General features: G+C 32.8%; 11 protein-coding genes and 2 pseudogenes across 13 annotated transcripts in view; 6 read left to right on the top strand and 7 right to left on the bottom strand.

Moving 5' to 3' along the window:
* LOC124824632 (acid phosphatase 1-like) overlaps window positions 1-2,633 on the top strand; it is a 4,035-nt gene extending 1,402 nt beyond the window's left edge. The window contains exon 3 of the mRNA XM_047297087.2: window positions 2,209-2,633. Within this exon, the coding sequence (XP_047153043.1) occupies window positions 2,209-2,386 (178 nt within the window). The 3' untranslated portion in view covers window positions 2,387-2,633. The remainder of the gene's footprint in view (window positions 1-2,208) is intronic.
* A 6,358-nt stretch (window positions 2,634-8,991) lies between these two features.
* On the top strand, window positions 8,992-9,643 carry LOC148195529 (intracellular ribonuclease LX-like; annotated as a pseudogene).
* A 3,643-nt stretch (window positions 9,644-13,286) lies between these two features.
* Window positions 13,287-14,176, bottom strand: LOC148195528 (ribonuclease 1-like). Its single transcript, XM_088093776.1, has 2 exons — window positions 13,925-14,176; window positions 13,287-13,752 (listed from the first exon to the last, which is right to left on the bottom strand). Exons 1-2 carry the CDS (start codon window positions 14,174-14,176, stop codon window positions 13,333-13,335), a joined length of 672 nt encoding a protein of 223 aa, XP_087949902.1. The 3' UTR covers window positions 13,287-13,332.
* Window positions 14,177-21,487: 7,311 nt separating this feature from the next.
* LOC124824634 (putative zinc transporter At3g08650) lies at window positions 21,488-25,685 on the top strand. The gene is made up of 5 exons (XM_047297089.2): window positions 21,488-22,258; window positions 22,623-22,907; window positions 23,347-23,475; window positions 24,090-24,187; window positions 24,544-25,685. The coding sequence occupies exons 1-5, from the start codon at window positions 21,815-21,817 to the stop codon at window positions 25,355-25,357; spliced, it is 1,770 nt and encodes a 589-aa protein (XP_047153045.2). The 5' UTR covers window positions 21,488-21,814; the 3' UTR covers window positions 25,358-25,685.
* Window positions 25,686-26,474: 789 nt separating this feature from the next.
* On the bottom strand, window positions 26,475-27,668 carry LOC124824635 (protein RETICULATA-RELATED 3, chloroplastic-like). Its single transcript, XM_047297090.2, has one exon. The coding sequence runs from the start codon at window positions 27,548-27,550 to the stop codon at window positions 26,630-26,632; it is 921 nt and encodes a 306-aa protein (XP_047153046.1). The 5' UTR covers window positions 27,551-27,668; the 3' UTR covers window positions 26,475-26,629.
* A 2,598-nt stretch (window positions 27,669-30,266) lies between these two features.
* LOC124824636 (KH domain-containing protein At2g38610-like) lies at window positions 30,267-35,685 on the bottom strand. The gene is made up of 7 exons (XM_047297092.2): window positions 35,301-35,685; window positions 35,110-35,198; window positions 33,803-33,954; window positions 32,103-32,219; window positions 31,893-32,009; window positions 31,617-31,760; window positions 30,267-31,001 (listed from the first exon to the last, which is right to left on the bottom strand). The coding sequence occupies exons 1-7, from the start codon at window positions 35,378-35,380 to the stop codon at window positions 30,855-30,857; spliced, it is 846 nt and encodes a 281-aa protein (XP_047153048.1). The 5' UTR covers window positions 35,381-35,685; the 3' UTR covers window positions 30,267-30,854.
* A 5,588-nt stretch (window positions 35,686-41,273) lies between these two features.
* On the bottom strand, window positions 41,274-43,233 carry LOC124824637 (uncharacterized). The gene has a single exon (XM_047297093.2). It carries the CDS (start codon window positions 42,565-42,567, stop codon window positions 41,599-41,601), a length of 969 nt encoding a protein of 322 aa, XP_047153049.1. The 5' UTR covers window positions 42,568-43,233; the 3' UTR covers window positions 41,274-41,598.
* A 5,678-nt stretch (window positions 43,234-48,911) lies between these two features.
* LOC124824608 (uncharacterized) lies at window positions 48,912-50,502 on the bottom strand. Its single transcript, XM_088095234.1, has 5 exons — window positions 50,273-50,502; window positions 49,999-50,175; window positions 49,743-49,916; window positions 49,377-49,553; window positions 48,912-49,289 (listed from the first exon to the last, which is right to left on the bottom strand). Exons 1-5 carry the CDS (start codon window positions 50,471-50,473, stop codon window positions 48,912-48,914), a joined length of 1,107 nt encoding a protein of 368 aa, XP_087951360.1. The 5' UTR covers window positions 50,474-50,502.
* Window positions 50,503-52,147: 1,645 nt separating this feature from the next.
* On the bottom strand, window positions 52,148-54,206 carry LOC124824609 (uncharacterized). Its single transcript, XM_088095233.1, has 10 exons — window positions 54,193-54,206; window positions 53,944-54,109; window positions 53,815-53,863; window positions 53,661-53,739; window positions 53,528-53,573; window positions 53,347-53,445; window positions 53,173-53,241; window positions 52,828-53,073; window positions 52,597-52,743; window positions 52,148-52,504 (listed from the first exon to the last, which is right to left on the bottom strand). The coding sequence occupies exons 1-10, from the start codon at window positions 54,204-54,206 to the stop codon at window positions 52,148-52,150; spliced, it is 1,272 nt and encodes a 423-aa protein (XP_087951359.1).
* A 971-nt stretch (window positions 54,207-55,177) lies between these two features.
* Window positions 55,178-60,243, top strand: LOC124824638 (putative DEAD-box ATP-dependent RNA helicase 29). 2 transcript variants are annotated; one of them, XM_047297095.2, is made up of 11 exons: window positions 55,178-55,585; window positions 55,662-56,823; window positions 56,891-56,948; window positions 57,463-57,570; window positions 57,738-57,786; window positions 58,285-58,358; window positions 58,467-58,519; window positions 58,772-58,853; window positions 58,957-59,013; window positions 59,130-59,265; window positions 59,869-60,243. In XM_047297095.2, exons 1-11 carry the CDS (start codon window positions 55,237-55,239, stop codon window positions 60,081-60,083), a joined length of 2,343 nt encoding a protein of 780 aa, XP_047153051.1. In that variant the 5' UTR covers window positions 55,178-55,236; the 3' UTR covers window positions 60,084-60,243. The 2 variants fall into 2 exon arrangements, with proteins under 2 accessions (XP_047153051.1, XP_047153050.1); XM_047297094.2 differs by having other exon boundaries at window positions 58,282-58,358.
* Window positions 60,244-61,460: 1,217 nt separating this feature from the next.
* On the top strand, window positions 61,461-62,726 carry LOC124824639 (unknown protein 1-like). 2 transcript variants are annotated; one of them, XM_047297096.2, is made up of 2 exons: window positions 61,461-61,553; window positions 61,825-62,726. In XM_047297096.2, the coding sequence occupies exon 2, from the start codon at window positions 61,828-61,830 to the stop codon at window positions 62,470-62,472; it is 645 nt and encodes a 214-aa protein (XP_047153052.1). In that variant the 5' UTR covers window positions 61,461-61,553; window positions 61,825-61,827; the 3' UTR covers window positions 62,473-62,726. The 2 variants fall into 2 exon arrangements, with proteins under 2 accessions (XP_047153052.1, XP_087950958.1); XM_088094832.1 differs by lacking the exon at window positions 61,461-61,553 and adding an exon at window positions 61,574-61,721.
* Window positions 62,727-64,732: 2,006 nt separating this feature from the next.
* On the top strand, window positions 64,733-68,702 carry LOC124824610 (nuclear intron maturase 3, mitochondrial pseudogene; annotated as a pseudogene).
* A 471-nt stretch (window positions 68,703-69,173) lies between these two features.
* Window positions 69,174-69,689, bottom strand: part of LOC124824640 (protein LURP-one-related 8-like) — a 1,116-nt gene continuing 600 nt past the window's right edge. Inside the window, exon 2 of the mRNA XM_047297098.2 lies at window positions 69,174-69,689. This exon is cut by the window's right edge and continues 24 nt beyond it. Coding sequence (XP_047153054.1) covers window positions 69,336-69,689 — 354 coding nt within the window. The 3' untranslated portion in view covers window positions 69,174-69,335.

Here is a 69,689-nt window from a genome sequence, read left to right as displayed (position 1 = left end):
TTATTCCATGCATTTGTTTATATGGATAGGCATGATGACATGATGCATGTGTGAGACAAATTGTGTAATCTAATAACTGATAAATGTCTCAGTCCTGTGAATATTTTTTATCGAAAACTCGTGACAGAAAACACAGTTTTCCAATTATTTAATGGGAGAAGACAGAGAGAGGATAAAAGACATGGCGTAATTGATGGTGTGACGAGGATTCCAATTATTTGTTGACCTTTGCGTAACTTCCTAGAAACACTCCTCTCTTCCTTTCCCATAAACATCATCTTCGGTCAAACTTTCTTCCTCCAATAATACTCCACCACATGCATGCTGTTCCCAATTCCATTGATTAGTATCATTTTAACTGCTTTTGTTTAGTCTTTTGTAATCCAACATTAACTCTTTCATTAAGAAAAATGTCTATTCATAGACATACTGAACAACTAGGTCGGCGAAGTCTGCGGCTAAAATTAATAACACAACAATATTTTGGTTACTTTTTCGTTTGGTCTGACCAATGAATGACACATGTTGCATGGCATGGCATGGTGCATGCACATCAGGTCGGCAACTTATAAAACGGGTGGAGTTAGGTGCCTACTGTTGGTTCTACATGTGAGTTTAGATTTTCATGAGCCTATAATAATTCATAAATTTATTGTTTTAACATTTCAAACTCATAAACTTTTTCCTCTCCGTAGACCGATACCTACTAATCAATCTGTTTACCAGTTGTAACATCAAACACTAAGATAAAGTGAGTTTGTTTTAAAATAAGAAAAAAAACATGTAATTTTATTCATAGTTAATTTAAGGATAGCATGAGACATGTCTGGCGTGCTGGTTGACAAAGTCCATTATTGTCCTAAGCATTGGAATTTGCCTGTTTTCTGTTATTTACAGCTAGTGATACATGACACTACATTCAATAACGCACTATTGTGTGGGAAAGAAAAAAGGACATGGAAAATGTGCAGAAATGGTGCATTTCTGAGTCCATTTTTTCCACTGCCATAGGATTCTTTTCATATTCCAACTCAGCTATTGACTCCTTCCACATATATATCACAATCATATCAAATCATGAAACCAGCACTTAACCACAGACACGAAGCAAATGAAATGAAAAATATTAATTCCACAGGTGGTTTTTATTTAGTGAACAATGAATGTGTGCGATGACACCAAAAATATTATATCAAAGTGCATGTAATGTCATGCCATTAGGAAAGAAAATAGCACATTAAAATTAATATCTGTGTTTTGAGTGCTTCTGTAATGTCCCCCCACTGATTAATTTAAAAGGTTATTTACTATAATCGTTATGATTTAAGGTACACTGAATTGTTTACTGAAAAACTATGTTGTGTTCTTTTAAAAAAAAAAAAAAGACAGAAATATGTTATATATCTTTTCACAATCGAAACCTCTGTTATGTGGGTGTAGCTGTCAAATATATACCTGGTGCTTCAAGGTGTTTGATAATTTTGAAAAAGAGAGTGAAAAGTTAATTGCACGTTGTTGATTTAAAGGTAACAAAACTGTGTTTGGTATATGAGTTGAAGATCTAATCACTGATTGATAGTAAAATAAAAGTAAAGAAGGAAAAATGATGAATGGGTATGTTAGTAGAATATATATATATATTAATGGTGGTAGCTGTGGTTGAAGTCAATGGATTTGATGGTGTGATATGGACGAAGAAAAAAAGGGTAAAAGACTTGGTCAGATAACACTTTTTCTCCGTATATTGTCCTGGTCAACGTCCGTGCAGGCAAAATCCATAAAGAAGGCTTCCTCTTGATTTATTTTTCGTCTTGGTGTGCTGCTGAGACATCCAAGAACAAACAAACGACAGAGATATCCACCACCACTTTTTGCTGGACTTGTCTTCGTCAATGCAAAACTCTTGCAACACCTCCTCTTAATATTTAATCATTAGTCAATGAAGACTTTTAACAAAATGACTTGCTGCAAAGGGTGATTAGTAACAGTGAAATATTAACCATATAACTTTTTTATGAGATTTTTGAGAATAGGTTAATTGGAGAGATACGAAGAGAATCACGTAAAACATTGACACTATTTCTAACTTTAAATATTAAGATAATAAGTTTATATGTTTTCATTTTTATATGATGTTAGATTCACTCTTGTATTCTCGAATGTTTTTGAATTGACAAAGATTAATGAATGTTGTTTTGGTTTGTGTAGGAGTGCTGAATACAAAGGGCAAAGTGCAGTGAAATACAAGTCAGCCATTAGGAAGGAGATTGAAAGAGAAGGGTACAGAATATGGGGAAATGTTGGAGACCAGTGGAGTGATCTTCAAGGAGAATGCTTGGGAAAACGCACTTTCAAACTCCCCAATCCCATGTATTTCATATCTTGAAACATCCATCTGTTAAGGTTGTCTTTGCTTTGTTATTGTCACAGCTCATCAAAGAAGCTTGTGTTCTTCAATATTGAGTTTTCAAAACGAACGCTCGTATTTTAGTTAGTATTTTTACCTTGTAGTTTCCACCTCCTGCATTCTACCACCTTCACAATCTCAACACCATGCACCTTAGTCAATGGCTGTTTTCGACTTGTACTCAAGAAACCAGTGCTTGCCCAGTTAATGGTGTTATCTTGTCTTATTTCAGTGTTCATGCCTATTATCAAAGCAACTGAAGTTAATTGGTAAAAGTAAAATAAAGGATGAGGAAACGTGAAAAAGAGAAGGAACAGGGTTTCTTATTACAGCAATCCTAGTAGAACAAGTGCATAAATATTAAATTATTATTGACTAATATATATAATATCATGAAAATGTTCAATAGTTAAAGATAATGCAATGATTTCATGTTAAATGGAAAGTGAAATGACAGTTAATTTCAATACATTTCATATGCTACTTAAAGACTTAATTTATGAACAATTTGAACTGGACTAACAATGTAATGTATATAAGAGTTATTTCTTGAAGAAACCAACGTAACCAAACTATAGTGGTTAGAGACATGACACAATAATCAACTTCTCACTTTTTCAAGTGATAATAAAGTCTATTAAAAAAAAAAACTTGTAGTGAACTTACTATAAATATTAACATCAACACCAAAATAAACACTCAAATTCAAGGATGATGATGAGTAGAGAAAGTGATATCATGTCCAGAAAAAAATACGATCATTTTTTAATTTAAATTCTCAAGAGACACAACAAAAATAAAATAGAGAAGAATGTAGAATAAAATAAGGATGGAGATGGCATATCATTCAAGTGCTTTGATGGGAGAATCTTGAATTTTTAGGATTTCTCTCTCCTTATCCATGACTTCTTCTGTTGTTGTCTCTTTTAACCTCTCTTTGGTCATCGGTGTGTTTGACATGTCCGTATATACTTTAACAATAACATCTTTATCAATTGGAGTTCCTTAACAGCTATTTTGTATGAAGAAATTTATTTAAAGAGATTTTTCTTTAATAATTTGGTAACACTTGAGCGTAGAAGTAGATAATTTCATTAAGATTTTATTGATTATATTTTTAACAAGCTTCATACATATGATTTGTATGCACCAAATTGAGGAAGAGTGTTAGATATACTAGATTATTATCTTTAGTTAGTTTATTATTGTTCCTTATTTGTATTTTAGGCTTAGTCCATATTTCTTCCATTATAAATAAAATACTCTACATGTATATTTAACACAAAAGAAATTAATCTCATACATAATTTTCACTATATTAAACACTAACAATTAAACAAAATATAAGAACAACTAAAAAAGTAAGAGAAACAAAGTGTATGATATTAGTAAAAGAAATAAAATCTATACCATCATGACTTCTAGTATGGCTTGCCATTATATGCTATGTCGTTGTTAGAGAAATGATGTGAAAATACATCATTAACCATTTCACACATATTTTCACTAATTGGAACTCTTTTACCATCTTCTTTGGCCATTACTTGAGGAGCTTCATCATTTACTCTTTTATCCCTATGTAAAAGCCACACAGTATACCCTTTTGGAAAAGATTTAACAATTAAGTGCTCATATACTTCTTTACGACTTTGTCATTTTTTAAAATTTCATTTTTGACATGGACATATTATCTTTCCTGTAACACTACTATTAGTGAATGCGAAGTCCAATAAGGTATTCAATCCTCCCATATATTAACTTGTATTTCGAGACATGTCTATCCATGATTTATCCATTAAAACGACCTATGTTCATGCCAAGAGGATTGGAAGGTTAGAATAAGTGACCATATTCAGCGAAGTACACTACATAAGGAGAATACTAAACCAATTATAAAACTAAGTCTTATACCAAGTTAGTTATAAATTTGAAGAGTGAAATAGTCCCACATACTCATGGAATTGAAGAATTCAAAACTAAGTATCCCCTACTTAGCTATCAAATTATTGTCAGGAATAGTTTAATATTAAGTAGTATACCTACTTAATGTTAAAAGTAAACAGTGAATGAATAAAATACTAAGTACCTCACTTAATTATCAAATTCAACTGCTTTTAACAGTGAATGAATAAAACACTAAGTATGAAATCACAATTAGACTTTCCTTTTAGACAACATATTATAACATAACTAAAAAACTCATAAGCTCCAATGTACACCAACACAACCAACCTATAGACCATTCATATCATTAAACCATTAAGCAAACAAAATAGCGACACATGTATCAAATAGTCTAGTTCTAGGCATCCAAACTACATTTCATTAACTTGAACCCTGTTTTCATTCCAATAGACATGCATATAATTTTATTTGGCAAATAACAGTACAATTTAATATCTAACCACCATGACATTGCAACTCAAATAAATCCCTCCCATTTCACTTCATTCTTAATCACACACTAAACAGTTAACAACCCAAGTCAAGAACATGGCAGTCCAATCAAAATGTCAAATTCTTCATCAAATTATACTATAGCACCCTAGCATATTATAACATTAACTAGCCAGCATAAAAAATCAGAGCAACATCAGAACCAATCATTTTATCATATTCGTTCAAGCAAAAGAATCAAGGACACACACAGGTTAGCTCCCCAATGCCTGGTTTTAGTTCTTCTCACGGTCAAAACCCTTGTCATAGAAAGCCTTCAAGATCCTAACGTTGTTCACTCGACCTTCATGATCTATTTACCACTTTGGATCCTCAATCATCAAGGAGAAAATAATGGTTATGTGGATGGAACCACTTTATGAGATTATAGGGCATATTAGAGATGAATCAAGGATGGTAGGAGCAGGGATGAAAAACGGATTTGAGGTTTAAACCATGATGGAATTACGAATTGCGGGAGAAGACATCATAATGAACTAAAAATTGAATCCAATTTAAGGATTACGACAGTGCCTAACAATGGCAAAGATAATGAAAAGAGAAGAGAAGATTCATTATCGACGACATAATGACGGGGCCAAGGACCAATACTCTGTAATGGAGGAGAAAGAAAACGTAAAGTTAAGGATTGTGAATGACAAACACAATGAACAGAGAACAAGCGAGAGACTCGGACGAAATTATCATTCTAAAAGTCATGTTTGTGTACCATTAACTTTCACTATATCAAAAAAATCCAAAATCTTACAATGAATTATTGTTATCACATTTATTTTGCAAACAATTTAACAAACTTCAAATACTTTAAATTTCAAATTTTTTGTAGGGATATTACTATTTTTCAAGCTTGTACTTTTCTAGTTAGGCATAGAGTTGTATTTGCATAATGTTCAAGTTAACAAAATGCACAAAAGATAATTAATGTTATAATAAACAAACATAATTAATTTACCTCGTATTTTGTGATATTTATACCGTAAACTTTTATTTGAATAGTTTAGTCATCTACTTAATCATATTTTAATTATAAGCAGGTTTTTTATATGCTGAATCTACCTTATCAATAATCAGTCAAATTGTGAGCTGGTTATATCACTATGATTCATGTTTAGATCTTGAAAATTGATTACTCCTAATATATCCGATCATGTCGTTTCCTTGTATATAGTTCAGACATGAGATTTGAGAACATCTAATTATATGTCGATATCTCTCCTTGGACTAAGTACACTAATAAATTATAGCATACAAAGATATGTAATATGCTTTTATATATATTTATATTTTATCGCAACCATGTTGAATAAAAATTGGCGAACTGGGTCGTGTAGGTTACGCAAGATACCCGTATTTTTTTTTTCTTTTTAACTCATTAATGGTGAATTAATTAGTCGTTTTTGTGGAAGTTGACGATAACTTTGTGAGGTCAAAATTAAGGATAAAAAAATTATATGGCACGTGGATGACCAAGTAAAATCGATGAAAGATCAAATATTTGAAAAACGTGTGGTTGGTTTATGACCTATATATGACATGTAAAACAGGTAAACCTAACTAGCTACTTGTCTTCATTTTCATTTTCTTTCTTTTCATGGAAAGTGCACACATATATAGAAAGATTACAAATTTAAACAATAATCATTTAACTTTATAATCTATTATTTGTTTAAAATATATATTTACTTGTAAACATTGTGTACTTGAATTTCAATCATATAATTTAACAATTAATTATATTATTTATATTAAAAAATATTTTATTTATACATTAGTTTTAAATTAATAAAAGTATTGTACAAATATTATATAAGGGGCTGAAAAGCGGGATGAGATCTATTACCACTCAGGTTATCACCTTTACTTTGTCAAAATGTTCATTACCTTCAATTCTAGGTTCATATAACTTGTATTTGATAACATATCATAAATTTATTAATGAATTATATTTGTAGATTTTTTTTTTTGAAAAAGGACAAAAGAGAATTATCTCATATTAAAATAATGAAAGGATATATTTAATTTTTAAAAAATGTTTAGATTAACCATGTTCTGTTTATTTTAATTGTTACATTTATTAATGATATTTCATTTACTAGTCAAAAATAAAATATTTAACTCATTAATGACATTGTCCTACCTTAAAATAATTAAATAAGATGTATTAATTATATTAAATATATAATTGGAAGAATGAAAATCATAAATCTTTGTTAAGATAATATCTTCAAAAAAAGAAAATATTGTTTTGAAGTTTAATAAAAGCTTCTAACAAAATAACATTTATCAAATAAATTGTCTAAGATAAATGCAACGATATCCTAAATGTTGAAAGTTATTCAAATACATTATGTCTAAACACTAATTCACATACAATGCCTAAATGTTAACGTCTAACGCTTTTAATCCATGTACGTATTAGTACTCTATTATCTATTGTTTTGTGCTCTCTTTTTCTATACAAATCAATCTAGTACAAAGTTTTATTCAAAAGTCCGCATTGCATAAGAAGAACGTTAAAAGATAAGAATATATTATGCGAATGTTTCTTTGTGCCTTCTATTTGTCTCTTCCATTCAAGGAGCACAATTGCCTCTACAAGACACAATATAGCGTATGACTTCGTTCTAAAAGGCTAAATCCCTACACAAAAGTCAATGCTCTGAGTAATGAATCTTTTTCGAAGAAGTCTATATAAAGAGGAATGCATGAAGATAAGACAAAAATAAGAATTATAATTGCTTATGCTATTTTCTTCTCTCAACCTTACTTTGTCTAAATTTTGTCTTTGAAAAAAAAAGTTTTTTTATAAGTTTTTAGATCTTCATTGTATTGATTTTATATCCTTTCGAAGAGGTAAAGCATATGTGCTTGTATTTTCAAAAACACTTTCTTGTTTTGTAGATTCATAAGTGAATCAAAACACTTTTTAGTTTAAGTTATTGAGTTAAACGTTCTAGTCAATTGGACTAGTGTTATACTATGAGTGGTAAAACTCATCTAACCACTTAGGTTAGATTATAAAACCAAGAAGAGACAAACTCGTTGTAATCTTTGAAAGATTAGTAGAATATCTTAAATATACTTAAGGACTGCACTTAACATAATTTAGAGTGAATCAATGTAAAATTAAATTTTCCTTCTTTCTTTCTTTTTAAGAGTTTTCCAAAAACTTCTTAAAAATATTTAACTGTTTACCATTATTTGAAGACGGTCTAACCCATGCAAAAAGCATCATACACTTGTTTGCAAAAAAAAGTTTTAAAACTGTATTCAAACTTTTCCTTTATAGAGTTTTACCGTTTCAATTTATACGTACATTTCCACTAACAAAACGAATGGTCTTTTACTTAGGTTATTTTGAATTTTTTTTTTATATTTATTGTAGGTAGGACATTAAAATAAAACACATAAATTTACGTGTAAAAAACCGTATATTTATATAAGACTATACGTAAAAGCATAAATTTAGATAATTTTTTTTTATATTTTAATTGTTACATTTACTAATGATACTTTATTTGGTTGAAAATACAGTATTTAATTTTCATTAAGGACATTGTCGTACGCTAGAATAGTTTATTAAGATGCATTAATTATATGATAAACACTGTTTATTACAAATTTAATCTGTAGAAAAACTAAATGGATTCTCTACTAAGTTTTGGCATTGTTCCTATATGTGGTTTCAAAATTCAGATAAACACTGATTTTTATGATTTAAAATATATTAATAAATTTTAATATATTAATGTCAATGTATTTTTAATATTTAACAAAAGACAACACCTTGAAAGTCAGTACAGAATTTGAATCAGAATGAAATCCATAAAATTACATTCTAGTTACTCTTTTGATAATAGTTTAATTTATTATTTTACCAAAATGAATAAAATCATTTTATTTTTCTATTTTAAAATAATTTTAAATGAATTATATAGTATATATCTTTAAGTTTTCCTATATCAATATATACATCTACTCATCATTATTTATAGAGTAATAATACTTTAACACAAACAATGAATGTGATTAATTAACTTAAACTTTGAAATTAACTCTTTTGTCTTGTTATAATCTGAGTTCCTATAAATATCCTTTAACTCTCGACTTGCAAACGAAACAAGTATATGAGATTTTGTAACATCATGTCTTTGCTTTATGTTCTCTCTATCTTTCTTCTCTTAGAAGTACCCAAATCATGTATTGCTTTCGAATATTTTATGTTTCCTCAATCATGGCCAAAAGGCTATTGTAATAAGCAAATAGAGGAACATGCAAACCGAACATGTCGCAGCAATATACCAAAGAAATTCATTATTCATGGACTATGGCCAGAACCTACTGTAAAACCAGAACATCCCAGTACACTTACCAGGGATGTAAGTATATATATCTCCTTGTGTTATGATTATACATGAATTTCGATTCTTTTGGGAAACCCAGTGGAGCGAGCATGGAGTAATTTCAGAGCAGCAGTTCCCAAAACTGGAATACTTCAAACTGGCGTTGCAAATCTATGAGAAAAACGACATGTTCGATATCCTTAAAAAGGGAAACGTTGTCCCAAAACCGAAAGAGCGTTATGCTACAACTTCCGTTCTTGAAGCAGTAAAGAAACACACTGAGCATGATGCTCAGCTTGAATGTTATACAGATTCAAAAAAGAATGTCAGTGCTCTTTATGAAATAAGGATTTGTTTAACCTCCGATGGAAGCTCATACAGAGATTGTCCGAATCCTCATGGTAATTGTGGTGATGATTTATTGTACCCAAAATGATGTATCAATTTATGCACCCATCCTATTTAATAAAGAATATATGTATGCATGTTCGTTTTCAATTTTTCTTCATCAATTTTAAATACATATATACAAATAAAGTATATTTATGATATAATAATAATTTCTAATGATAATAAAATTAAACTAATTTTCTCCATTCATTCATTCTTTGTAGAGACAATGAAACCATGATTGGACTGAAGCATAAATATTTGAGGAATTATATGTTTTAAAACTTGAAAAACAATTCTAAATGACAACAAATTAAAATCATTTTTAATTTTAGTAGAACAGACTAAATTTACTGTTTTTTCAAAATAGATTCTATCATTTGTTATCCATAAATTAATTGATTATTATTTTTATATTTTAAATTAATTAAAGTAAATTTTTGATTATGTTATCATTCTTATTATTAAACAAAGTAAATTAAAAATTAAAAATAATAATTTTTTAGATTATTTATAATAAATTCAATCAAAGTGTATTGTCAATTAAATTTTATTATCTTTAGTTATGTTTATTCCTTAACCTCTTTACCAAGTAAAAAATTAACTAATCAAAATACATTATTGATTAATTTTTCTTTAAGTTTTTACCATTAATCAAAGAACATTTTCAATTGGTAGCAAACATTCATTTAATCACATGAAAGTTCCAAACTTTAATCAAAATATATTCTTAAGTAAAATTAAAAAGCCTATTATCAACTTACCCAAAGATTTAAATATCTTGCTAATTAGTTATGATATAAAAGTCATTACATTTTATGTGATTCAAAGATAAAAGACATAGATAAATGAAAACTAAAACAATAATAAAAAGAACAAAGACATTATTTTAATCTAACCTTAGAATCAATAATAACATGTCTTTCCTAGCCATAACTTTTTTCAGTTAATACTTTAACAATTTTCTCAAACGAAATCACATTTTTTAAATAAAATAAAAATTAAAAAAACAAAAAAATAAAAATCCTAAGTATGATTTGTTCCCTCACATTTATTTCAATAATTGTTCTCCATGAACTTATTTTTGGGAGAAGACAAAAAGATTTGTGACTTGTAACTCAATCTGATCACATGAAAGATGGTGGAAAAGACGAAATTAGGTCTTTTAAAGGATTCCTAAGTTCTTCTGAAGTGTTTCTATAAGTCTCTTTATATATTGGGTTGAATCTTTTCTATTGTAATATTCTTTTTGATGATGTAATCTCTTTTAATTAAAAATATATTTAACAAGATCTTTATGGATTTCAAAACATTTAACACTTATTATCTTTTGATATTTACTGATATGATTAAATAAGATAATTTTTTTTAAAATATCTTTTATATAATAGATATTTTTCAATTATCAAAGTCGTTTTGTAGAAAAAAATATAGCAAAAATAACATGTGGCTCAATTTTTGTGGCATGTTTCCTCTTCCCAGCTAGGCCAAAATCAGTTTGGCTCAACCAAACTTCTTATCTTATTCATGTTCTTCTTGCCTTCTCGTGCAATGTTTTACGTGACTTTTTGTGATTTTGATAATTTTCTATTATTGCCTTTATCTTTAAGGTATATTGAAACTTTAACTAATTTATGTTTACATCTCCATGAACTTAATTTAATTGCGGCTACACTAAAACACTTCAAAAATATATATAAGTCATTTATGCAACTAAAAAGTTATTTTTAACACGTTTTTGTATCTCATCCTCAATAAACCTAATTATAACAAATCCTAATTAAAACAATCTTTTAAAGCACAAAACTCAATTAAGAATACAAGATCAAAGGCAAATAAGGGCACAAAAATACACTTATAATACTTGGGTTGAATAATGTGTTCATGAATAATATTTAACAAATGTAATATTTTTCAAATACAATGTATTAAATTGTAGTATTATTAAGTAATTTAAATATTTTTGTTATTCTTTAAAAATGTTAATAGAACAATTTATTATGCCAAAAAAGTCTTTTCATATCGGTTAAAAAATGCTTTTAATACTAGTTTTCGAACCAATATAAACATATTGATATAGAAAGTATTTGACTTTTTATACCGGTTCTAGAATCGATATAAAAGTTTCGATTTTTATACTAGTTCTAAAATCAGTAGATAAATTTTGCTAAGAGAAGGATAAAATTGAATATGGCACACTTTTTCTATTGATTAGAACCACAACCGATATAAAAAGTATAACTATTAAATTGGTTATGACTCTAACAGATATTAAAAGTCTGAACCGATACAATAACAACATTTACAAAAAGTATTCCATTTTTTATACAGGTTCCAAAACCATCATAAAAGTTTCAATTTTTATACCGATTCTAAAACCAGTGTAAAAATTTCGCTAAGGGAGGGATAAAAATGTGTGTAAAACTAACTTTCTATATCGGTTAGAGTCCCAATCGGTATAAAATTGAGATATTTTATACCGATTATGACTCTAATAGGTATAAAAAAATTGAATTTTATACTAGTTAAGGCTATAACCAGTATAAAAAGTCATACTTTTTATACCTGTTAGAGCTATAACCAATATAAAAGTCGAAATTTTATACTTATATTGTAATGACTAGTATAAAAAGTGGTGTTTTTTTTCAATATCATATTTGTATGTGCTACCATCCAAATATAGACTTACATAAAACTCAATCCCAGAATACAGTCATATATATATATATATATATATATGTGTGTGTGTGTGTGTGTGTGTGTGTGTGTGTAACGAGAAAAATAATGAATATTGTTTCTATTATTTATACATCAAAAAGTTCTTAAACTCAATATATAACAAATACATTTAATATTTACCTAACATCATCTATACTTAAAAGAAATGTAGGTCACTTCCCCCGAACATCTTTTGTAATATGTTGCTTTATTGGAGACGTGTTACCGAATATCTACACAAGGAACACTTTGAATTAAATTATAATAATAATAGCTTAAGATGTTCACGTTACCAAATTTCATGAGTCAAGGACATTTACGGATATGATTTTTTGCATGTGTCTCAAGACATAATATCTACGCTTAAAGCTTCCTGGTTGACTCAAGCACTACAAGTTAAATTCAAAAAGTATCAAAATATTTATAATTATATTTCAATAGTCTAAAAGATTAACTACTTATTGTTGGTGCAATGAATTGCAACTTTTTTCTAGAGGTGATGTGTTCCATGCAATCTCGAAAAAGTTTCAACCACTCTCTAAAGTTAAATGTACATTGAAATAAGTGTCTAGTATGAAGCTTAGTAAAATCAAATATCTATACACAACAAATAAGTAATTAAAAAATTTACGATATTAGTGTACTTTTAATTCTTAAAGTGTGAGGTTTCTTGTGTAATGAATACAAAAGAACCATAAAAAACTCTTGGGATTAAGTTTTGTGAATAAAATCAAATCTTTCCTAGTTTTTATCGTGTTCAATCTTGAACTTGTTCTAATTGTGTCTTTAAATTATACTATGTGAATTGAATATGTGAAGGGTAAGCTCTGTTAGAATACTCTTGAGTAGTTAATTTTATAGTTTTATTATGATTAAAAAGTACTATCATCATCAATGCATGATGTACTTTTATTTGTATATAAGTACTCAAAATTGATGCAACAACATTACACGAAGAAAAATTGAAACGAAAATGAGTTTTATTTATTAAATATTATGGAAGCATAAATTGATACATCATTTTGGGAACAATAAATTGCCATCACCACAAGAACCATGAGGATTCGGACAATTTCTGTACGAGGTTGTATTGGACGTTAAGCAAATCCTTATTTCATAAAGAGCACTAACATTTTTTTTGGAATCCGTATAACATACAACCTGAGGATCATGCTCAGTGTGTTTCTTTACTGCTTCAAGAACCGAAGTTACACTATAAACTTCTTTCGGTTTTGGGACAATTTTTTCCTTTGTAAGGATTTCCAATAGGTCGTTTTGCTTATAAATATGCAACGCCGTTTTGAAGTATTCTAGTTTTGGGAACTGCGCCTCAGAAATCACTCCATGCGCCTGCCACTCGGATCTCCAAAATATAAAATTTTTCCCAATTAAATTTGGCCAATCCAACTCGAGTTCTTTTTCCACGGGCTTTAAATCCTAAATAAATACAATTTTTTTTATCAAAAACAGGGCATACATTAGTATATAATACATTAGTATATATTCATAATTTTTTCTTTCTTATCATCAATTAATAAAAAAATAGTAAAATTCAATTAAAAAACATAAAAAATGTTTAGTATGAGGTATCAAAAGAAGATATACTCACTTCCTCGACAAGTAGACTGCCATTTGGTGCTTGTTGACTTGGTTGTGGCCATAGTCCATGAATGATGAATTTCTTTGGTATTTTGCCGAGACAGTGAAAGGTTTTATGTTCATCTATTTGCTTATTGCAATAGCCTTTTGGCCATGTTTGAGGAAAGCTAAAATAGTCGTAAGCAATACATGATTTGGGTACTTCTAAGAGAAGAAAGAGAGAGAGGACAAAAACCAAAGACATGATATTACCAAATCTCATACTACTTTGATTTACAAGTCGAGAAGTTAAACTATATTTATAGGAACTCAGATTATAACAAGACAAAAGAGTTAGTCTCAACGTTTAAGTTCATTAATCACATTCATTTTAAAACTATTTTCATCCAACCCTAGTTAATTCTACTTTTAAAAATAATCAAAATAATAATTATAAGAGTATTTTCTAAATACTTTATCTGCCTATTAATTCTCCATTTTCTCTTAAAAAATATTTCTTATTTTCTTAATTTCTAGGATAGCATACTTCTTTTAATTATATTTTTTATTTATAATGGTAGGTAGATGTACATATTGAAATAGGAAAACTAAATGATATAAGTCACTTAAAATTATTTTAAGATAGAAAAGTAAAGGCTTAATATTAATTTTGGTCTCAAAAAGTGGTCTTCCTAAGAAGTTCATAGTGGTTCCATATTTTGTAAAAACAATTCAAGTTGGTCCTTTTTGTTTACGGCATTAAAAACGCTAACGGTCTAATGTCCACCCTAGCCAAAAGTAAATGAGTTGTTCAGTTATTGATTGTGTGACAAGCTGAGTCCAATTGACTTGTATATGTTAAAAGTTAAAGTTATTCACTTGAAAAAGTTAAATTTAAGGTTAAAGAAAATTACAATTAGGTTAGAAGCAATCCACCATCAAAATTTCAGAAACAGAACCCAAAGAACCCTAAAACACAATATGATAGATTCCAAAAACTCCAAAAGTGCAAGATCATAATACAATTGCAAATAATCCCAAAACGTGAAATCAGAAAACAAAATCCCAATTCAAAATCGCATTAACAATCTGCAGAGGAGAAACAAAACCAAGAAATTTCCAAATCAGAACTCTCAACCCCAAACGAAAACCATAAAATCTCCCAAATCACAAGATCATGAAGAACTTAAACCACTGTGCCACCAATCTACAGAGAAAACAAAATAGAAACTCAATCCAAGGAAGGAAACCCAACGTCGCGAGATCAGAATCCCAAAAATAAAACTTTAGAGCCCTAATACGAACAAAACTAGAACAAGAAGAAGTAAAGAAGAAAGGTTCCCTGCCATGCCAACCCAGAAACAAATGATAGGAATGAGAAGGGTGTCTCCTTGTGCGACGAGGAACCCACGCTGTTGGGTTTGTTCGAAAAAAGGAAGTCCCGAAAATGAAAGAAAGAGTTTCTAAAACTCTGATTAAGGTAAATGGTAAATTGACCTGAGTTTGTCACGCAATCAATAACTGGAGATTACATAGAGAAAAACATTGTTAGCATTTTTAACGCATAAGGAAAAAGGACCAACTTGAACCATTTTTACAAAATATGGGACCACTATGAACTTTTGAAAAATAGAAGGACCACTTTGAACACACCTAACGAAACTAGGGACCAAAATTAGTATTAAGCCAAAAGTAAAACAATTTTATTCATTTTTGTAAAATAATAAGTTAAACGCACTAGTTCAATGAAGGCATACGACAACGACTATTTTCAAGTTATGGCAACGGTTTGAGAACTGAGACATATTAAGACCAAGTTAAAAAGGAGGGGCAGTTTGGCTTCGATTACGAATTGAAGCAAAAAAAAAAACAATTTTTCCTCGATTAAAGAAAACTAAAGCACTAAACTAAAAAAATGAGTTTTTGGTAACGGTTCTACATACCATCATTGTTTTTGGAGGAAACATTGTCATAGATGTTAAAATTAAATAATTATTTAAACTATGATATGGTTTATGGCCTCAGTTGTTTTTTAAACAGCTACCAAAAGCCTTTTATGTTTTGGTTATTCTGACAATCACTATCATAAGTCCAACTGGACAATTGAAGATTCAATACTTATAAATTATTAGTATCGTCTACTCTTATATTCATTTTTTAAAAGTATACATTTCTTCAAAAAACTTGGAGACAGTAAATAATTTTGTATTGAATCTCAAATGGGAAACTAAGGCTAATTCAATACAATAATATATTTAAGCATACAATTAATCACATATCTAACATATGAACAACCTACTACAAAATTATATAAAATTACATGCTCATATTAAAAAGTAAACTTTAAACATAATAATAGGAACTTGGGAGCATTGAAAGGCGGACAACAGTGGAGAACGGTGCAACAACTTGTGTTTTGGAATGGTACAAAATCCCACCGCAAAAAGACAATACATGAACACAAATGCAAATAACATAGTAATCTTAGAAACCAAAGCAAACTCAAAAATGGAAAAAAAAGGTCATGAACGAGGAACCGAAGCTCACTATACCTACTATACCTACTACAAAGAATCGCGATCATGAACGAAGGAACCAAAGGTCACCACGAATCGTGATGACAATGTTCATACCAGTAACAACGACACTCGAGGCAATGACCACAACGTTCAAAGCAGTGACAAAGCACAAGTATAGCGACGTTGGTTCGCACAGAAGCAACAAAGAAGAAAACTGTAAATGGGTTTATGAGTTTTTGTGAATTTTTAATCCCAAGAAGAGATATTGCCTCGATTATTTTAATAGATGAAGCAATAATAGGTCTATGGCTTCGGTTTTACTAAAAACTGATTCCTAAAACCTGCCAAAAATATTAAAAAATGAAACTTCCACTGACAATTTTGAAATTTGGTTCAAACTTTTAATATCGGTTCTTCATGAATTTGAACCATAAAGTCTTTATGGCACTAATTCTCATAAAACCTGAGGTCGTATGTGCCTTTCAGACAATAAATTAAATAATAATAAATGAAATACTTATGACAGTAGTTCTGGAAAGAACCAAAGTGAAATACTAGTTCAGAAAGGTGTCAATATGAGATATCAATTTTCAATGGAGAATGTTAGGATCATATGGCAATGGTTCTACAAAGAACCGGAACTAGAGCTGTCAAAACAGGCCACCCGGCCCGACCCGACCCAGCCCACCACGGGTTGATCACTTAGTGAGCCAACCCAACCCGACTCATTTATTAGCGAGCCAGAAAAATTCGAACCCGGTCCGACCCACCACGGGTTGGTGGGTAAACGGGTTGGTTCACTGGCTTATTTAATTACAATTTTTTTAAATAAAAAAAAATTACAAACTTTCTATAATTCAAATCTAAACAAATTTCACTCCCAACATGGGTGTTTAATTAATTTTGAAAATAAGGAACCGCAAAAACAAAATAATAAATATTTTTTTATAAAATTAAAATTAAATTTTAATAAAATAAAATTAGGTAGGTGGGTTGGTGGGCCAACTCGGCCCACCACGAGTTCAACCCGCATGAGCCGGGTTTAAATGAACCGGGTTGAAATCTGACCCGCATAAAAAAAATACAATTTTTTCAAATCCAACCCGGCTCAAACCCCGTGATAGACCGGGTTAGCCTGCAGGTTGTGACCCATTTTAACAGCTCTAACCGGAACCATAGGCCTTATTCAGAGTGATATTAATTTAAAATATCAGTTGTCTGTTTCACAAGATCCTATGGCAGCGGTTCTTTAAACAACCGAACTACCGAAAGGTTTTGTCAAAACCAAAATATCATAAACGCCTTAAAAGCCTAATTTTGTATCAATGACTATTATAAAAAAGGAACGAGAATGTAAAAATTTATAAATTTCATTCTAATTCAAATTCTTTACTGATTTTTAAAGTGTCATAGTATGTTAAACATTAAAATTACATTGTATTAATATATTAAAAGTTTATTAATATATTTTAAAACATAAAAATTAGTGTTTATCTGAAATTTGTAAGCACAGGAACAATACGAATACTTAGTAAAGAATTCAATTTAGTTTTTCTACCCATATGAAATTTGTATTAAATTTGTCATACAATTTAATATAATTAGCCCATCTTATTCAACTATTCTAGTATATGATAATGTCATTAATGTCAAATCTAAAATAAATATAAAAAAAATTCAAAATAACATAAGTAGAAGAACATCCGCTTTGTTTGTGGAAAAAAATGTAAAGATTTGTGATTTTTATTCTTCAGAGCACGTATTAAATTTGTAATAAATAGTGGTTGTTTTACTTAATAATGGTAAATTAATCTATTTAATATAATTAATGCACCTTATTTAATTATTCTAATGTAGGACAATGTCATTAATGAGTTAAATATTTTATTCTCGATTAGTTAATAGGTTATATACAGGAAAAAGGAAAGGTAGAAATGTGAGTGTGTTGTGAGAGAAAAATAATATTTGTGTTGAAAGTTTATGAGAGTTTGAGATACATTAGAAGGGTAATTTTTATCAAGGAAAGGAAGCAGTGAAAACCAAAGTAAGGAGAGTTATTTTTTTTTATATGATGTTAGTATGTTCTTTTCGTTGGTGATGATAATTTTTAAAGTAAGGAGAGTTATTTTTTTTTATATGATGTTAGTATGTTCTTTTCGTTGGTGATGATAATTTTTGGAAGTAAAGATATGTTCTTTCAATGATGGGAAACTCTATATTGATGGTTTGTGGTATGATTACACAAAGCAATTTTTGAGGTATGTGATTTTGCTTTCACTTGATAATTTTTTTAATTTTTGTGTTGTCAAGTGGCCATAAGCAAACGTTGTGATGTTTATGGTCCATAATGTTTTGTTGCATTTTGTGTAGGCATAAATACACTTAACGTTTTCTGTACAGAATGATGTTAGCAACTTTATAGTTTGATAGTATATAAATGTTTAATATATGATGAATTTTTATACGAAATTCGTGCATAAGTGTTGATTAATTGCAAAATAGAAGGTTATCGTGTTGTTTGAGTTTATTATGGATTGTTTCCAGTTGGTCCAAGTTGTATAGGCATTAATCTAGGTTGCTTATGATTATAGTCGAGTTATTGATCTCTGTTTTAATCTAGATGTATTGTTTAATTGTTAAGTATGTTATTTGCTTCAAATTTGTGCTACTTGCTTTGAGACTGTGTTGTTTATGTTGCGATTCATGTCATTCTAGGCTTTTAATCTTTGTTGTTTAGTTTAAGTCTGTGCGATAAGTGGTTTGCATGTTGCTTTAAGCTTAGAACATGTTGTTCAAGTCTGATCTGGGTTGCTCTAGTCTATTGTCGTGTTTTGTTTGTGAGTTATTATGTTGTGTTTTGGTATGTTGTCGTGCTATTTTTGGTTTGTTGTCATGTTATGTTAGTTTGGTCGGGTTGGGTTACTTTGGCTAAACTAGGTTACTTTTGGTCGGACTAGGTTTGTTTTGTCGAGATAGGTTACTTTGTGCCGAGTTGTATTGGTTTTGTTGGGTTGGGTTTGTTTTTATCCCAAGTTGAGTCATCCTTTGGCCAAGTTAAGTTAGTTTGTCGTGTTGTGTTGCTTTGTGTCAGGTTGAGGTTGTCTTGACCAAGTTGTGTTAGTGTTTTTTATTAAGTTGTGTTGTTTTATGACCGAACTATGTTGTTTGGACCAATTTCTTTTTTGCCTCGCTTTAGAAGTTTTGGAACTCGTTTTATATGTTTGAGAGGTCAGCCATGAGGTTTTTCACCTTGGCCAAGCTGTTTATAATGGTTGTCAAGTTGTGTGTGTTATTGATCGTGTTGTTTTGTTTCGTTGTCAAGTTGTGTACCTTGGTTGCTAAGTTATGCTTAAACATGGTTGAGTTGTTTGTTGTTGGTTTAGTTATTTGATGTGATGTGCCTCGTCGATTTAGTTATCACCAGGAGACGCAATTGATTGTTATCTCTTCTTTATATAACCGTAAAACTAAGTTTTATTCCTTTTCGCTTTAGTCTTTGGTAAGCCGGGGAAAAGGGTCATTTTTGCTTAAGGCTTTTGTAAGCCAAAGAAAGGGGAGGTTCCAATTGTTCCTTTTCACCTGAGGCTTTGGTAAGCTGGGAAATATGGAGATTTTGCCCGTAAAGCTTTGAATCTTTGGTAAACAAGCAGAGATTTTACTCGTAAAGCTTTTGGGAAGCAGAGGAAATGAATCTTGTCGTGATGCTTTGGTAAGCAGGCAGGATGATTCGGACCGTACTACTTTGGTAAACAGGTGGGGTGACAGTAGGTTACGGGAGAATGAGTTATTGATTCGATATTACTCGATGGTAGTATGTTTTCATGTTTCATGAATGTAGTCTTGACTTCATGGATTGGAATGAACGATTTGAGCAATGTGGGTGAGTATGGTTGTTGTATATTCATTTTGTGTTTTTTTCTGGTTTGTCCACCCTTGTTTGTTTGTGTTTGTGCAATAATCATATAACTTGTGTTGTTATACGAAAATGAATGTTGTTATACGAGAGCAAATGTTATTACAAATGATGTTAGATATGCTTAGAGTGAAGAGGCGAGTTGAGAAATCTTTTAGGATTTTTCTATATGTATTTGTAACAATAATTTATTTTAAATTGTAATTTTCAAATAGCATTTTAAGTTTCAGTATTGGGGTAAAGTTTTATTTCCGAATGGTTTTAACATAATTTATGATAAGTAAATAATTTTTTAAAAAAAATTCACTTTATAGTAATGGTATCAAAGATTGTCTTCTTCAAGAAATGGATGTTTTATAAATTACAAATGACATCCTAAAAAGAATATTACATTTATGATGAGGTATCATTCTCTGGTACGTATTAGTACAACGATAAACATAGCTCAACGATTCATGTTGATCCTAAAAAATACAACTAGTATTTTTTAAGAATTACTTATTCAATAATCACTCATACTTACTCTTATATTCAAAAATGATTTAATTCCGATCATTAAGAACTTTTAAGTCATCGTAAGATGTTAGTTACCACTTGTCCACAAATTCATGTTTAAGATCCCACTAAATTTATATATATAAAAGGATTAAAAATTTAAGAAAATTTCTATGTACTTAATTTTGTGAAGTGTAAGTAAGTTTTATTTTAATGTATTATTCACAGGTAATTATCTGGTTAATGATTTTAGAATTTTTATTTTATTTTAAGTTTCTTTATTATGTTTCAGAAATAGAAGTGAAATTGTGTAATATTTGACGAAGATAAAGTTGACCGAGTGAAGGGAGTAGCGAGTCAATGAAAATCGAAAAGAAAACATTCCTCGCCATTCAATTCTTACCAAATTCATTGCCAAAAATTACAAATATTTATTATCAGAAACAAAGTTAATAATTCGTATTAAAAATAGCAGGAAAATATATTTCAATAAAAAGATATTCACTTTTAGATATTTAAAATTTTCCTCAAGACACGTGTCGGAATATGTAATCAAAAGTAGTTAACTATATTCTAATAATTATAATAATATATAATTATTATTATTATTAGTATAGTGAGAAAAGATATATTTGTAGGCACTAGGGTTTTGAATTGAGTCTTGTCGTTTTCTTTTGGTTTTGTTGTCATTCTCCGTTCTTCACCCAGCAATAACCAATTACACATTATTTATATATTTCAATTTTGATTTCGCATATCATTTTTTTGTTTTTGAAGATGATTTGATATGATCATAGGATGTCAAGTTTGGGGAAGTTCATGTCAACGATTTGCCCATTCCCATGGTTTTTAATTTTTATCCAATAAATGTGAATATCTGCATCATTCTTTCTGCATTTTTTTATTTCACCTCAATTATTTGGTATGGACAAATAATTTGTGCAAAATTCGATTTGGGGCCTCTGGGTAGTTGGCAAGCATTTTCCAACACAACATGGCTCCTAATCCGAGGCCCAAGTTGGTTGTTCCATTCTTCATGTTACTGTTAATGCTTCTTTCCTTTGGTTGTTCCAATGCTGAATTGGAACAGGAGCTCGGAGCTGCTCCTCATAAGAAGGTAATTGTTGGGACTGGTGGGGAGAATTCCCTCAAGTTAGAGGAAATCAATGGCAGAAAAGGTGGAGGCAGTAGTAGAGTTTCCGTTTCCACGGTTGCATTGTTCACCTTAGCAATGGCAGCTGCCACTGGTTTAGGGGCTCTGCCCTTCTTCTTTGTGGAGCTTGATCCACAATGGGCAGGGTTGTGTAATGGAATGGCAGCTGGTGTTATGTTGGCTGCAAGCTTTGATCTCATACAGGAAGGTCAATATTATGGTACTGGAAATTGGGTTGTCATTGGGATTCTAGCTGGTGGCACCTTTATTTGGTTGTGTAAGAAGGTAGTTACCGCACCACTATCTTTCTTAACTGCTGCTTCTATAAACATTTATTTCTCTTAATCCTTGTTATGATGAATTTGTATAGCATTTTGATTATCTATTTTACTCACATGTTTATGCTTGATAGATAAGAAATTCCTTAAGGGTGCATGACGTGTTAGTAGTAAATGTGGCACTGTTTTCTTGGGGTAGGAATAACCCAGACTTGAAATTTTCTTGTTTCTTGGAATTTCTATTCTGAAAAACGGTTTGCATCCAATTTTAAGTGATCCTTGCACTTTAAAGGATTTCATAAGATGGATATTTTGTTGTTATATAGTTTTCATGGTCTCGTTTGTGTCTCACATAACCTATTGTATTTCAGTTTCTTGAGCTATATGGGGAAGTAAGCATGTTGGATATAAAGGGTGCCGATGCAACTAAAGTTGTTCTTGTAATTGGAATAATGACTCTCCATTCTTTTGGGGAAGGATCTGGGGTTGGGGTCTCCTTTGCTGGCTCAAAGGGTTTCTCTCAAGGTTTATTGGTAACTTTGGCTATTGCTGTGCATAACATTCCAGAGGGATTGGCTGTAAGCATGGTGCTGGCATCAAGGGGTGTCTCTCCACAGAAAGCTATGTTGTGGAGCGTTATTACATCTTTACCTCAGGTACATATTAATCTGAAAGTTAAGTCATTATTACATTATGAAGGGGAAAATAAAATGGCTGTAATGGGTACATATTAATCTGAAAGTTAAGCCATTACATTGTATAAAATGGCTGTGTTGTGATAACATTTAATAACAGTTTGCCTAGTACAGCTTACTTCTTTTGTAGCTAAAATAGTATCATTAGGATAGTCTCAGATTAATTAGGTTTATCCACAGTTCCATGTCGGTAACATAGCATGAGTGGATATTATACTGCTAAAACTTGCCTAGAATATACTGTATAGAACTTTGGCGGTATGTTTTATTTGTTAAATTCAGCTGAAGAAACTTTATTCTGTTGGAAATAATTCTTTCCAATTCTGCTATGGATTTTGAAAACTTGTATCTGACGTCTTTCGGCTTTGCCTTATACCATCTCATGCATGTGTTAATGCAGCCAATTGTAGCCGTTCCTTCATTTATTTGTGCTGATGCATTTAGTAAGTTCCTGCCATTTTGTACTGGGTTCGCTGCTGGATGCATGATCTGGATGGTTGTTGCAGAAGTGCTTCCTGATGCATTCAAGGTATGTATGTCTATTAAGGGTTTGTTTCGATTGAGAAAATGTTTTTTATTTGGTTGAAGAAAACATTTTTTCAAAGTAAACATGCTATTAATTTTTCTCAAAATTGGACCATCTATTCCTATCACCTTGCATGATACTTTAATCAATTCAAGTTGATTTTCCATAACTACAATTTTTTTTCTTTGTATTTTACAAATGGTAAAGTGCTCAATAACATCTTTAATTTGAACCTTCAAATTTAAAATTAGTAATATATAGCAGTACTATTGGGTTGCGATACCAAGCCTCTATTTGGAAATGATTTGCCTATTTGTGTGATCATAAGGCACAATCATTGTTTATACTTTATGAAAACTTCTTCTGTGTATGCTTTTTACAAGTCAAATGTGCTCTAATGTATTTTTCCGTACTAAAGGATTTGCTCTCTTCCATTCAGTAAGTTTGACTTGGAATTTGGAAACAATATAGTATGTTGGAAGAGGGATGATAATGTCTGCATTATTTATCGTCTGATTACTTCCATGGATTTGTGGGACTTCAGCTCTTTTGGCAACACCTATTTGCAGTATGTTGTATTCAGATATATAATATCGTTCTCATACTTTGGTATACAGGAAGCCTCTGCTTCACAAGTTGCATCGGCTGCAACAATTTCGGTAGCATTTATGGAAGCTCTAAGCACCCTTTTTCAGAATTTCAACCGTGACAACAAGTGAGTGTATGTTATTTTTAATCAGCTACGCAGTATTCGGTTACGAAAATGCTAGTTGCTGCTTGCTGGATGGCCAAAATTCTGATTAGTATTGTCTAATCCAAATAACTAGCCTATAATCTAGTTGAATTTTGTAAAATTTGGCGGTTTTTTCAAGTGTGTAGGCATTACTCACTCGGTTTTATACTTGAATGATACTATTAAATCTCATTGCTAAAGTTGGTTGATTTTGTTGCGCAATTTGGAAGATCAGAAATGTTGCTTCAGCTTTTTGAGTATTGGCTTGAAAACTTTTAGTATTCCCATCAACCCTACAATGCAACTCACTTTTGTTATCTTAATTTTTCTTGTTACAGCTCTGAGGATGCTTCTGGCTTCTTTGTTTCATTACTTTTTGGCCTTGGCCCATTACTTGGTGGGATTATTCTGGTTGTACTTGCTCTTGCTCTTCGTCTTCGGCATACTATCCTGATGGGTATAGCATGTGGTATTGCTTTTGTTCTTGGTGCCTGGCGACCAGTGCAGCTAATTTTGTCTTCAAAATTAGGATTTGTTCCTGTTGTGTTACTCCTCGCAACGGGCGCTGCTTTTGTTCATTTCTCGAGCTCTAGTGTATTGAAGGTGGCAGCTCGCAAGAAAACCTCAGTCAGTGACTTGCCTTCATTAACAGGCTTCCCTATGAGTGTTCAAACCCTTCAATCATTTGTATCATGTGGTGCAGTTGCTCTACATGCTTTGGCTGAAGGACTTGCGCTTGGAGTAGCTGCACCAAAAGCTTATGGATTTGGTCGTCACATGGTCGTTCCAGTCTCTCTACATGGTCTCCCCCGAGGTGCAGCTGTCGCTAGCTGCATCTATGGTGCTACTGATAGTTGGCATGGTTCTCTTGCATCAGCTGCCATAATTGGATTTATGGGTCCAATATCAGCAATTGGATCTATTCTTGCTGGGATTGACTACAGTGGCCTTGATCACATAATGGTCCTGGCTTGTGGTGGAATAATTCTAAGTTTTGGAAATGTAGTTAAGAGAGCACTTAGCTTGGACAAGAAAAAAAGCACATGTGGCCTCGTTATGGGAATTGGGTTTGCTACCTTATGCCTAACCTTCACTAAATTAGTTTGCTTGCACACACCTTACTGCAATTCTGCACCAGAGGCTGTCAGATAAGAAGATTGTGCTGCTTTTCATGCATCCTCAATTGTTATAGGCTTACATCAGGTAGTACATATGTTTCTATAGTTTGTTCTCCCAACAAATGTTGCATAATATTGAAGAGTTCGGAGAAATTGTAAATAAAGCGAGACTAGATATTTTTTGGAGTGTAGGAAGAAATGTCCAAAAGAGAACTTGAGACAGATATACAGTGACACTTTCATACAAAACCTGTAATATAGAACGTATCATGCACCGTATAAATTGCATGGCCATGTAGAACTAATCAGATTCTTTTTCCTCATTTGGGCTGTTATAAATAGAGCCCACGTTTTAATCTCTATCGTAAACTAGCATGTTGCAACTTGCTTAGAGTTTCATTTGCATGTTTCTCGTGTTAAGGAAGTTCTATAAAACTTTCTTACTGTCAAATATTCCCCTATTAAAGTAACTAAAACAATTATTGAAATTAGTTAATCAGTTAATAAATGAATTACATTTTGTTGACTTGTACTTATCAAATCTCGCTCTATAATCTGATTGGGTCGCCACGGATCCTATCCGATGATAGAAAAGGTTTAGTTGCTGATTGGTTGCTGTAGTCCCCTTGGCTTGCTTTAAATGTAACGCACGTCCACATCAGTACAAGTCCCACCAGCACGTGATGTGAGATTAAAAATATACAGCGATCTCATGCAAAAGAAAATGATTCCATTATAATAATGATCATGTAAAGTAACAGTATCTTACCACACTTCTTAAATTTTCGATTTTTTTCTTAAAATCATCCCTCCTATTTCACACTTTTCTACCTCTCTCGTGATCGTAAACTACAATTGCAAGACCAAATATCAATGGATGCACCTCGTAAAAAATCTTAAGGCCAAATTTTGTGCTGGCTGCAACAATGTTAAGATCAGTAGAGAAAGCAGATAATATCTTTTTGACATTGTATCACATTAGTTAAAATATGTTAAAAAATTATAAAATCATTGAATAAGAAGCAAAAGCTACTTAGAAATCTAAGTTTCTTCAATAAAGACTTTTTCACCTGATAGAGAATGTTTTTAAAGTATTTATGGCGGTGAACAGTGGTATTTGATTTGAAGGTCAGAAATGAAAGCACCTGATATAATGATAAACAGAGCATGTTATTGTTCTGAGGCAAAGATGGCAAGTCTTGATGATTCAATCCTAAAGCCGATGCAAGTAGCAGGTAATTATAAGCACTCCAAAGTTAAAAATAAAAAGAAAAAGAAGTGATGATAATGAGTTGTGGTGAAGATCCTATTTGGGTTGAGGAACAGAAAGAGCCTGAGAACCAGTGAACCTTGCCAACATGACAAAGGTCATCCCTCCGACAACATTGTTGGCCAGTCTGAGAGCCAAAACAGAGGATTTGAACACCAAAGGAGAAACGCACTTCTCCAACAGAAACTCCAAGCCATTAAGACACTGGTACCTTAAATTGCTGCTCACACCCATGTGCGCCGCCCAGGTAAGCGCATTGAGAAGGGTAGGGGGGGCCTTGTTCGGGGACTCGAACGTGGGGTCCACCCTCTTCCTCACCGCGATCAGCCCGTTCGAAATGGCGGTCCCGGCAAGGCCAGCAGCCAGGCCCACCAGCGCAAACAATCCTCCCTTGTACACTAGAGTCCCACACCGCTCCACTACTCCGTAGGGACCAGGTTCGAACATGTGGCTGCTGGGACACGTGGCGAACAACCAAGGAAGGGTGGAAGACGAGGACAAGGTTGGCGCCAAGAGGTACATCAGAATGAAATTCAGAATGGACCCCACAACCAGAGTGGAGAAGACGAAGTCCAGTTCGTTGAGTCCGAAGTTGGGGCGAGTGGCCATGTCGCCGGCAACCGCCGCACTCACACCCACCAACTCCTCCATCAAAACCTTGAAAGGGAATTGTGGGTCCGCCGCCACCCTCGATCTCCATCCGTTTAAAAACAGCCCCAAAACCCCCAATCCCACGCTTTCGCCGTCGGAGTCTCCGCCTCCTCCCCCGCCGCTGCCCCCTCTGGCTCCGCCGCCGTTGTCGCCGCCGGAGAACGAAAGGTGGAGCCTTTCGCTGCGGGGGTGGCGCGGAGACGGGAAGGAATGGGTGTACCGGTAATTGTAATGGTAATGGTGCCGGTGATGAGAAGAGAGAGGAGAGAAACGGAATTGGGCCATGGCTTGCGCTGCCACTGCCATTTTGATTTAAGTTGCTCCTCTCTGTGTGAAAGAAGTGAGATTGAGAGTGAAAATGTAAAGAAGGATTAGAGTGAAGAAGATAACAGTTAGGTGGCAAAACAAGGAGTGTTTCATCCTACACCTCCAAGATTTCATCCTGCACCTCCAAAAATTCCACTTTTAACCTTCTGACATCTCATCATTATCCTACACCTTTAACTTTATAGAAAATTTTATTTTTAATTTTAATAAATATATTTTTATTTTCTTCTTTTTCTTGTTAAAAAGACTCTATATCACCTTAATAATAACTAAATTTAAAATTCAAATATTATTTAATATAATTTCATATTTTAATAATTATTAAAATATGATTTATGTTATAATAATAATTATATTAAAAATATAAAAATAAAATAATTAAAAATAAAAATAATAACAAAAAAATAAATTATATTAAATAAAATATTTAATATATTCAAATATATTAAATTATATTAAAATATTAAATTAAATTAAATAATTATTAAAATTTAAATAATAAACAAAATTTTAAAACAGTTATTTAACAAATAAAATTATATTAAATAAAATATTTAAATATACTAAATTATATTAAAATATTAAATTAAATTAAATAATTATTAAAATTTATATATAAAATAAAATTTTAAAAACTCTTTATCGGATATGGATATCCGATTTATAACTTATCGGATATCTATATCCGATTAACAAATTTTTCAAAATTTTGTTTTTCTAAAATTTTAATAATTATTAAATTTAATTTAATATTTTAATATAATTTAATATATTTAAATATATTAAATATGATTTTAAATATTGTTTTTATTTTTATTTTTATTCTTATTTTAGTTATTATATTATAATTTTTATTTAAGTTTAATATTTATTAAATTTTAAATAAAAGGTAAAGTATTAACATATTTTATAGATTTTAATATATAAATAAACGTTTTAAAATTTTCATTTTTATTTAAAATTTAATAATTATTTAATTTATTTTAATATTTTATTATAATTTAATATATTTGAATATATTAAATCAAATTTATTTTTATTATTATTTATTATTGTTATTATTTTATTTTTATGTTTTTAATATAACTATTATTATAATATAAATTATATTTTAATAATTATTAAAATACAAAATTATTTTAAATAATATTTAAATTTTAAAATAAATTAAATTAAATTATTATTAAGGTAGTGAAGATTATTTTTAATAAAAAAGAAAAGAAAATGGAAAAATATTTATTAAAGTTAAAAATAAAGTTTTGAAAAAGTTGGAGGTGCAGGATGATGATGAGATGTCAGAAGGTTAAAAGTGGAATTTTTGGAGGTGCAAGATGAAATCTTGGAGGTGTAGGATGAAACACTCCAAAACAAGTGGTGGAGCGATATGCGAAAAAAATTAGGAGTTTGGGAAGAATCTCAGGGTGTTACTCCCTCCACCCCCACAGGTCTCTTCCTCTACCTCCCCAATTTTCTAAAATGCCAATTATATCCTTCTAAAATGACAATTATATCCTCAAAAGTTAAAATTTTTTATTTTTATTATTTTAATATTTTAATTTATTTAAAACTTCTGATTTACTTCCCTCTGCACCTCTTTCTCTCTTCCATTTTCGTTTACCTTTCTCTCGCTTCTTCTCCACCTATAACAAATTCATATTTTAACAAATTCATATTTTAACAAAATTATTACGTTTAAAAACTAACCATATATAACATTTAAAATTATAAATTTAAATATAAATTACTGTAAATAAAATAAACAAATAAAATAAAAACGAAACGTAAAAGAAACACTGCCTCTGGACGGATGACATCCTTCAACGGATGTCAACATCCGTTGAAGGCAAAACGGATGTCGACATCCGTTTTGCCTTAAACGGATGTTGACATCCGTTGAAGGATGTCATCCGTCCATAGGCAGTGTTCCTTTTACGTTTCGTTTTTATTTTACTACGTTTTGTGGCTCATGCAAGGATTATAGGCTTGGATATTAAAAGGATTATTGGAAGTATGGGAAGGATTTAGGGTTTAGGATTATTGGAAGGATTATGACTACGTACCTGGAGAGGAACCACGACAAGGACACTACACCATAAACGCACTGCACCACATACTGCACCGAGAACAAGAAGAAGATTGTTTGATAATTCTTTTCACGATCACCAAGCTTTGTAGAAAAATATTTTACTCATACAAGGAACTACGTAGGTTATCAGTGAAATATGTTATAAATGAATAAAATTAAAAAACAACAATTTTAAAAATAAAATTTTACTGAGGGGCAAAATAGTAAAGGAAAGGTGGAGGAAGGGGCAAAATAGTAAAGGGGAGGTGGAGGAAGAGATGTGTGGGGGTGGAGGGAGCAACACCCAGAATCTCAAACGTGGGAAAGAAAAAAAAAAGACCTAATTTTTTGAAAGAGAAAGGAGTGTTTTTTATTGTGTTGTGAGCTGCCACGTGGACTGCCCTCTTTTTCGTATCCAGCCAAGAGAAGAGAAGAGAGTACAATTAGCAGCATATCTAATGACAGTTTGAAGGGTTCTTTTTTACTGAAAAACTTGTTCCTTATTCCTCAGCTCATGAGATTCATATTTACCGTTTCATCACAGTCTGAACAAGCCCCACGTTTTGCTCCCAGAAACAAAAAACAATAATTCCATCTATTTCCATTGGAGATGGCACAAAACTAGAGCAATTGCTCAACAAATATAATATAATATAATATATATATATAATACTGTATTCTATATAAACAAATACCAGAGTTTTTCATTCAGCGATACATGGTATGATATCTGAGACATGACAGTAACATGTATCGTTCATTTGGGACGCAGAGAATAGAATACAAATGCTTGAGACAAACAACTATAAAGAATTCAGCCTATGCAAACTAATTTGAATACCATTGAGACCTGATGTGACATGCCCACAAAACTTGATCCACTTAGAGACCTAAAACTTCACCCCATCATCACATGTATATTCCATGCTTCTCACAAGTTACGGACGCAAGAATAAATCCAATAATAAATGTATAAAGTGTACACCAAAAAAGACTCATTTGAACACGCCTAATCTCAATACCCAATTATATTATCTTCTTTTTTTTATCATCTTTTTCTTCTAAAGACCTTTCTAGCTTTGACTCCTGTTGTTTAAGAAGAAAAATATAGGATAAAGGGGATGATGTAAAACCACCAGCAATAATTGTTAGCCTATTCTTTCATCGCTGCTTTGTTTGAGATGCACTGGAAAACCATAACACCCATCTACCTTTCTTTCATCGACCAGTTTTGGCTCGTTTCATTCCACTGGAGTTGAATGGAGATACACTTCCACTTGGTCCAGGACTTTCTTCTCTGAAATTTGAATTCAGCATCGCCAATTCACGCAACTGCTGCCTCTTAATATAGTCCTCAGACTCATCCTGCACATCAGAAGTTGGCAACCAAGACAAGTAAGCATAAAATTTTCCACAACCAATGTTAATCAACAAATGTTACCGTGTGCAGGTTTCCATGTTTCTGATTTCCAACAATAAAATGGTTGTGTCAAGGAAGGTATTGAATGGTTTAAATCACACCATGTTTTAAGATAAATTCCACTAACTTGCATCCTGTTTGGTACATCACATCCACCCTCATTCTTTTTACATCAATTTTGGAAGTTACAAGGAGTAGCCTGTGTTGAAGGTGAGATATCTTAACCAAACATGGACTTAATCTGCCAGCTTGAAGTGATTCCAACAGAATATTTTGTGAAAAAGGCAAATGTAAACCACCCAACCGAATTCTAACAAGTCAATTTTGACACCTCTAAAGGTTTCAAACTTTACATAAAAGAATGAAATGTGGAAAGAAACCTGGGCTGGCAAACAAAGAGGCTGAACAGAAGATGGCAACTTTATTTTAATATATAATATATATGTTAATAATTCAATTTAAAAAATGGAAAAAATATTATTCAAATGTTAATATAATTAGTTGTCAAATGGCTGTTTCCTTATTATGAATTGTCAAGTAGACAGTGTGAAAGAACTTACAACAGGTTTGAGCAATTCTTCTATAATTTCCTGAGCCTGTCGGAGCCTTATGTCAACAATATTAGCAGGTAAATCAGCCTCAATCAAGATATGGAGTGGCTCATTGAGATGCTCATAGCCCGGTCTTCCTCTTAATTTTTCTTCCTTTAAGATTGAAAAGATAATAATCTCAGTCATTACACAAGAATAATATATAGATCAATAAAAAAGAAGCATCATATTAATTTCACATTTTGCAATACTTGACATAGAAAATCACATCAACACCTTCATTACCTTGTCGGGATCTTTTATGGAACCCTTTCCTCTAATATACACCCTGCAACCAGTAGAAGCTTCCACCCTTTTCAGAGAATTGCCTCTTGGTCCCAGAAGCCTTCCAACAAAATTGAACTAATGCAAGAAAAAAGAGAGAAAGATAAATTACAACAGTCTGATATTTAATTAGTCTTTAATAAATCGGAATGGATATACATAAGAGCTTACATTGGGGTACGTATCAACTGGAATTTCCAAGCGCAAAATCCTCTTAACAGTATATGAACTAGGACTTGCAGGTGCAACTTGCCAGTCCATTGTCATTCCAGGAGTTCCCCTCAACCTCTGTTTAGCACAGTAAAAGGAATAATAATGTCATTTATGCATAAAAGCTCAAATACTGCAGGAAAAGAACATGGTGAAGAACAAGAACTATGACTTGTAAGTACTGTAAAGCATAGTTAATAGTCTCAGATAAAAAGGTGTAGCAGCTAGCTTTGAAACACTTTAGTGGAAATACGTGTAGTATAAATTGTTTAATTTGTATCATAATAGTTAAAACAATGCTCTCATCCTGCTGTTCCACTAAAGTGTTTCAAAGCTAGCTGCTACACCTTTCTAATTGAGACTAATAACTATGCTTTAACAGTGGTGATTTAGACCAACATTGATTAAAAATATGGATTATGGGCAATTCTCACCATACAATATGGTTTTATTGGGCTTAAAGGGTTGGATTAAGCCCTAAGCCCACTCTCAAAGGCATTTAAACTTCATGCATGACCTTTCATTCAACATTGATTGATTTACAAGGTCATTACACTAAATTTAACTACCCACACTTATTCAGAAAGTTCGTCAACAAATTAAATTTGCATGTAATTATAATATTGTTCCAAAATTACCCTTAAATAATTGATGTATGGAGAAAGAATAATAGTATTTTAATTTTGAAAACTAAATTCTTGTTACTCCAATCTTCAAGAGAGAAAGAGACACTTCATAGCACTTATTATTTATGAACTAAAATAATTAAGAGTATTTTAGTAAAAAAGGAGTCATATAAGAAAGGATAAAGAAATACCAAAACAATGTCTTATAATTAGGGACAAAAAGAAATAATATAGAATCTATGGTACCACATCATTTACAGTCTGTTGGGAGGAATATTCTCCCTAAGCAATTTTAGAAAGAGAAAAATAAGAACGAAAAATGAGATCAGTTTCTTCTTGAGTTAAAATTAGCTTATGTGAGAATTAAAAATTAGATTTTACCAAAGCTAACAAGAAATAAATTTTAGAGATTAATTTGTAAATGAGTTAAGTTTAAATCATGAACACACCAATTTTATTGATCCTTCTTATTTTTCTTTCTTGCATAAGCTTTTGAAGAAATTTCTCTGAAGAGACTCTTGATGTAATCAATATGTATCACATGTTCACTTTTTTTCACATTCATCCTTAAAAAACATTTCAGGTATTGTCAATTTATTATTATGAGGAACCACAAGAAAATCACTTCTCTCTCTTTTTCACTTTCGCTTTTACAAAAGCAGGCTTTACTTTATTTGACAAAATCTACTGCTAAAGGAATAAGCACAATATGTCATGAGTAGAATTAATCTTACCTCATAATCCAGGCCATTGAGCTAACAGTATATGACAAAATCTTAGCATTATCAAATACAGAAATTAAACAAGCATATGTGAGCATATAGAAGTCCTTTACAAGTCATGTACTGTCTAAAGTGCAAAAGAAAAATTCATATCAACATGAACAGATGATAGTCAAACTATGACAAGTATAAAGTGAGGATTATGAAGATATGATTAGTTAGGAGCCTTTTTTTCTCTCGTCTCAACACTCAACCATGAGTTTAACAAGGATCAAATTTTGGATGAAAAGATGAACAATTCCAAAACAGTCACCTCTTGCTGAAGACCATTCCATCCACCTAACCCCGTTCCAGTGACACTTGACATGAGGTTTGAAGAAGCCATTGGACTAGGACTTCTGTGCCGCAGTCTATCAAAGTCACCAAAACCTTGATTGGACAGCATTCCAGAAACTCTCAATATTTCTGCACATAGAGATCCGTTGTAATGAGAAAGAAACCTAGATGCACTATTTACCGTCATATCTACTGAATGAAAAGAGCCATGATAAATCAATGAATAAGACAATATTTGTATTTATAAAGAAATAGGATGAAAGAACAGATATTGTGAAATGAACAAGATAAGTCCAATATTTGAGAGAAAGTGTATGAGATAGATATGTAATGCAAGGTCAAAGTTTTTCTTAAAAAGATCTACTGCAGTCAAATTTTCACATGTTTTAAAGGTAATAAGGTCATAGAGCTGTGGGTAAATATTTAAACACCAATTTCATCTGCTTAAGGCTGTGAGAGGAAATTTTTATGTGGATGGGAAGGAAAGAGTTACTTCCCCCAGTAAGGAAGTAATGAACACTACTAGTACACTACCCCCAATTTGGAAGTTAAGACTGAAGTGGAGGGCCCTAGAGCCTCAGCTTGAACGGCACTATCAAGTCCCTCCTCAGGGAACTGCTTGATCACAGGATTGAACCCCACTAAGGGCTACTGTGATCAGCCAACCCTCTCTGATCTTAGATCTCTTTAGTAGCCAAAGAAGAAAGAAAAAACTAAGTAGAAGAAATGAAAAATGCAGTTAAAAACTTGAAATAAACTGTTCCCCTGCTTGCCCCAATTTGAGACTGACAAGGGTGAATGTAGTGGGGAACACCTCTACCTCCACTTCCCTCCTTATCTTCTAAATAAGGGTTTCATATTTGGTCAATTTCCCCATCCTTACCTCCAATCCAATCAAAGCATATGAAGATACATTTCCAACTTATCGAATCAGATACCACGCCAAATACTTCCAACACACAAAAATTCAGTTTCTTATGCAGAACATTCTAATCAAGGTCCCATTGGAAGGATCTTCTCCTAAACCCAAGAGTACACACGATTCAGATCCCTAACCTCATAATCGGAAAGAAAGCTTATTGGCATCCCAGTTTGCACCAAACACTTTACATTGAACAGAAGCTCTAGAAAGTGAAAACCTTGACGACACATTGGGTGAAAGGCGCAATCTTTAGGGGCGATTCGGGGTTTTAAATTTGTAATCAAGAGAGGGAGAGATAGAAGTGAAGTTGGAAGTGAAGTGAGAAGAAAAAGGTGATCTACAGATCTCGAGAAGAAAGAAACCTTGATTCAAGAGACGAGTGCAAATGGGAAGAGCTTGCATGAAAGGACCAAGCTTCTGATGCTCTGCGAGCAACTCCGTAAGGTACTGACTGAAAAAGAAAAAGCAAAAACAGAAGCAATTGAATTGAATTGATTCAGATGAGGCGTAGTAGAAGCAACCCAGTTGAAGTGTTGAAGTTGAATAAGAATACCTGTCAACTTCTGGGTTGGTTCTAATCTGAGGAGAAGCAGCTCTGACCGGAGAGAAGTTGGAGTTGTAGAGACCAGACATGGCTAAAAACCTAAACCTTGGATTGTGGCAGAGACAGCCGCCGTAGGTTTAGTTTAGTGTCGTGAAACAACGCTTGCTGTTGCTGGATGGACAACTATCTCGATTTCACACCCAACAAATCATTTTTTTTATTTTTTATTTTTTTATATTAGTTACTGCTTTCTTGTTTGTTTGTTTCTTGTAACAAGCTGCCTTCTGCCAAAAAAAAAGGAATAAATAGTAAGAAAATAAAAAAGCAGATGGAATGGTAAAATAAATAAGAAGAGAAGAAAAAAAGAAAAGATTATGACAGTTGGAGAGTTAAGGTAAGTGAAGAAGAAGATTTGACCGAGGGAGTGGAAGAAGAAAGAGAGAAAGAAAAAGACAGGATTTTTAATTTTACTCTGTATTTGTATGGTGTGAGTGTAGTGAAGCAGGTTGAGACACGTGTTGGGCATGCATGGAGGGAGGCAGAGAATGAAGGAAAGGGGTTGCTTTGGTTTTGTTTTGTTTTGCGGTAACTAAATATCTAAGGAAAGAGTTGTGTTGTGTTCAGAGTTAACAAGAGTTGAGAAACAAAAAATAAAGAATGAAAGAGAGAGAAATTATGATGTTTGCCAGCACCCTCATGGCTGGACCCTCTTTTTTCTACTGATTTAAAATCCATTTTTTCTGTTTCAGTTTTAAATATTATTCAGTTTCCATATTTTCAGCCTATTTTCATTTTCATTTTTTTAATTTTTATGGGTCAATATTTAGTTATTTATATATTTTTTTATCAAACAAATGAATAAGACGTCGACATGTACTATAAATTTGGAAAACATTGTTATATACAAAAAAGATAATAGGAAAACCGTTTATTATAACTTCTTTTTAATTCATGTTTATAGATTTAAATCAGTAAAATGCTAATGGGACAATATTTTACTGATTTAAAAATGAACTAAGAAGAATAAACTATAATAATACAGTAAAAAGTATATTAGAATAATATGATGTAGTACTATATATAATAATATAGTAATAAGTATTATAATTAAGTAAAAATATCATAATTTTTCAAATAAAGTAATAATAATAATATTGTAACAAAGAATAATGTAAATAATAATTATCTCATATGAAAAAATAGTATTATTTTATTTCAATAGGTTCATTATCATTTGTTTTTACTTACATTCGTATGTATATTTTTTATGATAAAAAAATAAAATTATTATTATTATAAAAATAAATATAAATATTTTTTTACAATTTTATAATATAAATAATTATTTCAATTTAAAAAATTTATTAAATTTAAAAAAAAAAGTTATAACATTTCATTTAATAGATAAAATTACTAAATAAAATATTATAAAGTTTGATAATACAAAAAGATTGATAAAACAACATATATAACATTAATACAGTTATTCATCTTAATAACTATTACACATCAACCGAACTGTGTGAGTTTTTCAAATAAATGTAATATGGTTGAGTGTTGGTCAGTTAATAGAAAAAGATTTTTCCGTAACTATGGGAGAAGATATGTTGAGAGTATATGAGTCAAAGAAAAGACTGGTGTTGAAATCACCATTGTCAAGAAACAGAACTTTCCAAACAAGATTGCATCCAGTGGAGAATCAGTGTCTCTCTACAACGGTTGTAGACAAGATCAATTGGCTATGGCACAAGAGGTTTTGTCACTTGAACTTTTACAGTTTGAAAATGTTAATTGTTAATAGAATGGTAATTGGATTACCTAAAATAATTGTTCCTGCTAAGAAATCTGAAGAGTGTTTTCTAGGCAAACAACCCAAAAATGCTTTCAAATCACATATGCACATGAGAATAAAGGAAGCGTTACATGTGGTGTATTATGATGTGTATGGACCTTTTGAGGAGCTATCTTTGGGGAACAATAGATATTTTGTGAACTTTGTAGATGAGTATAGTCACATGATATAACTGTATTTGATAAAAGTTAAAAGTGATGTGTTTTCTGTTTACAAAAAGTTCAAGTTGTTGGATGAAAAGCAAAGTGGGAAGGCACTTAAAATACTCATAACAAACGGAAGAGGAGAATATATATCAAGAGAGTTCAAGGATTATTGCACTAAGAATGGAATTCAGCAAGAAATAACAGCACCATATACTCCACAACATAAGAGCCTTGCTGAAAGAAGAAATAGGACCATACTTGACATGGTAAAGAGTATACTAAAACAAAAAGATTTACCACATTCGTTCTGGGGACAAGTAGTGTCCATAACAATGTATGTGTTGAATAAGTGTCCAACCAAGAAGCTGAAAGACAAAGTTTCAGAAGAGGTATGGTCTGAAAGGAAGCCAATGGTGAATGATTTGAAGATTTTTGGTTTAGTTTGCTATAAACATGTACCAAGTGTAAAGAGGAACAAACTGCAAGACAAAAGTCAGACAATGATATTTGTAGGATATCATTCCACTATAGCCTATAGATTATATAATCCTATAACGAAGGAAATTTGTATAAGTAGGGATGTTGTGATGAATGAGGTTGAAACATGGGACTCGTCATATAAAGTAAATGATCTAAAACATAATGTTTCAATTATTTTTGAAGATGAGGAATAGAACTATGTGATGAATTTGATGGGAATAAACAAGTTGATGATAAGGTGCAGCCTACACGACCACAACAAAGATCAATAAGACAAAGAACTGTGCCAAGACCACTAGTGGATTTTGAGATTTTTTTCAAATAATGTAGTAACAGATGAAGGAGATATGGTACATTTTTCATTACTAGCAGAGGTTGAACCCATTAATCATAAAGAGGCATTAAAGCATGATTTGTGGAAAATGCTATGGTATAAGAAATAAAAGCTATTGAGAAGAGTCAAACTTGGGTACTGACTGAGTTACCTTTGAATAAAACACCCATTGACGTTAAATAGGTGTTCAAGCTGAAACTCAATCCTGATGGGACTATATCAGAGCGAAAGGCTTGGCTGGTTGTCAAAAGTTTCTTATAGAAACAAGGACTGGACTATACATAAGTGTTTGCTCATGTGGCAAGGATTGAGACCATAAGACTGGTTGTTGAATTGGCTAATGGAAGAAGGTGGCCTCTATTCCAATTAGATGTAAAATCTACTACCTTTTTGAATGGGCTGCTTGAAGAAGAGGTTTATGTCACCCAACCTCCTGGGTTTGAGATTAAAGAGTGTGAAAACAAGGTGTATAGAATAAGGAAGGCTTTATACGGCCTAAAGTAGACACCAAGAGCCTGCAATAAGGTGATGGATTTATTTATGTTAAAGCATAAATTTCTAAAATGTCCAGTGGAACATGGTTTTTATGTAAGGTTCCAAGATTATGCAAATTTATTCCTAATGTGCATTTATGTGGATGACTTATTTATCACAGGGAGTAATATTTCAAAAATTGAGAAATTTACAGGATATTTGATGGCTAAATTTGAAATGATTGATTTGGGTAAATTGAAGTATTTTCTTGGGCTTGACTTCGTTGAATCCAGCATTGGAATTATTCTCCACCAAAGAAAATATGCAGTAGAGGTTGTGAAGAAATTTAATATGGAGACTTGTAATGCAACAACAACCCCAGAAGAGGAAAATGTTACTACTTTAGAGAATGATGAAGATGAAGTTGACAACACTCTATATAAACAAATGGTGGGTTCACTCAAGTATCTATGTAACAGTAGGCCTGATATTTGCTTTGCAGTTAGGATTCTTAGCAGATTCATGCATCAGCCAAGCCAAAGAATTTGCATTTATTAGCTTAAAGAGGGTGCTAAGATATATAAAGGAAGCACTAGAACTTGGATTTTTGTTTCCTAAAAATTGTGAGATGCAAGATGTCTTAGTAGGTTGGTCTGATTCTGATTGGTATGTGGATAACAGTGACAGAAGAAACACTACTGGGTTTTTGTTCAAGTTTATGGGTGCCCTGATCTCCTGGTGCAGTAAAAAGCAACAAGTGGTGGCTTTGTCCACCTGTGAGGCAGAATATAAAACTTGATCTTCTGCTACATGCCAAGTTGCTTGGCTTGACTCTATTTTGACAACAATAAAGGTGGAATTTAGGAGACCTATCCAACTGTTTGTTGATAACAAATCAAGAATCAATTTGATTAATAATCCTGTGTCACATGGAAGGAGCAAACACATTGAGATTAGATTTCATCTTTTGAGAAAACAAGTTAACAATGGAAGGTTAAAACTGATTTACTACCCCCACTCAGTTATAGTTGACAAATATTTTTACTAAACTTTTGAAGAAGGACAAATTTGATAACCTAAGATCTGAGTTAGACATGGTTAACTTTAATACTTGAATTAAGGGAAAATGTTGTATTAATTCAAGTATGTTTTTTTTAAAGGTTTTGGTTTAGACTCTTGTAGATTTTATAAATAAGAGTCATTCTATTCTTTTCAAAATAGAGAGTAAATAATATTTCTTACCAAATTTCCTTTCCCCAGTTTGTCTTCCCTCTGTTTTCTCTCATTCAAACCAACAAGGAGGCAAATATTTTTAAAAAATGGTGTACTAGAAGAGAAGTGTTGAGGCAGACCCATTAAAAGAGAGTGTTTAAGCAGGCCCATTATAAACTAATAGTGTTGGGCTGACTTGGAAGCCTTTTTGTGTGAATAAATGTGAAGTAAAAATGCAATATATATTGTATTACCTCACATATGTATTAAGTTTGTCTTTCTTCATCCCTTTCAGAAATGTCTGCAACATCAATTATCCTTTTCCTTTTTTACCAAATATAAGAAACAGTGAAATTATTTATTTAAAAATAAAGTTAAAACAAGATGTTTTTAAATTAGAAGTGAAAATAAAAAACATTCTTCCACAGAAAATTATTCTTACGAATCTTCACATTTGTAAAACGTATAATTTTATAGTTTTTTCTGTGTGTATATGTAGAAGCATTCCATGGGTTAGGTTTGAAAGAAGACAGAAATTAATAATTGATATTTTGGCGTCGGTGGTGTTGAGCTGTGGACTTTATTCCTTCTTCACTCATCTTAATCTTATCTCATCCATACATGCCTTTCTTTGCTTTGATCAAAATAACAATAACAATTATTATTATTATGATATATATTGTTATTATTATTATTATACAAAAACGACTTGGGACCTTTTTTTTTCTAGAAAAAGAAAAGAAAAAAAACGGTGACTTTTTCAAAATATGAAATTCCTTTTCAAAACTTAAAGAAAGGAGGGTAGTGTCTGGACATGCGTTGTTCCAAGCTTGAAGTGAAGGCAAATTAATTGGATTCGTTGGCCATGCGTTGTCCCGAATTTTACGACAATACAACGTCAAACACAAAATCAACTGACACCCTGACAGCTTCCTTTGCTTTGGTCTGGTTTCAGTTTTGGACATTAAGTTTCATCACTATAATACTATGTACATTTCACATATCATCAACCAAACTATTCCAAATCATTCTTCTCCACCAGTTACGTGCACGTTGTTTCACTGTCATCATCATCATCATTCATAGAATAAATCAATGATGGATTACAGAAAAACAAAAGATTTGGATGGTCTTCTTGCAAATGTTCCTGTAACTAATGTGTCTGTTTCAACTTCCACTACCTACATTTGCTCACAAATTCGTGTCAAATGTGCAAGATAACACAAGCTACTTAACATGACTGGCATCCAAAGATGTAGCTAATCTAATTCTAAGCAATTTACTTTCTTATTGAACTACTGACTCAAGTTCTAAGCTTCCATTCCCTTTTCTGCATACTACCTAACTTCTGTCAGCAATGCAAAGCCAACGAAAACAGAAGCTCACATTGAATTTCCAAGAGTGTTTTCTGCAGGAACATTATAGACATTTGTGTGCCAACAATTGATTCCAATCTATAGAGTTTCAAACAGGTGAAAAGAGGATTAGTAAAAAACTATCCCAAAAGTAGGAGCTACATTTTTATTCCTTGTCGATGGAACAACTGAATTCTTCACATATAATAGAATCACTTTGGGCAGCTACATACACATTCACACCACAATGAATCATAAAAAGGATAAACAGATTTACTTTACACAAAAATTCTATATTACCGTTTACCACCCGTATAAACTAGCCAAGGGGAAGAGAGGAGCCTATGCAAACAACCACCAAAAAGAGGTGTTTGGAAGAATTTCTGAATACAGCAACGGAGCTTGCAAATATGAGTGGAACCACAGCAAGTGAAGATCGTGCAAAAACAATGTGTCAGGGTGCATATTCATGCTCAAGTGCAGGCTGCGTTCGAGTAACCGTGGCAGCAGGTGCTTTTGTGTCCCCAACATTGGCCATATGAAGGGCTTCGCCTGCATCTGCAGCCCTTTCCATCTGCTGTATTCTCTTGTTTCGTTTGTACTTAAGCACCCACAAAACCAGCAAACACAGCAGCACCAAAAACACAACTCCACCCAACACCGACCCCACAATAACCCCAACCTTGTTGCTGCCATTGCTCTCCTGTGGCACAACTGGCGGTGGTGGAGAAGGAGGAGGAGACACTGGTGGTGGCAATGATGGTGGCGGAGGTGGAGGAACAGAAGTCTCGGCGACTATAGATAAATGGCCTTGTGTGGAGGTAGAGCAAGTGTTGCCTCCTGTTACATTGCTGAAATTGGATGAACCCTGCAAGTCAAACCAAACACATCTTGCCACAGCACCCAAAGGAGGATCTCTGACATCCACAAACTTGACCCTGATAGGGTCAGCAGAGGCGCTAACATTGAGGGTTGGTAAATTTGTGGCTGACAAATTGGAGCCATTGTAAGCCAAGAGTCCTAGAACAGGAGCCAGGTAAGTGTAATTGGGCAAAGGGTAGTACCTTTTGGACAAATTACCCAAATTTTGGTACACCAAAACCAGCCTCTTCACATAAGGCCTCTCAATGATCCCTATGGGAATCTCAAACTCGTTGTAGCTGGGAACAACCCCTCTTCTCCTCAAACTGCCACTCCTTAATCTCAATGCGGCAACCTTAACCCCGGTGAAATTGGAAGGAAGCAGAGATGTCGCATTGTAAATTGTACCCGTTTTGGGTCTGACCAAAGCTCTGTAGGCATATTCTTGCAGAATCGCATCAAGGGACCTTGCTTCGCTAGACTGAGCCCCGGCAAGGGGAAGTGGAGAGCATAGCAGAAGAGGCAGAACCAGCAGAAGAAGATGATGATGATGAAGCCACATGGAAGAAAAACAACAGCAACAAAAATAATAATAAAAGATAAAGTTTTGAGCTGTCCGGAGTTTTATTGAGAAGGAACAAGACCAACGGTATAATATAAGGAACGATGTTCTAAAGCGACTTTGAAGGTTTGGTCTTTGGGTATAATTGAACCGTTATTGGGAAAAGGCAAAGAGAGGGGAGGGGAATCTGCTTCTGGGCTTTTGCATTTCATCCTTTCCTCAAAAATCAGTTCAGTTCGAAAAAGGGGAAAAAGAAGATGGAATTCATGAAAATGAAAATGAAATTAAAGACTAACATAACAGAACAGAATATAATAGAATAGAAAGAAAGCCCTAATACACTTGTTCATGGAATCCAGAATCCATGGCAAACAATGTTCATGAGAATCCCCCATTACAGCATTTGGACTGAGATCACCCTCTGCTGCAAAAAGAGAAGATAGAAAGAGATAAACAGTGTGCGTTGAGTTGCAGAGAGAGTGGTTGAGGTGCAGAGGAGAGACTACTGGGCACCAGAACAAAAGCAGAAAGCAGCGTGACTGCGAGCCTGTGTTTGTTTTTGTGGCCCTTCCAAAAACAAAAACACCAACACCTACACCAACAACATCAACATCATCAAACACTGTATTCCAATGCAACCCCTTCCATGTCACAAATTATTCACTCCCTCTCTCTTAAACCTTTTCACATCCTCAATTTTCCCCAAAACATTAAATTATACAATTTAATACCAATTCAATTTTTCCTTAAAATTCACAGTTTTACCAAAAACAAAAACATGACACGATTTTATTCTCAATGGAAAAAAACTACTATCTCTAATACAAATTTCTAATTTAATGCTCATTGCTCTTGTTTTTTATATATACATTAACTATGAATAAATTATATTTTTAGACAAAGTCTTTGTCTTATCATGTAAACTCGACTGAGGGGTTCCATTATTGGTTAAGCTTACGTAGAGATGACAGAATCATAAGTTAGCTCCGTCGAGTTCTGTTCAATGAAAAAGAATTTTTTTAAAGGTCCATTTTTTATTATATTGGTAAAAGGAAAACTCAAAGTCCTCTTCCAATTTGCCTTTGACATAATCTCAAATAAATAAAAGCCTTGAAATTGTCTATTCTAAAATTTAATGCCCTTGTGCTCCAGTTGGCTAGATATTTTGAAAAAAACAAGTGATTTATTTATTTATTTTGGAAATGATTTAGTAATTAATTTAAGCAAATTCAAATAGCAGTAAAGAAGAAAAAAACTAGTTAAAGCACACAAGAGTCATCAGCAAAAGAATATAAACAGATAAAGGTGCAGACATGGTGTTTTTACCGTGATGGCCCTACTCTTTTTGCATATATCCGAAAATGTCCTGTTCCAAAACAAGTGTGTGATGGTAGGTGCTGAAGGATAGAGGCTTCGTTGGTTGGAGTGCAGCGCAAAAATACTTGTGAATCAATTCAATGAGAAATGAAAAATGCATACATCATCACTATAAATACAACCAACTCTATCATCTTTCATCAATTTTATTTCATGCAACATACTCTTTCACACTATAATGTAACAAAACTCATGAATTACTTCAATCATAACTCAATCTTGCAGATAATTTGATACGATATGCACGATTACTTGGATGAGTTCTCACTAAAAAAATACATTTTAAATTTAATTTAATTCTATAAAACTAACTTATAAAATAAGATTTATAATTATTTATAAAATATATGTAGAAAGAAACAACAAAGTTTTTAAACAAAAGCTTATTGCAAAGTATTAGTTAATTTAAACTGTCTTTAGGAAAAGTTGCATGAGTTTGACTCAATAATTTGCTTAATAAATTTCGGCTGCTTCATTTTTTAAACCGTGTTGGTTTAGTTTAGGGTAAGCAAGTTTTGGGTTTCGACTTTCACGGAAAAAAGAAAAGCACTTTCTACCAAAGTAGGGGACCGAATAGGATGGACTTTGGGCAAAATTAGTTGATGAATGACCTGATAATTAATAATTTTTTTCTTGAATTAAATTACTCATATTTTACAATTTTCATTTTATGTAATTTTCATAGAAGATTATGTAATGAAACATCATTTTATTTCAATTTAAATACACAAAATATTAAAAAGTATAACTTCACAAATGTTAAAAGTGGTGTACTAATTAAATGTCACTCTAAAATTGAAATAAATAATGATACGTAAAAATAACTTGAGGTTAATAAGAAATTGTATTGACATATAAGAGGTAACATTGCAAGAATTATATAAGCTATGGTCCAAACTATGTAAGTAATTTAATTATAATTTATAATTTATAAGTTAATTTTTTTTTAAAATAGGTTATTTTAAAATACTTACCTTAATCAAACTAGCGTATTAGTTAGTTTAATGATGTTATCAAAACACATTCTAAACCTTCCAAAATGTTTTTTCTATAAAGGTAAAATCAGTTTTTACAGTTGAATAGTTGTTTACTTCTGGTTGAACTTGTTAGGAACACATTCTCACACCTAATATTTTATGTTGCCACTTATTTATATAGTATTATATTTTAATGCATTTTTACTGTTAGGAGGATGAACTCACATCATCATTAATATTTAATTAATTGTTATCTCAAATATGATCACAGAATTATGTTTTAGTTTTCTTACCAAAACATTTCCCATCAATTGGGATTTTCTTACATAGTATTTTCGGTAATATCCATACGTTAAGAGAAAACTCATGAAATGGAATGATGATTTGTCTTGAAAGTATTCCTTTAGTGTAATAAAAGAGAATATTTTTTTTCTAACAAAAGTGGGCATTTAACAATCTATGGATCACATAAATCAATGCAATGCATGAATTTATTTCAACTTAATCAATAATCTAAAATTATATCAATTTTTATTATTTAAATATATAATTGGTTAAAAATCTCATATGAACTAGAGATAAATTATATTTATAATATATAAGTGAGTCTAAATTTTACTTTATAAGTCATTAGTGCAATAAGGGAAACGACAACGGTGATTTTCACCTCTTCTGCAACCGAGGTGTATATAGACGAGACAAAAAATGTTATGTTTTTTACTTCGGTTCTGAACCAAGACAAAAATGTGTATGTTTTTGCCTCGATTCAAATACAACTGAGGCAATAGAGGGTGTTCCTTTCTTTATATTTTTTTCGTCAAACTTTTGACATTGGTTGCTGGTGAATCGAGGTAGTAAATAGGAATCTTCTGCCTCAATTGGGGGTTGAATCGAGGCACTAAAGGGATTTTTTCTTTTTTGATTAATCTTTTTGCTTCAGTTATGACCAGAACCAATGCCATAGAGGGCATATTGTCTCGGTTATGGTCACAACCGATGCCTATTCTAAGAGTTTTTTTTAAAAAAGAACAAGTTTGTTTCTGCAATAATTTGAACCACAAAAACAAAACTGTATATTTCAAAATTGTCCAGAATAGTCTAGAATAGTTCAGAAGCATATTTTCAATTAAAATTATAATAAATCATAAATCAATTCAATGTAGATAGAATTGTAATAATAAATCAACTTAGAAGCATAAATAAAACCAATGTACAAAGTTAACTTAATATTCATAAATATGCTAATGTAGAAATTACTATATACTAATATCTATAGAGTTAAATTACATATTTGTAAGTTTAAGTTAGGTTTAAAATTTATTTTTTAAGATGATATTAGAATTATCCCAAGTTTATTCTAACTATATTTGATATTTGTTGGATTTATTGTATCACTCGTTATTAAATAATTATTAATGTTTAATTTTTTATATGTCTTTTGATGTGATGAATTGTATAAGAGATTCATATTGACTAAAAACAAAATGAATTTACGATATATATATATATATATATATATATATATATATATATATATATATATATATATATATATATATATATATATATATATATAAATTCAATATCACTTTACAACTTAGTTTTAAACTTAAAGATATTTTTTAATAAAACTTTTGTTGATAAAATATTAGGATAAAACAAAGGAAGGTGAAGGCAAGTGTGATGATTGTTAAAAGGAAATACGATGGCAAAGGAAGTTTGGTCCACATTGGCTCCAAAGCATATGACAAACTATCATATTATCATATGTATGTATGTGCCAAATTGCACATGCCTCACCCTCTCTTCTGTTGTCTTCGGATAAAAAACAACTTCTATTTTTAAGAATACATGTTCTTTATACACACCAATGTATATGTAAGTGATAAACTATGTCAAACGAAATTCATTTTTAGGTTCTGTCTTTTTCTCTTTACATCTCTTTCTGAAAACTAAACCATCCAACCAACATCCCTCTCATTAAATGGCCCCTACACTTTATATGTTGGGTTACTTTTACATTACTCATTCTCAGATACGTATATAAATAAATAAAAAGTAACATTTATGATTGATTTCAAAGTAAAGTAATTAGTTTTAAAAGAATTTTAACAACCCTTGAGTCTCTTAAGTTTTGAACCTCTTTCTTAATATTAATCTTTAAAAAAAATAGTCCTTGAATATTACCTAGGTATGTTTTATCAGGTTAAAAAAAGTCATAAAAAAGTAATGAAGTAACTATTTTTATTTTTTGGATTTGAATTTCTAAGAAGATATAAGAAGATTATCTACTTTGCTGTGGTTGACATATTTGTTTATAAAGTAACGGCTCAAGAGTGTAAATTCAAAGTGAATGATGACTTATTAATGTTTATTTCACTTAATTATGAATTACTAGAAAATTAAAAGAACTATATGTTTGATCTATATAAAGTCATATGTTTTAGTTTTTATATATTTTTTTAATGTTTGCCGAGTTTTATATTTTGCCCTATTTGAAAAATATTTATCTATTATTTTATTTAACTATAATGATTGAAGATTCTACTTTACGTTAAAAATATCATCTTATAAATTAAATTTTATTGAATGAGGTTAAATTTCACTTCTAAAATTATGTATTTTAATTGTAGAAAAAAAAATGAATACAACCATTTTTATGATAATAAATGGATCAAGGAAATACGAGAAATATATATACATGGATTATGAGAAAAAGAAAAAGAAAAGAAATTTATTGTACTTTCAATTGTTTCAGAAGAATAACATAAGATTAAGTGTATATATGTTGATTGAAGTGTGGACAAAGATAGCGTTTTCACCTGAGCTGAGTAACATATAGCAGTGATGGCGCTTTCTAATGAAAAATGTTATGTAAATTGACACTTGCTGGTAATTGGTGTGAAACTGATAATAGAGAAAAAGAATCTGTGACAACAAGTCATCTTTTTTTGTCGGCAACTCAAAGTTTATGATGGTGAACGAAGGATTTGAATAAAGCAGTTAACTAGTAGTTGGATGATAACAAAGTTATGTTCTCTCGTCTTTCATGCTTTTCATACCAAATTGCATAAATTAAAGATAGAAAAAAAGTGCATGCCACTTAATAATTCATGTTGTTTTCCAAGTAATTTAATATACTGATAAGTAAAATAATTTAAGATTATTTTAGCTGTATGATTGCATAGTCCAAGAGAGTAAGCACAAATTCAAGTAGAAGCTCCTTTTCATGATTAGTGACGTCATAGTCACGTTCACATGCTCCTCCATTAAACTTGTTTCTTCCTTCAACTTGTTTAGCTTCAAATAAGATAGCATACAAACAAACAAGAGTTTTGTACTGTAGATTAAAGGAGTTTATTTACATCTAATTAAGACTATAGTTTATGAGTATGTTATAAAATGCGTAAATTTTTCATGTTTAAAACTTAAATTCACATCAAATTTTAACCTTATATAATCGAGTTTACTTGCAACAATAATTAGTATACCATAAGACTTAGATGATTTATATAATCAAAATCATTGATAGGATCGATCCGAATGATCCATATCAAGCATTATCCAATTTAACAAGTATATCTGAAATGTTTGAAGCTCGGACAAAAAAGGATTTTAACTAAGAGTGTTCATGATCACCTATGCTAACTTGAAAGAAAATGTGAAGAAGTGTTCTGGAGAAATCCTCAAATCCTATACCCAAGACAGTTAGATTAGGAAAAGATACTTTTGTGTCTTCCTAACAGTAACCAGATTTCTTCTAAGAAATTTGCAAACAAATGTATATATATAGAGAGAGAGATTGATAGATACATAATGAATTAACAGAATGTGTTTTTGGTTAGGGGGAACACACACTAAACCCCGTCATTCCTAGCTAGTTTAATCTTCCCAGATTGTAACAAGTGAACAATTATGTGTTTTCCACAAGTAAGGAACCCATCTAAGGCTAAACCAAACTACACATGTCAAAAATATATATAAGGATCATCAATTTGTAACTGCATGTTCATTTAATTCTGATGCAATGTTCTTGTTATCTTCTGCTTCGTCTTCTTCTTGTCGTTGACGCTGCTGTTGAGGTGACACAGAAAATATTGATTTTTTCTGGGAGCCTGGATTTAAGGGTGAGCGTGGTGACATGGGGAACTCTACCCTAGGAACTCCTGGTGAAGAAATGCAAGTGGTATCTATGGGATAAAGTTCTGCAACTTCTTCCATGCCTTCATCAAGATACACCACGTCCTGCATACTCAACTGATGGTACTCCACAATCTCCCGTAGAAAACGATTCTCCCGAGCATACACCTCATTCTCACTCGCTAACCGACCCTTCTCCGCAAGAAGTGTCTCTAGTTGAAGCCGGATCTTCTCCAACACAACATTCTTAAATAAATACATAGTACTATACAAACTTCTGGAAAAACTTGTAATGAACTTTGAATACTGACTCACCAAATCATCGTCTGCACGGATAACGGTTTGTCCTTTCTCGCTACCCTCGCGGTCGCGGAGCATTTTGTTTTCTTCTTCCAGTTGAGCACAGCGTGCTTTAGAAAAAGCCAAATCTGCTTTCACTGTTTTTAGCTCCCGCAGAAGCAATTTTGCTTTTGCAGCTGTTGCCATTGCAACCTGCGACCCATCAAAAAACAAAGACCAAATCTTGCGTCTCATGTCATTAAAGAAACCAAAGCCATTGAACATGAATTATATATCAAAGCAAAATCAACCAAAAAAATAACATTGATCATATGTTTTTTTTTTTACTGCACGAAGCAGTATGACAGACAATTAACTACATAGTTGCTAGTGCCACCTTACGTCGCGAGATGCCTTGAGTTGTGTTGCGTGGATGGCTTGAGGGTCTCCTGTCTGGGCTGGTTGTTGCCATGGATTCCACGTCGAAGGAGCTAGTTGTGACTTTGAGTTGGACAGAGAAATTCCCTTTGGCTTCGTTGGAGATCCTCGACCCGATGCTTTGCTCTCTATGCCCTCCTGAGATTAAGCATCGTAACAATGAGAAAAAGATTTGAAAAGTGTGATCATGTAACTAGAATCAATGCAGTAGATTACGTACGAGAGGAGAAGAAAATGTATTGAAAGAGTGTGTTTTGAGTTTTTCGGAGGAGATGGCGTCGTGGTGTGGGTTTGAGGATGGCTTATCCTCCTCCAGAATTTCTTTGGCCTTCTGAGCGAGGACGCCCCACACGCCGGATTTCGAAACATCAGCCACCACGTAATTGTTATCACAGCTCTGCATGCGTGCATGGAGGCGAAACTATTGATTATTATGAAGTGCATCATCAAAATATTATGCATGGAAATGGTGTACGTGGTAAGAGTTAATTAACCTTGGATCTGTGATGGTCATGTTCATATTTGGGGAAAGCAAGGTGAAGAGAGGGATCACGACGAGCAGCAGAGGCTTTGATGGCCTGAACAGCGAGGGGTGAGGAAGATGTAGGTGAACCATTTTCATCATCTGCATGATGTCGAATCTCTTCCTTGAAGGTGGAAGCTCTGGATATTCCGTGTCTTCTTCTGTATGCCATTGCCTTGCCACCGCCGCGCGCCACCACAGCCAGCCAATGCCGCAACACCACGATGATCACGAGATCACGATGACGATCACAATCACAATCACAATCACAAACACAACCAACACTTTCTCTCCCACCTTTCAACTCGTAATACCATTTCTTTCCCACTTTAAATCTCACCATCCTTAAACACACAAGTGTCTGCTTCCTCTCCGTCACCTTAAACGTAGGATTCGGAGCAATTCACGTCCACCCTTAACTTTTCTCTCTCACACATTCCCCTCGCCTTCTATACATCATACATCTATGATATTTTCACCACCATAATTAATTAATAATATATCATTGCAAATTACTTTCTAAATCATGTCAACATTATTCAAGATAGTGTAAGCAATATATATACTTTCCTAATATACTTGAACAATACTTATATACGTTCGATATAGTTTAGCTTTGTCTAAAGTAGAAGATTTTGTGGTGAATGTTTGGAAGTTATAGTTAATAAAATTAAAATTATTCTAATATTTATAACTTTGTCATTGAAAAATTCTCTAACAATAAAATGTGCGCGTGGATATTAATATTTTTTCATTTACTATATGTTCAACTACACTTAATTTCTACAAAACTCATTAAATTTAAAAAAGACATATATATGTGCGATTGAAATATAGTTTTATAAGTAGAAAGATAATAAAAGTTCTATCCTGTATATATTTATGTGTGTGATATCCGTGGGGAATTGTTTGTTTTTCTTTTATTGTCTTTATGTTTTTTAGCCTCTTCCTTTTTATTATCATAGAAGAAGATGGAAATTTCGAGTAAATAAAATAAAAGATTAATTTTTCATTAGTTTTAGATTTAGATTATAATCAATAGAAGAAATTCATCACCCTTATTCTTACCAAGACTATCAAAACCAATTGATATATGTTATGAATGTTAAACCTATTTGTTAATATTATATGTAATAAACTATTTTCTTATGTATTTTGCAATGTTAATACACATGTGTTTCCATTTCAATGTTAGTATTTGAAGTTTTATGCTTGAACACTCATGTCGTCTTAATAGTCGTTCTTAAGGTGTTGAAAAATGTATTTTGAACTCGAAACTAAAATTAAGTACCTAATGAAACTTGTATCTAGGCATAAAACTTTCTTCATTAGTAATTTTAAGATTTTTGAACTTAATGCATGATTCACTTGTTGATAATACAAAAAATCGAACTTTAATAAGTTATTATAGGCTCAAGAGGGATATGATTTGAGTATATTGAGTTGATTTTAAACTGAAATTAGAATTGAGATGTTTGGTTGAACGGGAATGAAATATAATCTTTACAATTGTTAATACTCCATGTTAAATTTCTTTTGCACACAAACTGTTTGATAAAAATACAAAAAAGAAATTCTTTGTTTTTTTTGTGAACTTTGTTGTCTAATCAAGTTGTGTTGTGAGAATTATCAAGTTTTACATAAGTTTCTTAAAAGAAAATATATTAACTTTTTACTTTATTACTTAATTGGAACTTAATTGTTTTTCAACCTTAATTCTAGCACATTGCTAGATTGATGATTCTAATAAGTTTACTTGATTAGCGTATTTTGATTTATCCAACATCCTTTCAATTTCTTTAGTTCCTTACATTATAAACTAGTAACACCTTTAGTGTAAGCAAGCTCATGAGTAACATGGCTCAAAATAAAATCTCTTACTTAAGAACTCTTTATCACACCACTTGTAACATTCCCAAGTGTTGCCTTTTAAAGGATTGCAACCTTTCTCTTTGTCAACATTATCTGTGAGACTTGTTGTGTTAGGATAACTAGGAACATTATCCAAATGATAACATATCGTGGAAGAGGTAGTGAATATGTTGAAAGTATCATTTTCTATTTTGCATGGAGCAGAACCAGATGCTTTTTTGAGAATTTCACATGCAAGAAATTTCCTTTTGGCTATATTTTGGGCAATGGGTCCTAAATCTTTGGCAAACATCATCAAGCTATCTTTATAGCTAATATCTTGTTGACCAACCTATGTAAAACATGAGAAAAATAACGATATGTTTATCATGCATTTTGTTAAAATATATTTGTATATTAGGCAATGAGAAAAATAATACTCACATGCTGAAGAAGTTTTAGTTCACCATTTATTGTTGGAAGTATAGACTTCTCCTTGCTCATGTAGAAGGGTTTATACATACCATGTCTATCAATCTCAAAAAACTTGCTTTTGTTACACTCTTTAGTACCTATAATGGATAAAATTTTGTTGAAGAAAATTTAGTTCCAAGTGTTAAAATAAAATAAAACTTAATATTTGTTTTCAAAACTAGAACCTTTACTCTTACCTATAGTAATCTTAACATCTTTAGCATCAAGACAATTTGTCTTAAAACTTCTTTTATTTGATGTATGAGATGAACACCATGTAGTTTTTGAGGTTATTTCATTGGATTTAAGGTCTCTTGAATTTCTAAAATCTTCTTGATTAATTGATCTTATTTTTTGTCTCGTTTCAGAATATTCCATTTCAAATTTCTCTGGATTTTTCTTTAATACATCAAAAACTTTCTTAGCTAGCTCATTTATAACACGAGCCTGCAAAATGAAAGGTTAATTAATCATTTCATTAAGGTAAGTTAGAGTTTTTACAACAAATTAGAACAAAAAAAAGTTAAATGACTTTATATTTCATACCTGCCTAAAATATATGGTACCAGGAGAATTAAAACGCATTGCATTGTTAAATATTTGAAAAACATCATGCTGCATAATGGGTCAAATATCATGTATTAAATGATGAATCAAACAAGTATAATAATTTATATAAGGGAAAACATAGTCGCATATACACAATAAAAGGTTGTTAACCTCAAATTGTTCGAGAGTTTTGTACATCTTCTCATGTAGTTTAGCCCTAATAGTGCCAAAATCCATAGGCTCTTTAATGATTGCATAATAATCTTCAACCTAGTTCCATAAAAGAGTGAATTAGAAAGAAAAACCTATAATAATATCCATAAAAATATTGCAGCTAATTATGGCCACACACCTCATTTGGATCAACTGGTTCTATAAATATTTCATAGGTGTCTTTCCTGTATGATATAAAACATTATATTTAAATCACAAAAGGTAATCATAGTTTTAAAATCATACACAACAATGATAAAAGTATTCTACACCTTTGTAAAGTGTCAAGTAGAAGTTGAAGTATTCGTTTCTCTGGCAAAAAGCTTGAAGATGAAAACTTTGATGGCTTATCTAGTTCATTATCAATCATGTGTAAACTGAATGCATTATGAACAATCACAAAAATGAAAATACAATTTTACTCACCATTACAACTTTTCTTTTGAATATCATTATGGCTAGAATGTTTCACATCCTGCATAATGACTCATGAATGTAAACCAAGATAGGATTAAACAGGGTGTGAAAAAGGTAACATAAAATTGAAAATAATACTTGATTGTTTGATGGTTTGAGTTGTTGGGATGTCCTCAATTTTGTGTTCTTCTTGCCCCTTGTTCGAAATGCAGGTCCTTGCTTATTATCTAAACGATCACTAGCCTTGGTCACCAATGTAAATAACCGTAGACTTCTCCTTTGTCCTTCTGTCTTTAGCAATTTTCTGTCAGAGAAAACAATTCTATAAAGTGAAAATATTACAAATAATATAATTCACTAGCAAATGAACGTGTAAACTAAACTCACCTCAATCTACCCATATTGTGTTGGCAATGAGGAAAATGATCAAAGCCTTTTTAAAAGAAATAGTGAGTACAGGAACCATATATGTTTACTCTTTAATAATTACTTTTACATTTGGTAAGAGAAATATCATATCCAACAAAATGACAAAAAAAAAGGTATTCATGAGTAATGAGATATGAGAATTAATTAATCAAATAATGTTTGTGGTACACAAAATCAAAGTTTTCAATTCTTAAATAAATGACTATGCAAACTGTATAGTATGAACCCGACCAAAGTATAGAGACTGGTTGGTTGGGTTGATATCAATTTCTGAAACCAAATATGATTCAATAAAACACTTGTTGAGGTCATAATTAACAAAGTTTATAATGTCTTGATAAGATCTATCTGAAAGTCTATCGATTAATAAAATTATCTATCAAAAATACAACTAACATAATTAAAGTCATATGAAAATATTAATATAAATAAGCTTAGTAATTATGATTAAACTGTAATTGGACCATATTTAGTCTAAATAAAAACTCATTATTATTTTTTTAAATAAAATGTTAATGATAATTGATTATTACGTTTGATATTCAAACTCTTTATGACTTAATAATTTTGGATAATCAAAACATACTAAAGATAATCACAAACAAACACTACTTAAGGAAGTGAAAGATCGAAATATCTTAACTGGACCAATAAAAACACAAAGCAAATAAATTTTGAGATTTTCATTTTTTTGTAATTTGTGTATACATATATAATATTTTATTTCTATTTTTGAACAATAATGGTTGTGAGTTAAAAAACAAGGAAAATACAATGGTTTTGACTTCTTATTTCAAAAGACAATAATTTTTTTAAAATTTATAATGTTATAAAAATGAAATATCATATGTAAGTTAGAAATAATTCTACACTACGGTAAAAAATATTTTACATTCGTATCATGGAACAATTTATGAACAAATTATATAGTAGTGAATAAAACCCTAATTCTTGGAAGGAAGAGGAGAGGGCGGAAAGAGTGTGGTGTTCGGACGGCGAAAGATGGGAGGCGAAGGAAGGGCGGCGATGATGAAGAAGAAGAAGAACACAAAATCTGGGGGCTTCGAGTCACTGGGTCTGAGTCCGAATGCGTTCAAGGGAATCAAGCGCAAAGGGTACAAAGTTCCCACTCCCATTCAGCGCAAGACCATGCCCCTCATCCTCTCTGGCTCGGACGTCGTTGCCATGGCTCGCACCGGCTCCGGCAAAACGGCTGCGTTTCTCGTCCCCATGATTCAGCGCCTCAACCAGCACATCCCTCAGTCTGGAGTCAGAGCCCTGATTCTGTCTCCCACTAGGGACCTCGCCCTTCAGACTCTCAAGTTCACCAAAGAGCTTGCCCACTTCACAGGTTCGCTTCTCTTTTTGTTTGATGCAACTTTTGGGATCGATTTTGATTTTGACTTTGGTTTTGGTTTCGTTTGCAGACCTTCGTATCAGTTTGTTGGTTGGCGGCGATAGCATGGAGAGTCAGTTTGAGGAATTGGCTCAGAGTCCTGACATTATAATTGCCACTCCTGGCAGGCTCATGCATCATTTGTCGGAAGTTGATGACATGTCCTTGCGCAGCGTCGAGTACGTTGTTTTCGATGAGGCCGATTGTTTGTTTGGCATGGGTTTTGCCGAGCAGTTGCATAAGATTCTTGCTCAGCTCGGGGAGAATCGCCAGACCTTGCTTTTTAGTGCCACATTACCCAGTGCTCTTGCTGAATTTGCAAAGGCTGGTCTGAGAGACCCTCAGCTTGTTCGCCTCGACCTGGAGACTAAGATCAGCCCGGACTTGAAGCTCGCCTTCTTCACCTTGAGGCAGGAGGAGAAGTACCCCGCCCTGCTTTACTTGATCAGGGAACATATTGGTTCTGATGAGCAGACATTGATTTTTGTGTCCACCAAACATCATGTAGAGTTTCTCAATGTCTTGTTTCGCCAAGAGGGTATTGAGCCGTCTGTGTGTTATGGCGACATGGATCAGGATGCTCGAAAAATCCATGTATCCAGGTTTAGGTCTAGGAAGACCATGTTGTTGATTGTCACCGACGTTGCGGCTCGTGGCATCGACATTCCATTGCTTGATAATGTTATCAATTGGGACTTCCCCCCCAAGCCTAAAATATTTGTCCATCGAGTTGGAAGGGCTGCAAGGGCTGGTCGGACTGGTACTGCATATTCTTTTGTGACTCCTGAGGATATGGCCTACCTCTTGGATCTTCATTTGTTTCTTTCAAAACCCATCAAACCTGCTCCCACTGAAGAAGAGCTCTTGCAGGATATGGATGGTGTAATGTCTAGATGTGATCAGGCAATGGCAAATAGAGAAACCATTTATGGTCGTTTCCCACAAAAAGTCATTGACCTTTTTTCAGACAGAGTCAGGGAAGTTATGGATAGTTCTGCAGAACTGGAATTGTTGCAGAGGACCTGTAAAAATGCATTTCGTTTATATTCAAAAACAAAACCCTTACCTGCCAAGGAGTCCATCAGAAGAGTAAAGGATTTGCCTCGTGAAGGGCTGCATCCAATGTTCATGAAGGTGTTGGAAACGGGAGAGTTAACAGCACTTGCATTTTCTGAGCATTTGAAGAAGTTTAGGTGAGTTAACAGCACTTATTCTTTCTGTAGATTCTACAGTTACGTTGCTTTAATAATTCAATTTCAGGCCAAAACAAACCATTTTGGAAGCCGAAGGAGAAGCAGCTAAATCAAAGCATCAACAGGTGAATTTATTCTTTAAATACATTATTCACATTATGTCCAGTGTAGAATTCCATTTTCTGGTCCAATTCCATAATTTCATTGTTTGATTTGGTATGTAGAGTAAAATTGTTGTTGCTCCCCCTCTTCCAAGGATTAAAATCAACGCTTCTCTTGTACGACATAACATTTCCCATTTCAATATAATTAATGTCATAGCCATTAGTTCAGCATTTATCTTTTGAAGTAAATTTCCTAATCTCCTATTACATTCTTATTGTTTTACTTTCTATGCCAATTTCCAAGCACGTTCTTATTTATTTTTTAGATTTGGGTATTTGTATTCATGATTGGGTTTTCACTTATATATATTGAATGTCCTTGTCAGTGTTTCATTTATGCTCTGTTATATATCATATTAAAGTTTATGGTCCATTCGACCAAAATAGCCCCCTTGAAATTAGTTATGATGTGCATGTCTACATTGTTATCTTTGTACTTTTCCTATACATTAAACGTGATGCTCAATAATTGCAGGGCCCTTCCGGGCAATGGGGCGATGTGATGAAAAGGAAAAGAGCCATTCATGAGAATATTATAAATTTGGTCCACGAACAACAGCAATCTAAGGATAATATGGAAAAGGTATTTGGCTACTGCTGAAATTTGGATTTGGACAATTCAACCTCCTTTTTCTTTAAATAACCTCCAGTATTCTGCTGACTGATTGGAATCAATAATAGTTAATTTTATTTTGGATTTTCTTTTTCACGTATTCATTTCTTGGGGATATGTATATGTGCTCCTTGCAGGAGGAAATCGAATCAGAACTCAATCCTTCCATGGAGAAAGGAAGAAAAGGTTTTATTTCATTTATATTGTCATTGAATATTCTTGAGTTTGGTCATTGTATTTTCAACTTTTAAAGTGAATAATCTTCATCATGATGTATTTTCCCCTTGTTTTATGTACTGCCTTATGCCTCTGGAACAAAGTAGTTGGCTACTAGTACTGATATATACTATATATTCTGTGGTGGTTATATCTCTACGTTCTTTGAGTATATCACAGTAGAAAGGCACATGGCACCTCAGAATATACTGTGTATCTGTATGAATTTATAGGATATTGTGGAAAATGTCTGCTTGGCTATCGTTTGATATGCAATTTTCTTTCCCTGTTGCATCCAAAAAATACCTTTCCCGTGTAAGAATTTGTCGGTTAAAATTGGTAGAAAAATTCAAGGTTTACTTTTACTTGGACACGCCTTATTAGGATTTGAGTGAAAGAAGACTAGAAGAGTTAAGTCAGAAAAATATGATGATTAGTTTCTGATTCTGTTTACTTGAGTTTTAGCAGCACGTGGTTCTAAGAGAAAGACCCAAAGCTTCAAGGATGAAGATCACTATATAAGTTCAATACCAAAAAATCAAGTAAGTTTCTATCTGAATCACATAGTTCATCATACAGATATACACTATTCATGGTGATTATGATTCTGAAACAAAAAACATTGCTACTAATTTTGCTATGATTCTCAGCATATGGAGGCTGGCCTTTCAGTAAAAGCCAATGAAGACTTTGCTTCAAATAGGTAGCATTTCTCTTTATTATGTTATTGGGGTGATTTTATCGTAAACCATTTCTAAATCATTAGTTCAGAAGCCAAACTAAAACTTTTAGCTGATTATGTTTGTGCTTTTGTGTTTAGTTTGTTTGCTTGTGTATTATTGTGTTGTGACTTTCAGAATGTATGATTCAGTTTTATTTATACAATCCCATCCTTTCTCATGTTTTTAGTTTTTGCTTGTTTGGTTTTGGTCCTAATAATACTCAATATTTTTAGATTGGACTCCGCTGTCCTTGATCTAGTGGCAGATGATGGTGCTGGTATTCACAAACAAAGATCTATGTATCACTGGGATAAGGTAATACTGAAGTTGTGATTGATTTATAGGGAAGAAAGACAGTTATTTTTTAAATTTTATTGAAAAATGTCTCATTTATCTCATGTAAACCTTCTGGTGCCAGAGGAGTAAAAAGTACATCAAGTTAAACAATGGTGATCGTGTTGCTGCAAACGGAAAGGTACAATATTTGTAACCCCATAGTTTATATTGATACGTACTATGCAAAGTGAGATTCTTCTATTCACCTACCTTGAATAATTAGAACATAAATATAAACTTTCCATTCGAGTGTAGATAAAGACAGAGAGTGGTGCAAAAACGAAGGCCACCAAGACTGGTTTGTATAAGAAGTGGAAAGAACGTTCACATGGTAAGATATCACTTAGAGGGACAAACGACGGTGATCCTCAGGAATCAACAAGTTTCGCAGGTACTGTACGTTGTCTGCTTCTTTTTTATTTTTATGTTTGACGATGAACTCTGTTATGCTGGTAACTACTATTTATCATACAAGAAATAAATACTGTAGAAGGCAGCATGAGTTCTCTCATTTCTAGGATTAAGATTTTTCTGGGCATTTGCATGTAAAATACCCATATATTTGTTGTCTTCTTGAGAAATTGGTATTATTGAAGTTTACTTGACTCGACGAAATATATACGAACCAAAACATTGTTATATTCTTTGTTTTGATGTTCAATCAGAATAAGGATCAAGCTTAGTAAGCACGTAGGTCATGCTATACTATATTGAGATTACATTGAAAATCATATTCATAGCCATAAATTGAATTTACCTTATTGTTTTATATCTCAATCAAAGCTACAAACTTGTCAACTGTTCCTATATAACATTTAAAACTCCTAATCTCACTTTTGAATCTGTCTCATTTCTGTGTCATGTTTCTCAACTTTCTTGTAGATGGTTGTGTTGTAACTGTTGGTTGGTAATGTCAAAGATAATGTATTCTTGTAGGATATTTTTGTTTAATATAAAAACTAAACGTGAAACTCTATGAATTCTTGTTACACAGGATCTTACCAAAGAGGTCGTAGGAATTTTAGAGGCAGCAAGAAGCAGCATTCAATGCCCAATGCTCATGTGCGTTCAGAAATCAAAGATATGGATCAAATTCGAAAGGAAAGGCAGCAAAAGGCCAACAGGACTTCTTATATCAAAAGCAAGTCGACGAAGGGTAAAAAGTTTGGTAAAAATGGTAAAAGTGGTAAAAGAAGAAAAGCCAAATAGAGTGTCTGAAGCTCTACAAATTTATTTAGTAAAGGAAAAGTGGTGTCCCGTTAAAGAAATTTTATATTTTGGAGGGTTTCTTGTTGTATTCTTTTCTTGGTTCGCCAACAAATTTTGTTTGTTCTAATTCAAAGTTATGATTCTTGCACTTGTTTCTGTACATGGATCACACCTGTTCACTTCCTTTTATCTTTTGAAGTTTCCCTTTTGTGCTTTTGGTGTTTTTTTATAGTTAGAGATAACGATTGAGCGGGTACAGGTGCCCGTACTGCTACTGACTCACTATTCACCCATCATCAGGGATTGAAAAATTTTGCAGGTCGTTTTTATATCTGTGAATATTTACAGAACTTTTTAAATTTTTTTTAATTTTCAAATAAAATTATTTAAAAATAAGTCTTTATAATATGTATTTAGATAAAAAAAATTTAAATATAGTTTAATCAAAATTGTACTCTAAAATATTAATATAAGTAAATTTGATTTTTTTAAAAGAAAAATGACATTATGTTAAAATATTAATGTAAGTAAATTTAATTTTTTAAATAATTAATTGGATATCATGATATCCATATTTTATGAGTAAGTGGGTAATTAAATATATGTGTTCCTCATCAGTATTTATTAATAATATTTTATTTTGAAAAATATTTTCATATGTAATTATTTTTGTCATCGATAATTTGATTATTATCAAGTGAGGTCCTAATGAGTTATTTTAATACTTATTGAAAAGCATCCTTTCTTTTGACAATTGTTAAGATAATTATCTTAGTAATATAACCAAAGTCTAATTTATTAAACTAAAAATAAATAAGTGTCATTTTATAGTCATAAACAGTATGAGATTATTAACATTAATAATTATCTGCTTATTTCAAATTGCTTATTTCAGATGAAGCCAACTTCAGTTGTGTTGCATGTTTCAAAAGACTTCGGTTTTTGTTTGTAAACTAGTCAGACGAAGAATTAAGCAGCATTATGCTCATTACCGCAAATGATATATGGCAATTAATTGAAAATTTTCCTTGCTTAAAACTAATTGAAAATTAAAGCAACAATTCGAACTTACTCATTATTTGAACCCTGAAAGTGACAGCATTATTAATTTTAACCATTTTTAGGAACATATTTTACTTAAACAACATCTAGCTAGGAAAAATAAAATGATTTCTTTCACTAATGAAAATTAATTTATAAAATAAGTTATACAAATTATAGTATAGAACGAAGTTCATATTTGTAAACGTAAAAAAAATATAAATAAAGTAGATGTAAAAAGGAGATGCAGAAAGAAGGGAAAAGAAGTAAAAAGTTGGTGAACGTATAACGAATAGAAGCAGGACACGTGTGATTGAAGGGATATAAAAGCAGAGAGTGAGAGATTGGCGCTATTTGGCACTCAGAAGACATCGTGGGCATCGGCAGGAGAAGAGAGAAGAGGTATCTTTCAACTTCCAACTATCTCAGGTACTCTCATTTTCTCTTTCCTCAAATCCCCACTTCATTTCTCATGAACCATTCTTCCAACCCTAAATGTAGTGCTTTTTCAAACTCTGCTGTCACTCCTCCCTCAGAAGAAGATCCATTTGATATAAAACCTGTGATAGATTTGTTTCTTGTGTTGTGGCTGGTGAGGTAAATTAGGGTTTCTGTGGTTTATGTTCTGTGACTGAACATGGATTGTGTGCTTGATTGGTGGAAAATGGTGTGTCTAAACCTGTTTTCTAATTTACTGTAGCTCATGGCTTCTGTGGATCTGTGCAAAGATTCCATGCAAGATGCTATTACTCCAATTCCGAAGGCTGCCACCGATTGTGCGGTGCCTATAACTCCCGAGGCTCTCACCGAGAATGGAGATTTTCAATCCCAATCCCCTCTCACTCTCTCAGTGCTCAGGAAACAACTCAAACGAGCCTGCATTCATTGCGATTCTGACAGAGGTGGCTTTGTTGATAATGGTGATGAAAATTACAATGGCAATGGTAGTATTGAGAGCCCCCGAACTCCTGAGGATGGTGTTTTTGATCCCTTTGCACCTGGTCCTGATAACATGGCGCGGGCACCCAGCAGCAACAAGTATCTTGACGACTACAGGAACAGCGTCGCCCGCAGACTTAATTTTCAGCCCTCCTTTGATGTTTCTCAGGCTGATAGTGACACTCTTTCAGATGAGGACATGGTTGAGTCCGTGTACGAGAATCTTTTGCAAGTGATTTTTTCAAAGCAGGCTGAGGAGGTTCTTGCTCAACTGTCATACTATTGTGAAACACCTCCTTCTCCGTCTCGCATCACTGGAATTGCCGATGCTTGTCCAGGTGCACCTAAGAAGCCAGCGGCTCCACCCAGGAACATCGATCCGAGGTTGTGCAAGAAGCTTGAATTCTGAATCAGACTCAACCCACCCTGCTTTATCCAGATGTAAACTTAGACCAGATACACATCACATTCATTCACAACTGCATTTTGTGCTCCTAATTTGACGATGTATCTCTACTTTGTAGCATAACTTGTTCAGGGAAAATGTTTTTCATAGAACACTTTTGCATCTGACCAAGGTGATATACATCTAGCAACTATATTGTACAGTAAACTATTGACGTTAGTTTATTTTACCATGAATTATTCTGTAGTTTTTAATTACTTTGCGAAGTTGGTCTGATTCAATTTTACTGCAATTATGTTTTTTACATGATGGTTCAAGCTTGAATGATACTTTCCCTCTGAAGTCTTTATGTTTTTCTCAACCAAAGCATATGTTATTTCATATATTCTATTTTTATCAGTAAGTTTGTGTGATTTTTTATATACATTTCATATGCTTAATAACGTGGAAATTTCATCACCCGATAAATTTCGGCGAAACCTAGATTGATGCTCGACTTCTCGTTTATTCCTTGATTGCTTGGGCTGAAACTCAGTACTATTTTATTGAAAAAACTGGTGCGAGGAAATCTACTATTTTCTGCGCGACTTTTTCTTTTTACATAAGCATTGCATGATCGATGGGGTGTTGTGATTTTTTTCTCAAATGTAGGGAAAATTATGAATCAAGATTAACAAAGTACAACCCAAATATTGAAAGAGAGATATATTGCATCAAACCTTAAGAGGATATTATACGATAGACTTCAAAGGAAAACATAAGTGTATGCTACTGGCAAAAAATATCAAACAAGCCGTCAAACGTGAATGTATAGTGAATCCCACATAACTTTGCACATCGTGTTTTCCTTAGTCAACAATTAATTCCCCTCACGTTTCTTTTCTTTGAAAAAATTGTTTGCATCTAACAAGCCTCCAAAGTGCAAATAATAATTTTGTTCACTGATGTATCACATGTTAGGAGTAGAATGCGCCAAGGCATTAGCTTTTAACACGAGAGGAGAGACATTGAATGAAATATGAATATCAGTTTCAACATTACCATTACAATAGTTTCAGAGAGGACTCAAAGTGCTTCATGATGAGTCTCCATTTGTTAATATTTTCCTAGATTAGTTATAGCTTTTTGGGATTTCGTTTGTTCTTATTTTCTTGTTTTTTATTAGATTTGATTTTTCTTCCATAAAATAATTTTTTTCTAAATGTGTTAACATGGTATTTTTATTCTGAAAAGAAATGCATTCTGGAGAAGTGACCGTTGATCATTTTGTTCATAACTTTTTTCACATAATTTGAATTGAGTTGAAATTTGTTGGGTTGGAATCCTGACTCAGATTACAAGAACGTGAATTTTGAATGACAGAGCTGATTGCAGTTGTTTCCAAAATGTTGCAGCAGAATAGAGCCAGCACTGTTTCAGCATTGCTTTAGATTTTATTTTCTTTTCTTGTAAGGGAAAATTTGTAGTTTCCTTAGATAGTCAAATTATTTAGTTCATATAGTTTACTCAGGCAATTTATTGGTGAAACTACTCTTCTACTTTTACTTTCTATAAATAGCATAGTTCAGATCAAACATAGGACACGAATCAACACTTTATTTTTCAGTTTTGACAACAATTCTCAATTCCAATGCCTTTTTTCCGATTGATTTTAGTTCGTTTACACTTTGCACTGATTAAATTTCGTACCGATTAGATTTTATGTTCTTCACTGACAAGGGTTGCAGATTTGAATTCCTTGCCATCAAGAATGAAAAATGATTGACCATAATTCAGATTTGTTACTTGTACTATGTTTTACTGCCGTTACGTTTCAATTCTGGTTCAGTTCTAGTTTTAATCAATTCAATTCTAGTTCAGTTTTCAATTCCAGTTTTAGTTTACTGCTATCATGCGAATTACTTCTTGCAATTGCGTTTTACAGATTTTACTTTCAGTTTAGAACTTAGGTTAGGTTTAATAAGTTTTGTTAGTGAATCTAGTTTACTATTTCCGCCGATTACTTTCATTTTCAATTCAAGTTCCAGATTTACTGTTTTGAGTTCAGTTTTACTTTCAATTTGCTTTACTGTTTAGTTTTAGTCAAGCATTCCAGTTACATTTGCATTAATTCAATTTGCAGTCTGTTTTACATTTCTGTGCTGTTCAGTTTAATAGTAATTCAGTTTACTTTGTTTTACTATTTTTAATTCTGTTTCTATATTTGAATCTCCAATTTTTAGTTAATTGAGAAAGACCTCACTCAATGAATTCAACTAAAATGTGTTCCTTGAATTCACACTTAGGTTGGACCCTATAATACATTAGGGGGAAACTTTTTTAGCATACTTTGATGTGACTAAATAGGTTTAACAAATTGGCGCTGGGGAACACATGTCTTTAAGTGAATTAATTGATTTTCTTTTTCTTTTTTGTATAAATCAGTAGATGGATCAGTAATTTTTTTAGAACTGCTGCTGCTGTTTCAATGCTATACTGTCTTGGTTGCTATCCAAATTCTCTGCAGATTTTTGGTTTGTTGCTTTGTAGATGTTGCTGGTATATGACCAGGTCAAGACCAGGGCCACTGTTTCCTTGAATTCTGAGATTAAGAAGACATTCAAGAAGCTACAAAAAGAACAATTAGGTGATCATACTACCTCTGCTGTACCAGTTCTAACACGCCAACCTGAAACTTAACAAATAGAAGAAACGGCACTTAGCAGGGAAAGAACCTTGAAAGAATTAGCCAACTCTGATATTGGATAGCAACCTCTATGCATTCAGATACCAAATCTCCGTGAAGCAGCAGCCAGTGATGCGTTGAAGTCTGGATTGATTCAGTTGTTGCCAAGGAATCAAGGTCTAGCAGGAGAGGACCCTCATAAGCATTGATTGGAATTCCATGTGATTTGTTCAACCATGAGGCCGGCAGATGTGCCTGAAGACTTGGTGAAAATGAAGGCCTTTCTATTTTCATTGTGTGATATCGCTAAAGATTGGTTGTACCTGCAACCAACACCAATCACCACATGGACAGAAATGAAGAGAAGATTTCTAGAGAAATTTTCCCTGCTTCAAGAACTGCATCAATAAGAAAGGAAATCAGTGGAACAAGGCAGCTGCAAGGAGAAACACTGTTTGAATATTGGGAGAGGTTCAATAAACTGTGCTATACATGTCCAAACCATCAAATGAAGGACTACTGCCAATGGTCATAACTTTCCTATATTTAGTTTCTTGGTCGGCAGAACATTCGCTATTCAGATTAAAAAAATTTACTTCCAAATCCAATCTCATTTACCTCCAAATTCACTCAAATAATCAACAAAAAAAATTTATTTTCAAATCCTCTCAAACTCTCTCAATTACTCTTCTTCAAATCCACTGAAGTGAACAAGTTGGATATTATGACTCAAGATACAAGTAACACCAAAATTGATATACATTGGAATTGAGGTTATCTGAGGTGTAACCTAAATCTGCTCCTGGAAGATGAAATCCCTCAAATTGCAATCCTAATTCAAGTCAAGATCAAGACCATCTTTAACCCTTCAAATTTCTAACCAGGACAAGAAAAATTCAAAACCCTAAATGTACCTTGAATGGGTCTGCTGTCAAATGGCTGTGGGCAATCACCAAAATGACTAGAGAAAGCAAAAATTATGTTTTTTTAATTATTACTGGGGCTTTGCTTTTTTTTTTTCAGATAAAAGAGAATAATACTCAACTTCAATAAGATTCACTTATTCAAAGATAAACTAAAGGTGAAAAATATGCATTGTATTATATGTCTCTTATCTTTTGTATTTGTAATTCTTAGAAAGAAAATCTGGTCTCTGTTTTTGTCTCTCGGTGTCTTCCATGGTGGCACTGTTGCGCATAAGAAGAATCATCATCACCTGCATCAACGCGCATAAGTTTCCGTACTCTCCTCCCTTTTCTCCAAAATCCAAACTTTTCTCAACATTGCCGCTCCAACTCCAATCCTTAGAGTGGGAACCTCTCACCAAATCCCAACTCAAGACCCTCGTTGTCAACCAGTACGCCCATGGAAGCTTCACCAACCTCGTCAAAAATGTCGTCGCTTCACCCCTCGTCCTCTTCACCGCATGCCAAAATCTCTCAGCCGCTCCCTTACGCCCGGCCTCGCTCCAGGGCCGCTTTAGCATCGAGACCACGTCCCGGGAGCTCCGCGAAAACCGTTTCAACGTGGAAGCATGTTGCGTCACACTAACGCCCTCCAGTAAAACTGCTTCTTCTTTGCCTTTGGTTTTGCCCAATTTGAAGCTCAAAGCTGTGGTTGAGGCCATTCGGATGGTGTTGGAAATCGTGTACGACGAACGCTTCGTCACATTTTGCTACGGTGGCCGCGTCGGAATGGGACGACACACTGCCATAAGGTACTTGAAAAACTCCGTCGAGAACCCTAGTTGGTGGTTCACCGTGAGGTTCAAGCCTCACGGGTTTGAACATTTCCATGTGGAGAAGCTGTGTTCTGTTATTGAACGCAAAGTGAAGGATGTCGTTTTCATTGATTTGATAAAGAGGTTGTTTCAATGCAAGGCTTTGGTGATTGAATTTGGTGGAGATTGGCTGGGAAGGGGGCTCCCTCAGGAATGTGGCTTGTGTTCTATTTTGATGAATGTTTACTTTGATGGCTTTGATAAAGAGATTCAAGAGATGCGACTGCGGGAGAATCGAGAGAATTGGGAATTGGATCCAAAGATGATTGGTTCAGGTTTGGATTCTGATGTGTTTTACAAGCCTGTGAAGGTGTATGCGGTGAGGTACTTGGATGAGATACTTGTTGCCACATCAGGGTCGAAGATGTTGGCTATGGAGTTGAGGACGGCAGTTGTCAAGAGTTTGGAACTTGGTTTGGGTTTACGTGTTGATAAGGTGAATACTGCAATTCATAGCGCGGGGTCGGAGAAGATTGTATTTCTTGGGATGGAGTTGCAAGCTGTTAGGCCATCAGTTTTACGCCCTCCTATGTCAGAGAAAGCAATTAGAGCACGAAAGAAGTACCTCAGGCAGAAAGAAGTTACGGCTCTTGAATTGAGAAATGCCAGGGCTAGGAATCGAAGGAATTTGGGTTTAAAGATATTTAGTCATGTTTATAAAAAGATCAAGCAGAGTGATGGATTTAAATTTGATTTTAGTATTGAAAGCGAGGTCCGAGATATTTTTAGATCTTGGGCTGATGAAGTAGTGCAGGAGTTCTTGGGGAATATAGACGAGTGTCAAGAATGGCATCGAAGTCTATCTGCTGGTGATTTTCTTAAGTTGAGACACATCAGAAATCAATTGCCACCTGAACTTGTTGATGCTTACGATAAGTTTCAAGAGCAGGTTGATAAACATTTGAATCCTACAAAAGCTAGGAAGGCGATTGAGGAAGAGGAAAGAAGAGTAAAGGAAGAAGAAGAACAAAGTTATTCCAAAGGAACAGTTGAGGATTTGACAAGCCTCTGTATGAAAGTTGAGGCACCAGAGATACTCATAAGAAAGGCTGTGAAGTTGGTTGGGTTTACAAATCATATGGGTCGACCAAGGCCAATTGAATTTCTGGTTGCGCTTGAGGATACTGATATTATCAAGTGGTATGCTGGCATAGCAAGAAGGTGGCTCGATTATTTCTGCTGCTGCCACAACTTCAAGATGGTCAAAACTGTTGTATCTTATCATTTAAGGTTCTCTTGTATCTTGACTTTAGCAGAGAAGCATGAATCCACCAAGCGTGAAGTGATAAAACATTTTAGCAAAGATTTGAAGGTCTATGATATGAATGGAAATTATGAAGTGCATTTTCCAACAGAAAGAGAGGTTAAGATGATGGGAGATAGAAATCTTTCTGATCCAAAACCAGTCGATGGGGCTTTATCTTTGGCTGTAGTAAGGTTGGCATTCGATGAGCCTCCATCACAATGCATTGCCCATTTCTGTGACAAGACAACCACAATCTTATATCGGGTCTATTTGCTGCACAACAGATTGAATGTGAACTCATCAGAGAAAGAAAAATGGGTGCAAGGGATGGGTGTAATTCATGAAAGCCTAAACCGTAAGTGCCTCCCTCTCTGCACCGATCATGTAAATGATTTGTACATGGGGAGAATCACACTTCAAGATATTGACTTTCCTTATTGTGTGGATGTGGACTGACTTTTGCTGCTAATATATATTTACTTCAGTTAGAATCAATGATGAGTCCTTTATACCTCCATGAATTTAAAAACTTTTGGCATGTTTGCAGTTTGTCCTTCAGTTATTTTGATTCAATATGTAGTAAATAAATAAAATAAATTATAAAGTGTTAGAATTGAATGAATAGGTAGATGATGAATAATGGTCAGCAGTGCAGCGTGGTCATGTAGTCTCGGCCAGCTTAAGTTTTGGTGAGGGGGCTGTTCAGGAAAAATCCCTAGTGTACCTTTTGTGGTATATTTTTTAATTGGTTGTCACTTTTGGGATAAAGCCTGGACATAAAGTGATGGGCAGCAGTCGTGTTACAGTTTGATTAATAAGCAAATTAGAGTAGGTTCGACATTAAGCCTAGGTATATGATGAGAATATAAGTTAATTGTCACGGTTATGGAAAGTTCTTCACCATGGAAGCTTTGTCCAGGGTAAATACTGTAAACGCCGTTTGATTCCTGACTCTTTTTTCATGGGATCTTTTATAGGATGTGACTATTGAAATATAAACTAATTCAAGGAACTTCTACATTAAAAGCTTGTATTATTTTTAGAGGATAAAATGATATGCGTGCATTTACACGGTAATCTGATAAAGCTTGGGTTTTTGTATAAAATGAAAAACCAAGCAGGAAGGATGATAGTGATCGACTTGTTGCATGAATTTAAGCTATGAAGTTGTGAAGTCAACGGGATCCAAACATGTGATCAAGGAGGATGAGAAAGGCCATGGCGAGAGCGGTGTCCATCTCAGGCTGTACAATGAGACGGAAGATGTCTGCGCCAAAAACTATCCCTCCTGCCTCACCTTCTTTCATCTTTATCTCTGCAACTTTTCTCCTGTTCTTGCTGTAAAACGTGCAGCAACGCCGGGCGTAGCACCCCTCTATCTCATACGCAACTTCCTTCTTCATATTTCCTGTTCCAAAGGAGCTCAGGAGGTGTGCCAAACACTTATTGTTGCTGTTGTTCAAGATGCTGACACTCTTCCTCGCTGTAAAAAGTGGTTTCAGAGACTCATCCTCTCCTTCAAACACCAG

This window comes from Vigna umbellata, chromosome 7, assembly GCF_029865625.1.
Source record: "Vigna umbellata cultivar VRB3 chromosome 7, Vumbellata_1.0, whole genome shotgun sequence".
Lineage (NCBI taxonomy): Eukaryota > Viridiplantae > Streptophyta > Magnoliopsida > Fabales > Fabaceae > Vigna > Vigna umbellata.
The sequence above is the reverse complement of the archived record's forward strand: the minus strand, read 5'-3'. Positions and strand labels throughout refer to the sequence as shown.

Coding starts and splice junctions, on each gene's coding strand:
- LOC148195528 (XM_088093776.1), bottom strand. CDS start 14,176: ATGAGATTTGGTAATATCATGTCTTTGGTTTTTGTCCTCTCTCTCTTT. Junction 13,753..13,924: donor GCAGTCTACTTGTCGAGGAA/GTGAGTATATCT, acceptor GTATTTATTTAG/GATTTAAAGCCCGTGGAAAA.
- LOC124824634 (XM_047297089.2), top strand. CDS start 21,815: ATGGCTCCTAATCCGAGGCCCAAGTTGGTTGTTCCATTCTTCATGTTA. Junction 22,259..22,622: donor TTATTTGGTTGTGTAAGAAG/GTAGTTACCGCA, acceptor ATTGTATTTCAG/TTTCTTGAGCTATATGGGGA. Junction 23,476..24,089: donor TGCTTCCTGATGCATTCAAG/GTATGTATGTCT, acceptor TTTGGTATACAG/GAAGCCTCTGCTTCACAAGT.
- LOC124824635 (XM_047297090.2), bottom strand. CDS start 27,550: ATGGCAGTGGCAGCGCAAGCCATGGCCCAATTCCGTTTCTCTCCTCTC.
- LOC124824636 (XM_047297092.2), bottom strand. CDS start 35,380: ATGTCTGGTCTCTACAACTCCAACTTCTCTCCGGTCAGAGCTGCTTCT. Junction 33,955..35,109: donor CACTCGTCTCTTGAATCAAG/GTTTCTTTCTTC, acceptor CTCTATGTGCAG/AAATATTGAGAGTTTCTGGA. Junction 32,220..33,802: donor GGAATGGTCTTCAGCAAGAG/GTGACTGTTTTG, acceptor TGTGCTAAACAG/AGGTTGAGGGGAACTCCTGG.
- LOC124824637 (XM_047297093.2), bottom strand. CDS start 42,567: ATGTGGCTTCATCATCATCATCTTCTTCTGCTGGTTCTGCCTCTTCTG.
- LOC124824608 (XM_088095234.1), bottom strand. CDS start 50,473: ATGGCATACAGAAGAAGACACGGAATATCCAGAGCTTCCACCTTCAAG. Junction 49,917..49,998: donor ATACATTTTCTTCTCCTCTC/GTACGTAATCTA, acceptor GCTTAATCTCAG/GAGGGCATAGAGAGCAAAGC. Junction 49,290..49,376: donor TCCGTGCAGACGATGATTTG/GTGAGTCAGTAT, acceptor GTGTTGGAGAAG/ATCCGGCTTCAACTAGAGAC.
- LOC124824609 (XM_088095233.1), bottom strand. Junction 53,574..53,660: donor CTACTTGACACTTTACAAAG/GTGTAGAATACT, acceptor TATATCATACAG/GAAAGACACCTATGAAATAT. Junction 53,242..53,346: donor AAACTCTCGAACAATTTGAG/GTTAACAACCTT, acceptor CCCATTATGCAG/CATGATGTTTTTCAAATATT.
- LOC124824638 (XM_047297094.2), top strand. CDS start 55,237: ATGGGAGGCGAAGGAAGGGCGGCGATGATGAAGAAGAAGAAGAACACA. Junction 57,787..58,281: donor CATGGAGAAAGGAAGAAAAG/GTTTTATTTCAT, acceptor CTTGAGTTTTAG/CAGCACGTGGTTCTAAGAGA. Junction 59,266..59,868: donor GGAATCAACAAGTTTCGCAG/GTACTGTACGTT, acceptor CTTGTTACACAG/GATCTTACCAAAGAGGTCGT.
- LOC124824639 (XM_047297096.2), top strand. CDS start 61,828: ATGGCTTCTGTGGATCTGTGCAAAGATTCCATGCAAGATGCTATTACT.